Below are 72,089 nucleotides of genomic sequence, written 5' to 3'. Positions count from 1 at the left end.
TCCATAGGTTCGTTAGGCGATGAAGGTTTTTCAGCTGGTTTTGGAGGAGCAGCTGGTTTCCTAATTGATGAACCTGAGAGAGCTCTTTCAGTCTTTCTTTCCCTAAGCCGTCTGTCAATACTGATAGATAGTTGAATAAGAGCGTTTAATGTAGCAGGGAGTTCAGTTCGAGAAAGTTCATCTTTTACTCCTTCGGATAACCCAATTCGAAATTGGTTGCGCAGGGTTATATCGTTCCATTGAGTTTCTATTGCCCATCTCTTAAACTCAGCTATGTAATCCTCGACAGGTCTATGTTTTTGCTGGAGGGTTCGGATGGTTAGATCAGCTGTAGACTGTTTGTTAGGATCTTCGTAAAGGAGAGACATAGCTTCAAAGAACTCGTCCAATGAGTCTAAGATGGGATCATCATTTTCCAAGAAGGAGTGGGCCCAGGCCATAGGTTCACCTCTTAGAAAGGAGATAACTGAACAAACCTTAGATCTTTCAGTGGGATAAGATCGAGGTTTTAGAGCAATCAATAGTTTGCAGGAATTTAGGAACTCCCTGTATTTTGATCTATCTCCAGAAAATTTCTCCGGATTACAGACAGCAGGGTCACTGGCTGAGTGCATAACGGTATGAGGAGTGTGGGTTTGTAAGTCTCTGACATAAGTAAGAATCCGTTCATTTGTAACCTGGAGATCTTGCATGCCTTGAGCAAGTGTATCGACTCTTTGATTCAGCATCGTCAATTTTGAATCGAAATCTGCTGGATCCATTACAAGGGCTGGATTAATCTGTCACGTTCACATAGAGTTTGATGGAGCTCAACTGCAGATTTCTGATTAATTAGATGTGAATGTGAGAAGTTGATGAAATAAAGAGATGACAGTTCACCAGGGAGTTAACTGATACTGTGTCTTTAATATAATTGATTGAAGAAACATAGGTACTGTATCTTTAAATGGTTCAGGATTGTTGAGTGGATTCTTAGATTTACTATACAATTGAATTGCAGCAATAAAATGAAGGAAGGCAATGCAGATTAACTTGCAGAGATTTGATTTAGCTTAATTGATAGAAAACATCTCATATGGAGGTAGAAAGGTTAATGAATAGGAATTACTCCTATAACGATAGGAGAATGTGTGAGCAGGCTGAAGCTTGAGAGCTCAGTAGTCAGGGGAAAGTTCGTATAATGCAGTGAGTTAACTTAGCTTCCAGAGGAATTGAAGTTGGTCCCAGAGTGCCCTCCGGGGAGGTTCCGTGGAGAGAGGTCGAGAGGAGTCAAGTGCTAGCCGTGGTCGAGGAAGGAGAAGGAGGTTAGTCGATTACGAGTCCGGTTCGGTACACAGGTAAGTTTGTAGAGAAGAGTTTCAGCCGGTTTAATTCCGCGGTACGCTGTTCATTAATCCAGCGTCTGTTGCCTGGCGCGGTCGCATTATGTAGCGCAATGAGACCGCGTCAGAGAGGGGGTCTGGCTACAGTCCGTCAACACGGAAGAGACAGGAATTACAGGTAACGGCCATGACAGAGGGATGGATCCCGAAGGGACTGACAGTGGTCGATACATTCGACTAAAAAAGGCCTGATGAGGGGGACGTAACAGGGATTAAACTGATAGGAATAGTACTACTTAACACACCACTCCTATCTGGTGGCACATTAGATTACACGCGCAGTGCGCTAAATTTGAATTAGGAGGACCAACCAAGCATCTTTTTCCATCTCCCGGTTACTAAAATCGATGCCATATACACGTCCCCTGATAGGGGACGTAACAGGGATTAAACTGATAAGAATAGTACTACTTAACACACCACTCCTATCTGTGGCACATTAGATTACACGCGCAGTGCCCAAAATTTGAAGTAGGAGGACCAACCAAGCATCTTTTTCCATCTCCCGGTTCCTACAATCGTTGCCATATACACGTCCCCTGATAGGGGACGTAACAGGGATTAAACTGATAAAAATAGTACTACTTAACACACCACTCCTATCTGGTGGCACATTAGATTGCACGCGCAGTGCCCCAAATTTGAAGTAGGAGGACCGACCAAGCATCTTTTTCCATCTCCCGGTTCTTAAAATCGATGCCATATACACGTCCCCTGATAGAGGACGTAACAGGGATTAAACTGATAGGAATAGTACTACTTAACACACCTTATAATAATGCAGAGAGAGGCAACACAGAGAGAGGAGTCTGAAGAAGAGGAGTCAGAGGAGTCAGAGGAGGAAGGTGGCTTTGAGGAGGTGGAAGACCAAACACAGCAGGCTTCCCAGGGGGCTTGTTGTCACCTTTCGGGGACCCTTGTTGTACGTGGCTGGGTGGCGGAAGAGACCTTCAATGACATCAGTGAGGACAAGGAACGGGACATGGCTAGCTTGGTATCCAACCTTTTGCAAATGAGGAGTTTGCGGTTGTGCAAATGGACTGTTTGCGGTTGTTTGCAGTGCGTTAAACGGGGAGTTTGGTCTGTCACTGTGAAGCGGGCGTAACCCTTACACTACCTGATCGATACAACATCATACCTGATGTTTTAAAGCACGTTATTCCAAACAATTTTGGAATGTTAGGTGATTTATGCCCTTTATGGATTAAAACCAGACTCTGCATCAACTATGTAATTTTCCATGGGAGTTTTGCCATGGATCCCTCTCCGGCATGCCACACTCCAGGTGTTAGTCCCCTTGAAACAACTTTTCCATCACTATAATAGCCAGAAAGAGTCCCTGTGGGTTTTAAAATTCGCCTGCCTGTTGAAGTCTATGGTGGTTCGCCCGGTTCGCCTGTTCGCTAACATTTGCGGAAATTTGCGTTCGCCACCGGAAAATTTAATGTTTGCGACATCTCTATTGTAGAAGTCTCCCATTTAGTGGTTGCCAAAATGTGGTATATTACTGTAACAGTCACCAGGGGCCTTATGGGACAGTTTATCAGGAGTTGGAGCCCAGTTGCAGGAGATGGCCCAGGAAGCAGGCAAAATCCAAAACACAGTACAGATTAAGGGAAAATCCAAAGGCAGGGTCAGGTGAGAAGCAGAAGTCAGGGCTGGCAGCGGAGTAACAAAGTCAGTAAATCAGGCAGAGGTCAGAGTCCAGTAAATCAGTCAGTAGCAAATCATAGATCTGTCAGGAAACACCAAACAGGCAAAATGACCAGATACTAGGTCTCAGGCAGGGCTGGCTTTCACAGCCTGCTAATTAGGTGCAGCTGACCCTAATTGGAAAAGGGCTGCAGGTGGATCAGTGCTGCTTAATCCAGGGCAAGGTGGTCAGGAAGCAGAAAAATGCAAACAGAAACTGAAGCCCCCTGGTGGACAGCACAGCAGAGAACCTGACTGGGATGCTGGACCTGTGAATTCAAACCTAGCCAGGTCTTTTAAAGACCTTGCTGTCTGCAGGGCTCGAGCTGTGCCGTGACAATTACCAAACTCTATAAATTATGTATGCATACACATATAAACTCTGGAAAAACTTGGAGCATATTGGAGCATATTGGATGTATCCTTCAAGTAACTAGGGCCTTTAATAACCACCGGTTGAAGACATCTATCCACGTACTGGGATAGTCTGCTTGAAATAGACCCAATCCCAGATACGATAGGTCTCCCCGGGGGTTTGGCCCTGTCTTTATGGATCTTAGGGAGGTGATAAAAAAACGGTATTATAGGCTGAGTCACGTTCAAAGATATATACTCCTTTTCATTCAAAATATTCAAATCTTTTCCTTCTTTTACAAGGATATCATATGCAGTTTTTATGTCTCTAGTTGGGTCCTTCATCAGCATTCTATATGTATTGGTGCCCCCTAGGAGTCTGAGGGCCTCTGTTATGTAATCTTTACTGTCCAAAATGACAATACCCCCACCCTTATCTGCTGGCTTTATCACCAACGAGTCATCCTGTCTTAATACCTTTAATGCCTGTCTTTCCTCATAATTGGGGTTAAACTGTTTTTGGTTCGTTTTTTTTAATTTTCTCTATATCCTTCATTACCATTTTTTTGAAGGTTGACATCTCATCTGAGATGCAGAACCTGGGGTAAAATGAGGACTTAGCTTTTAATTCAGTGTGTGTCACCTCCGACCTTTCTATGGGTTCGTTTAGTCTGTTTATTGGATTTTTCAAAAATAACTTCTTCAAGCACATTTTCCTTTTGAATCTATTTAGATCCACATAAACGCTAAACTTATCGAGTGTTTTAGTGGGTGCGAATTTCAGTCCCTTCTCGAGTAAGTTTATTTGGGGTTTCGTTAATGTTTTTGACGATAAATTAAAAATACCTTTTCCTTTCATTCTCTTATTTTTTCTCTTTTTTTGTAGGATTCCTCCTCTAGTTCCCCGTCTTCTATACTCCGTTCTCTTTTCCCTGGAGTTCCCCAACCTAATCTGCTGTCCTTGTACCTGCCTTTCATGCGATCCACACAAAAAACCTCCTCTTTGTACTGAGTATATGTTCTGAGTGGGTATTTTTCCTATTCCTTCATTCCAATCTAATCTATCGCTTATACCCCTCAGGGGTCTTTCAGTTAGATGTTGATCTCTCCTATTGGTCAGTATTTTCCTCCTCACCACTGGCTCTGGTGATTTCTTTACTTCCCTGGAATATCTACTTGGTGTTTCCTTTGTCTCTCTAAATGTATTCCCATATCTTTTGAGGTATGATGGCTCCGGTGATCTCTTCTCCTCCCTATACTTCCTATTGGATGATACTCCTCTGCCTCCTCTAAATGAATATCTACGTTTAGGTGTTTGTTTCTTGCGTATTGGTGTTGTAGTGTATTTTGATGGTCTCATAAATCCAATAGGGTTTTCCTCAATTTTATGGTATTGATTACTCCTATATCTGTCGTCATACCTTCTTTTGGAGCGACATAATTATCTAATTTGTTATAGCTATTTTTAAAGAAAGTTCTGACCTCACCTCTTGCATAGTCGGTTTTGTCTCTTTGATATTTCCTTTTCTTGACTTCTATTACTCCTTTCTCAAGTTTTTCTAAATTAACTTGGATTTCCTCCAGAGTATTGGTGTATTGCTCTGGGGACATATTAGTAATCAAGAAAGTTTTTAAAGTGTTGATCTCAAGATCTAATTTGGTCAGTGTCTCTTTTCTTCTTTTTATAATGAGGTTCCTTATCAGGTGAGAAGCCATTTTTCTCTGCTATACAGCATTATATATTGAAACTATCCACACTAGGGGTTTCTCCTCTTCCCCTTGTCTCTTTTTTCTTCCCTATATTTGCATAAGGATTATGGACGCCTAGAGGATCGTTTTGGGTATCGTGTAACCTTAAGTACACGCAGGCTATTGTGATCTGAGCCTATCCTATAGGGCTCGGCTACATGTGAGTGAGACCATATAGACTACTTTCTCACAATACCTATTTAAAACTTTATTTGCACTATTTTGCATTTGTATCTGTTTTAGGTACATTGTTAAGATATATTTCCCTCATACAAGTGTATGTTAACCCATAGGGGTAAGTCAATTACATTGTAAGCGCTCCACATATACACCAGTGGTGGTTATCACTATTTATTTCCTACACTGAGTGTACACTTGTTTTTTCCACTATTCTATAGGGTTGAGAGTCCCTATTTTTTTGTGGTAGCTGCTATTACTATTTACTTCATCAGTAACTATAAGTGCCTTATAGACACACTATTTGTATTTTTTTACATATAAACTCTGGTCCGTCTACTTTAACAAATATTTATTCAGAGACAAAACAAGAACAACAACATACAAATAATGACACCCAATCTAACTAACTATGCCAACAACAACAATCTAACTAACAATAACAACTAAATCTTATAAAGTTACCAGATCCCACTCACAGTTCATCATTATAAAAATTAGCCCGTGTCTGCTCAGTAGCACAGCCAAGAAGGAACAGGGAGGAATGGCAATAGGGGGAAGTGGTTATCTCTTCCCTGACTTGTGAAGGTATTGAATTACTTAATTACTATATCAAAGGGTAAAGCTTACCCCCCTGTAATAAAGGCATACCTGAGCTTGGTCACATGACCCCTGGTCACCATATTAATTTGATGACAGAATGTCACCACACAAGTACATAACCTCTACAGGTCGATGTAGTGGTTATAGGGCTAGGAGTGCCTTGGAGACCCCTTTTTGTAAAAAGTCAAACCCTTTTTGGGTGGTATGACTTCTTATGTGAGTTCCACCAGGCTCCACTTCGCGTCTCCTCTACCAACTCTGGAAGGTCCTAATTAGAAACTTCTGTTAGATCTACTGAGCTAAGTCCTGCAATAATTGACTGAGAGTGTCAGCTGACTCCAGGTAAGAAGTCAAGTTGTTCAAAAATTATTTGACCTCTTATAATGGGGGGTGGGTGGGGCGCAGGGTGACAGGATACTCTTGGCACAATAACCACTCAGCAAGCTGCATATGTCTTGGTGCATGGAGTTTTTCTTTAACATTTAAAATCCATTTATTGAATTTAGATTTTTCTGTAGTTTCTTTCAAATTATTAGATATAACCAGTAAACTTGTGCACAGCAACAAAAACAAATGGTTTGTCTGAAAATAAAATAAAAATGTTACTAGAGATTTGAGTTTCATCGATGTGGTGTTTCGGCTCGGACAAGTTTTGTCCATGTAATCATTTCAAGAAAAATTATTTGGACTAACCACATTTTCATGAAAATGGGCCACTCTGTGTATTACATTTTCAATCCATTTGCTTCACAGATCATGGGAGAAGAAGTAACCAATGTAAAGGAAAAAGGAGAAGCAGTTAGAAAATCAATATTGACATATTTATTAAATGTATAATTTGTGTTCGGGGCACCAAGGCCGTGTCATGAAAGAGTGAGTATAACACGCTTAATGCAACACAGGAATATATGTAAGTCGGTTGTGGTGTTGTGGTGTGCTGAAACCATGTACCGGTAGGCCTGTGAAATAAAGAGGGCAAAAATTAAAAAATACCATGCATATATTTATTACAAATCAACAATACAAATATGTTTATTCACATAGTCATATTCAGAAATGCTTGTCTAAGTTCTTCCTCTGCGTCCTAAAGTCTTAATTATGTGTTCAGGAATATTTCTGCTTGAGGCTGTGGATGCCGCACCTATCATAAATAAGTGGCCTGAATAGTTTATGGAGATGAAGCCAAGCCTCATGAGTAATATTCTTACATACAAGGGCTAAGTCCTGGGGAAAAAAGTGTGAGAACTCACCCAAGATCCACCTCCCCCCTAAAAAAAAATGATACGCTTGTATGCATATATATATATAGCAGGGTGAAGGGGTCAGGCCCGTCACTAGCGGGCAGGCAAACCAAGCAATTGCAAGCAGAGCCGGTGCTTCCTATAAGGCTGCCGCCACCTGAGCGCTCTATAGAGAGCCTAAGGCGGCTGCAGCACTCATCTCTCGTTACCTCCCCTTCCCCGTAGCGTGGCCGAGCTCCTCCTCTCTTCCTCCTGGCTGTCAGTCCGGCCGGGTACTGCGTGGTACAGGGACTGACAGGAAGTGCACACTGAGTTAGGACTGACAGCCAGGAGGAAGAGGAGCTCGCCACGCTACAGGGAAGGGGAGGTGAGAAGAACATGGGGGGGGGGGGGGAGTAAAAAAATACATGGGAAGGAGTAAAAAAACATGGGAAAGGAGGGAGTAAAAAAAACATAGGGATGGGGGGAGTAAAAAAAACATGGGGAGTGGGGGAGTAAAAAAACATGGGGGGGAGTAAAAAAACATGGGGAGGGGGGAGTAAAAATCATGGGTGGGAGTAAAAAAAACATAGGGGGAGAAAAAAAACATGGGGAGGGGGGAGTAAGAAGGACACAGGGGGAGGGGGAGTAAGAAGGACAGGGGGAGCAGTTTTAGATAATTTGCACGTTTGTGAGAACTGAAAACTGTTAATGTGAGTGTGTGTGTCTGTTAGTGTGTGTGTGTGTGTGTGTGTGTGTGTGTGTTTTAAAGGGACACTCCAGGCACCCAGACCACTTCTGCCCATTGGAGTGGTCTGGGTGCCAACTCCCACTACCCTTAACCCTGCAAGTGTAATTATTGCAGTTTTCATAAACTGCAATAATTACCTTGCAGGGTCAACTCCTCCTCTAGTGGCTGTCTACTACACAGCCACTAGAGGGCACTTCCTGCTTCATAGCACAGGTTTTCTGTGCTAGAGCGTCACTGGACGTCCTCACGCTGTGTGAGGACTTTCAGCGTCACTCAATTCCCCATAGGAAAGCAATGAAAATGCATTTTCAATGCTTTCCTATGGAGAGCTCTAATGCGCATGCGCGGCATTGCCGCGCATACGCATTAGGTCTCCTCATCCGGCGGGCGGAATCATTCTTCCCAGGCGGCTGACGTGATGAAGGGGAGGAGCGGCGGCGACCCGAAACCACCGCCGAGGGAAGGGTTTTCGCCCCTTCAGCAACCGGGGATGGGTGGTGGGAGGGAGAGGGGACCTGCAGTGCCAGGAAAACGGATTGTTTTCCTGGCACTGGAGAGTCCCTTTAAGTATGTTGGATTTAGTTATTGTGCACTTTTTTAATGTATATTTGATTTTATGGTACAGTGGTGTTTTTTGCAAATGTTCAATTGTTGAAAATGTTCATATTTTATGCACATTATATGCAACAGCAGTATTTGCACTGTAAACATTTTTTATTTATGCACAGTATATGCAATAACAGTATTTGCACTGTAAACCGTTTTTATTTATATAAAATGTGGGTGAACTTAAACTGTATGGCTATGCTGTGGTTCCTGTAGGCTTTGCGTGTGTGTGTGGGGGGGGGGTGGGGGGTGTGTGTTGGGGGGGCCTCCATGTCCGTTTTGCTTGGGGCCCCCAAATTCCTTCAAACGGTCCTGGAAGGGGTGACAGTGTGTGGGGGCTGAAAGTGATTGGGGATGGTGATATTGTATGGAGGGGGTGTCAGTGTGTTTATGGAGATGATAGAGTGTGTGTGTGTGAGGGTGCGTGTATGGGGTGACAGGGTGTGTGTGTGTGGAGAGGTGACAGGGTGTGTGAGGGGGCTGTGGCAGGGTTTGTGAGGGGGCTGTGAAGGTTTGTGGGAAGGTAGGGTGGGGATGGCTGTGACAAGGTGTGGTAGGAAGGTTGTGAGAGGGTAGGGGGGCAGTGAAAAGGTAGAGGGGCTGTGAGAGAGTAGGGGGCTGTGAGAGGGTAGGGTAGGGGACAATGAGGTGGGTAGGCAGCTGTGAGGTGAGTAGGGGGTCTGTAAGTGAGTAAGGGGTCTGTAAGTGGTTAGGGGGTCTGTAAGTAGGTAGGGGGTCTGTAAGTGGGTAGAGTGGTTGTAATGGGGGTACGGGGCTGTGAGTGGGTAAGGGGACTGTAAGTGGGTAGGCGTGCTGTGAGTGGGTAGGGGTTCTGTAAGGCGGGTAGGGGGTTATAAGGTGGGTAGGGTTGCTGTAAGGTGGGTTGGGGACTGTGAGTAGGCAGGGCGGCTGTGAGTGGTTTGGGGGACTGTGAGTAGGTAGGGGTTCTGTAAGGTGGATAGGGGGCTGTAAGGTGGGTAGGGAGGGTTGTAAGGTGGGTAGGGGGACTGTGAGTGGGTAGGAGGACTGTGAGTGGTTAGGAGGGCTGTGAGTAGGTAGAGGTTCTGTAAGGTGGAAAGGGGTTCTGTAAGGTGGAAAGGGGTTCTGTAAGGTGGGTAGGGGAACTGTAAGTGGGTAAGGGGGACTGTGAGTGAGTAGGGGTTCTGTAAGGTGGGTAGGGGGACTTGAGTGGGTAGGGGGGCTTACTGACCCACTGACAGACAGAGATACTGACAGACACACACACACTCATTCACTGACAGACAGACAGACACACACACACATTGACAGCCAGAAACACGCACATCACACACCAACACAATCCCCCCAACACTCAGATTATTTTTTATTATTATTTAAATCTGCCCAGCCTCCCTACATTTGGGAGAGCTGAGTGGATTTTTTACCTGGGGTCCAGTGGGACTGCTGGCCGGGCTGTGCGGGTATTAAGGCAGGCTAGTGGTTAAAGTCCAGGTGGGCGGCGAGGGAGTGCTGATTTGTGAGCTCTCCCTGCTCAGCTCCCTTGCACGCCATAGAGGGATGACGTCATATTCTGGGTCCCGGCATCACTCTGCGGCGTGCAAAGGAACTGAGCAGAGAGAGCTCACAAATCAGCGCTCCCTCGCAGCCCGTCTGGAGTTCAATCGGCCTCCTGCCCCAAGGCTAACAAGGCAAATACCTTGCAGGTAAACAAGCCCTGCAGGACCACTAATTGAACTGCGTTCCTGCTGTGGAAAAAATGCAGGAACGACGTTCCCATGAGTTCCTGCAGGACTTGAGCCCTGCTTACATATAGCATGAACTTATGTGTAGTCATGCCCTGTGTAAAGTTAGTAGTGGTTGAGATAGGGTTGTGTGTATGTAGTTCAGATATTTGTCTAATGTTTTAACAGGGCATCATTTGTTATGTGTAGGGTAATAAGGAATGTCAATGGTTTGGCCCACCAGGCTTGTTTTAGCGCAAGGTAATGAGAGTAGATAAAAGTTGTCATGTTTTTTTTAACGTGATATTTTAAGGTAGAAATTTGGAATTAATGGTGGTAAGTTCTCTATGTCTAGGAAAACCATAAAATGCAAGGTAGATTGCAGTTTTAATGACCTGGTTTATATGGGGTTCGAATGGAGATAAATCTAATAGATCCGATAAGGGGCTAAATAAGTGGCTGTCAATAGATAATTTTTTTGGTGGTTGGGTTATGTTACATTTTTGGATATCTTTAAGAATGTTTTTATCTGATATGATGATAAAAAAGTTTGTCTGTTGGGCCATAAATTGAGCATATGGTGATGTATGCCTGTGAGATATAAGTTTATAGTATTATAGGAGAGCTTTAATCTAAGGTGCAAAAAGAGGCAAAGTCCACCAATGACTCCATGGAAAAAATATCAGAAATGTGAAATTCAGGGATAAATATATTAAATATGTGGAATTCCCTATGATAGGAAAGCCTCATGTTGTCTGAGAGTGCCAGTTCTCTAGTTCATGACCGTGAGCTAAGAGGCTATTTAATCCATGGTCAATTACTGAAAGTGATGGCTAGCCGATGTAGCTAGCCGTGAGGCTGTAGCATGAGCTTTGCAAGATTCCTAAGATAGAAAACGAGACTGTAAGAATACCCAGCATTTCGGAGACTTTTTGTTCAATATTTTGTATGTTTTAACCCAATTTCGTTAGTGTGTTTGGTAGTTTCAAAACTACCAAACCAACGGACCACCGCAAGTGGAGTGTGCAACCTGTTACATAGAAACATAGAAACATAGAAACATAGAAACATAGAATGTGACGGCAGATAAGAACCATTCGGCCCATCTAGTCTGCCCAGTTTTCTAAATACTTTCATTAGTCCCTGGCCTTATCTTATAATTAGGATAGCCTTATGCCTATCCCACGCATGCTTAAACTCCTTTACTGTGTTAACCTCTACCACTTCAGCTGGAAGGCTATTCCATGCATCCACTACCCTCTCAGTAAAGTAATACTTCCTGATATTATTTTTAAACCTTTGTCCCTCTAATTTAAGACTATGTCCTCTTGTTGTGGTAGTTTTTCTTCTTTTAAATATAGTCTCCTCCTTTACTGTGTTGATTCCCTTTATGTATTTAAATGTTTCTATCATATCCCCCCTGTCTCGTCTTTCCTCCATGCTATACATGTTAAGATCCTTTAACCTTTCCTGGTAAGTTTTATCCTGCAATCCATGAACCAGTTTAGTAGCCCTTCTTTGAACTCTCTCTAAGGTATCAATATCCTTCTGAAGATAGGGTCTCCAGTACTGTGTACAGTACTCCAAGTGAGGTCTCACCAGTGTTCTGTACAATGGCATGAGCACTTCCCTCTTTCTACTGCTAATACCTCTCCCTATACAACCAAGCATTCTGCTAGCATTTCCTGCTGCTCTATTACATTGTCTGCCTACCTTTAAGTCATCAGAAATAATCACCCCTAAATCCCTTTCCTCAGATGTTGAGGTTAGGACTCTATCAAATATTCTGTACTCTGCCCTTGGGTTTTTACGTCCAAGATGCATTATCTTGCACTTATCCACATTAAATGTCAGTTGCCACAACTCTGACCATTTTTCTAGTTTACCTAAATCATTTTCCATTTGGCTTATCCCTCCTGGAACATCAACCCTGTTACATATCTTAGTATCATCCGCAAAAAGACACACCTTACCATCAAGACCTTCTGCAATATCACTAATAAAAATATTAAAGAGAATGGGTCCAAGTACAGATCCCTGAGGTACCCCACTGGTGACAAGCCCAAGCTTCGAATATACTCCATTGACTACAACCCTCTGTTGCCTGTCACTCAGCCACTGCCTTACCCATACAACAATATTGGAATCCAAACTCAAAGATTGTAGTTTGTTGATAAGCCTTCTATGTGCAACAGTGTCAAAAGCATTACTGAAATCGAGGTAAGCAATGTCTACTGCACCACCCTGATCTATAATTTTAGTTACCCAATCAAAAAAATCAATAAGATTTTAACCTGTTAACCTCCCAGAAGCTGTGGTTTAAGCTGCAGCTTAATTGACGAATGGCTGGGTGGTCGCCGTTCGTATAGTCGAACACTTGGCGGCGGCAATCTTGTTTACACGAATGGAGGCAGCGTTAGTTGGTCGTCGAGTGTCTGGAACTAAAATCGGACACTCGAAGCACCAACCACCGGTCAACTTGTCGAAGACTGCTTCCTTTTGCTGAACAGCCAGGAAGGCGCTGTTCGGTAGGTTTGTTCCCACTAACGCAGGGAACAAATGCTGCATAAAAGCCACGGGGTCAGTTCATGTTTTATTTAGGTTTTTTTTGACCGACCGACCGCACAGCCTCATTTCGTGGAACTCTTTGTGGGATAATATTGTGTGCGGTCAGTCAAAATAAACCCTCCCGGAAACTTTCGTACCCCTAAACTGATCTGATTGATTTTCGGATATGTTGGTCACCCAGATCAGGGCTATTAGGGAATATAACTTTTATGTGATTGGAATATGTTTTTCTGCTTGTTTTGGGGTATGTTAAAATATGATGTTTTTTCTGCCTGGGGATAATTGAGTTATTACAGTATCTAACCCAATTATCTCCAGGGCAGAGGAGGGACTGCCTAATGTATAAGAGAGTGTATTTAACTGTACTGTAAGATCATTGGTTGTTATATTTTGTGATGGAGTTCTCCACAAGGTCCACTGTGGAAGTACCCCTTGCATGGGGAATTGTATAAAAACCAGTGTGGCACCAATAAACCTTCAGTCTTGTTACATCCTTCACCAAGTTTCGGCTGATGTTTGGGTACCTGTTTACTGCGTTAGGAGAATCTACTGGGAAAGCTGTCCCTGATTGGGAGAAAGAGACGAACAGACACCAGAACTGCGCGCTATAATCACTCATGCTCATAGCAGTTCGGGTGGAAACCGACTAACCGATAGCTACCACATCAGGGTTCGTTACAGAGATAAATGTCAACTGCAACATTTTGTATACCATGAACATGGACACATTATGAAAAATTTTTATAAGCTGCTAACCAAGTCAATCTCCTAAAGAATCACATTATAATCAGTGAGGAAGAGCGAGCATAGCTTCATGCCCAAAATACTTCCAGAGAATTAGGCTGTGCGGCCGGTCTATTTCCAATGATTAAAGTGCACTTCATTGGGTCAAAGGCAGTGTTGAACTGTGTTCAGTAGATTATTTCTACCGAACGGTGCTCTGTTCGTGCATATTTAGCCGAATCTAGATGGAGGTGGAAGTCCCAGTGGTGTTCGTGCCATTGAGTATCTGATTTCAGTTCCATGAACTTGATGGCAAAACACCACTGACCGCGTTCGATTACGCAAGATGGCTGATGACACGTGTTCGACTATACGAACGGCGACCACACAGTCGTTCGTCAATTAAGCTGCGGTTAACCACAGCTTCTGGGAGGTTAACAGGCTGCACACTTCACTTGCGGGTGGTCCCACTGTTCGACAGTTTGTTTGGTAAACGAACACCTTTAGCCTAATCCATTCAGTAAGCCCCATATAATGCACCATCGCAGGGAAAAAGGGATGCACAGGGTTTTTAGCCCCAAAGTTTACCAGAGAGCCGTAGTCACAGGGCAAGGGGCTGGCAAGCAGGCCTCTCCAAATCCGAGTGACGAAGGTGCTTTCGTCACAGTGTGTATGTCAAATCAGTGAGAGTCTGTGTCTGTTAGTGACGTCGGTGTGTTTGTTATTGAATGTGTGTGAGTGTCAGTGTGTGTCTGTCAGTGAGTGTGTCAGTGAATGTGTGTGTATCTGTTAGTGAGTTTGTGTATGTCAGTGAGTGTATGTGTCTCTGAGAGTGTGTTTGTGTCAGTGTGTGTCTGTCAGTGAACGTGTGCATTAGTTAAACAGTATGTGAGAGAATGATTGTCTGTCAGTGAGTGTGTATCAGTGAGGGCATGTTGTCTGTCAGTCTGCCTTTCCACACTGTCATCCCCACACCCTGCCCCCACACTGTCACCTTCCTACAGCCTCCCCCCACACTGTCACATTCCAACACACTGCAACTGCCACACTTTTATCTTCCTACACACTGCCCTGCTATACTGTCACCTTCCTACACACTGCCCCCTATACTGTCACCTTCCTAAACACTGTCCCTCCCCTTCCAGCCCACAGGTAAGAGGCAGGGAGGGGGGTTAAGCGCAATTTTATTTTTAACGGCTCACCCCCTAGCACTTATCCAACACTACATGCACTACACAGACACTACTACATGCACATACACTAAATCCACTACACGGACACTGTATCCACTAGATACACTGCATCCACCAGACAAACAATAGATAAACTACACAAACACAGACACTGCATCCACTATACACACACACACAATATATATATTCAGTACACACACTGCATACAATACACACAGTGCATACAATACAAATTACATCCACGAAGTGGAAGAAGGGGGAAGACATGAAAGGCAGGGGGACTGAGACATGGATGGAAGGGGGGGGGGGTGGCAAAATAGACACGGATTATTCAATCCATGTGCTAGATGCAAGCTGAATGGACAGTGCGGCCACATCTCAGGTGTGACACATTACCTACCTGGCTGGGACTGCAAAGAAATTAAAGAAATGTGTGTGTATACATACACGTTTTATAACTGCCCCCTACTTTTGTCCTGTGCTCACCATGTGCCCCCCGTAAAAATGAATCTTACCGATGCCACTTTATGTGGCTATCATCAGTAGGGAGACTGGGGAATAGACAGAGGAGACTTTAAATAAATTACCTGAGGGATAATCCTTATGGCACAATTCCGGGGAGCCCAGCAGTGACTGTAGTTCTGTGCAACTACATGAACATAGCTGTATGTACAGGTTTATGTGAGATAAAATAAGGTCAATCTTGTCTCTGGGAAGGCTGGATTCCATGGTCTTGGAATCCAGCTGGATACCTAAAAAAATGATTATGGTATCTGAGCCTTCCAACTTTGATGGCGACACTGGGACACCTAGACCAGGGGTAGTCAACCTTTTAATACCTACCGCCCACTTTTGTATCTTTGTTGATGGTAAAATGTCCTTACCGCCCACCAGTGCCGTAGTAAATATTTTTTAGAAAGGACGGTTTAAAACAAAAATCAAAAAAATATGTACTTAAATGTATCTATTTTTTTCTATGTGTGTCTGTGAGGTGCTGTGTGTGTGTGTGTGAAGGGTGTTGTGTTTGTGTGTGGTAGGGGGCAGTGTGTTACGGGTGGTGCTGTTTGTGTAAGTGGTGCTGTGTGGGGGTGTGAGGTGCAGTGTGTGTGTGTGGGGGGGGGCTATCTTAATGTCTCCCCCTCCCTTTTTCTTACCTTTTGCCAGGGTATGTATAATGCTGCAAGCCCTGGTGGTCCAGTGGTGGCATGTTCACTTTAGCCTGCAGCTACTCTGGCTGCAGGCTGACTCTCCTGTCTTCCTGTGAGCACAGCACTGTATCGGTGCGTTGCCATGGTAACACTACATGCACTACACAGACACTACTACATGCACATACACGAAATCCACTACACGGACACTGTATCCACTAGTGGTGCTGTGTGTGGGTGTGTGGGTGTGAGGTGCAGTCAGGGCCGGCCTTAGGGGTGTGCGAGCTGTGCGGCCGCACAGGGCGCCATGTAGCAGGGGGCGCTGTGCGGCCGCACAGCCGGCCGGGTTTAAAAAAAAAAAAAATTATTTTTTTTTAAAAAAAATTCAGCGGGGGCGGAGCTTACCGTGCGGCGGGGGCGGAGCTAAAAGCGCCGGAAAACTGCTGCAGGGGAAGCAGGAAGGAGTCCCTGCTTCCCCACCAGTCACCAGGAGCTGCACTGCCTCCACAGGTAACTGTGATTGTCAGGTGAGTGTGACTCTCTGCCTGTGTGTATTACTGTCTGTGTGTGTGTGTGTGTGTGTGTATGACTGTCTGCCTCTGTGTGTGTATTACTGTCTGTGTGTGTGTGTGTATGACTGTCTGCCTCTGTGTGTCTGTGTATGACTGTCTGCCTGTGTGTGTCTGTGTATGACTGTCTGCCTGTGTGTGTCTGTGTGTATGACTGTCTGCCTGCATAGGCGTGCGCACGGGGTGTGCCTGGGCACACCCTAATCCCCGCAGCACACCTATGTATTGAGACCGGCAGGGGAGATCTCAGGATCTCCGCTGTCGGCTCATGCAGAGCCGGCGCTATCCGAGCGCCGGCTCTGCTCTCAGCCTTCCTCCCCACCGACCCACAGGCAAGGAGGGAGGCAGGAGAGGACCGGCGGAGCTCTTGCCAGCAGCTCCGCCGGGTTCCTCTCGCGAGATTTGAGCATTGCCGCAGCAACGCTCAAATCTCGCGAGAGTGAACTCTAGCCCCGCAGGGTAGAGTTCACTCTCCACTGGACCACCAGGGATGGCGGTAGCATGGTCCCCCCTCCCTACATAAGGTAACAAGGGAGGGGGGATATTAACTAAACGGCACCTCACCTCACCTCCACTGGACCACCAGGGAAGGCAGCAGGAACAAGAATCCCCCCTCCCTACATAAGGTAAGAAGGGAGGGGGGATATTGAGTCATGTACCCCCACCTCCACCCCCCACAATCACCCACACACACACAGCACCTACACACATACAGCACCCTCACACAGCACACACACACATACAGCACCTTCACACATACATACAGCACCTTCACACATACAGCACACACATACACAGCACACACACACACACAGGACCTACACACATACAGCACCCACACACATACAGCACCCACACACATACAGCACCCACACACATACAGCACCCTCACACAGCGCAAACACACACATACAGCACCCACACACACAGCACCTACACACATACAGCACCCTCACACAGCGCACACACACACATACAGCACCTACACACATACAGCACACACATATAGCACCCCCACACACACAGCACACATACAGCACACACACAGCACCCACACCCACATACAGCACCCACACACAAAGCGCCCTTACACGCACACACACACACACACAGCAGTGTGTGTGTGTGTATAAATAAATAAATATATATATATATATATATATATATATACACACATACATATACACACGGCGTGTGTTTGTGCTTTAGGGTGCACACCCTAATGCAATAGGCTGCGCACGCCTATGTCTGCCTGTGTGTGTCTGTGTGTATGACTGTCTGCGTGTGTGTATGACTGTCTGCCTCTGTGTATGACTGTGTGTGTGTCTGTGTGTATTACTGTCTGCCTCTGTGTATGTCTGTGTGTATTACTGTCTGTATGACTGACTGCCTCTGTGTGTGTCTGTGTGTATTACTGTCTGTGTCTGTGTGTATGACTGACTGTCTGCCTGTGTGTGTCTGTGTGTGTGTGTGTGAGACTGTCTGCCTTTGTGTGTCTGTGTGTGTGTGTGTATGACTGTCTGCCTGTGTGTGTGTGTATGGCCGTCTGACTCTGTGTGTGTCACATACAACCAATACACGCATATCACACACTGTTAATACACCCATTACAAATATCACACATAGCATACATATCACACACAGTCATCACACCTACTATCACATACACAGACAACACAAACATTACAGCATACATGGATGACGGGGGGGGGGGGGGCGCTGTGAAGATTTTTCGCACAGGGCGTCTAAATGCCTAAGGCCGGCCCTGGGTGCAGTGTGAGTGTGTGTGTGGGGGGGGAGGGGGCTATCTTAATGTCTCCCCCTCCCTTCTTCTTAACTTTTGCCAGGGTATGTATAATGCTGCAAGCCCTGGTGGTCCAGTGGTGGCATGTTCACTTTAGCCTGCAGCTACTCTGGCTGCAGGCTGACTCTCCTGTCTTCCTGTGAGCACAGCACTGTATCGGTGCGTTGCCATGGTAACACTGCATGCAGTCTGCTCGCGGGAGGAACACAGAGCCTTCCATGCCCTTCCCTCCCTCTGCTGGAACCAAGTGCCAGCGGGCCGATTCGGGAGTTCTTTGATCTCCTCACCAGCCCGAGAGGGCTTACAGCAAGGCTGGCTCTGCATGAGCCGGCAGGGGAGATTAGCCTTGGCCCACGTTTTTGTCAGCCTTGGCCCATGTTTTCTGCAGAACCCACCACCGCCCACCTGAAATCCCAAACCACTAGTGGGCGGTAGGGACCAAGTTAACTACCCCTGACCTAGACGGTCTAATAGCTTGGTGTCTGGTAGACTATGTAGGTGGTTGGTGTTGCTTTCAATAGTAAGGATGTCATCCAAGTAGTGAATAACTGAGGGACGTCTAAATGTGCTAAGCAATAACCAGCACAAGGTTTCGGCAAAGTTATCAAAATGTTTGGGACTGCTCTTTGAACCAAGAGTAAGCAGGTAGAAAAATTATATAGACCTCTTCACTTAACACCATTTAGATGTCAGAGTGAGAATTCGCAGAGGGAATCAGAGAATTAAATTGGGAACTGCAGAAAAGTGAGGAGTGGAAAGATCAATCGTTTCTTTTGCAAGTTTTTCCTGAAACGATTTCGATTGGATTTGTTCGCCAAGATTAAAAAGGGGGAGACTGAAAAGGACCCAGGAGAAAACATTGTTCCAATTCCTGCTGTAACAGGGTGTCTACAGTATCAGGATCTAATATGGTTGTTTGTAGGTAATAGCACTAGACTGCTGACTGGCATATAAAGTATAACTGTGTTGAAACCTTGTGAAAAACCTGCTATTAGGAAATCCTCCAAGTGTGGAGAAGGGTGATTAGACAAAAGTTTAGATAAAACGACCATATTTACAGAAGTCAAAAAAGGTTTGAGATAGATTTTATTTGGGCACTTGGATTTAGCATGAGCTCTAAAACATTGCGAACAAACATGCAGCAATCTACAAGCACTGAAACCAAAGGTGCCTGAATTTAAGTTATTGCAATTTTGGGATTTCCCCAGGAATACAATTGGATGACCTAACGTATCCTTAATTACTTAATCAGTTCTGTTATAAGTGCTAAGTCATAGGCTGTTGGCGGGAATATAAGAACTCTTAGGACAAAGGTCAGCGGTGTGCAATGTAGAGGTGCAAATTGCACAGGCTGCAAAGTGTCTGTAGAAGAGTTCAGTGTCCAATTGACTTGAGTCTGTTTTAATATTGAGCTTGGTCAGAACTGCCACTTTGGCTGAAACAGATCATTGATAAGAAATAGTAGAGAATGGGAGGAATATAATGGGTCCCAGGACAACAGGGCAGGGCCGTCTTTAACGCGGGGCACACGGGGCAGCTGCCCCTGGCCCATTTGCTCCTGGGGGGCCCAGAGCAGCTGCCCCGTGGGCCCCGCGATTTGCGCTGCCCCCATGGACCGGGCGGTGTGGCTGCACAGAGCCGCACCGGCCCGCACACTAACGGGCCCCCCGGGTGGCTCATGCACTAAGGGCCACCGGCAGAGCATGTGTGAGCAGGGGCCCGGTCTGGCGCTGTGACGCTTAAACAGCGCGACCGGGCCCCTTCCTGTACCGGCTGGGAGGAAGTGACGTCACTTCCTCCCGACGAAGATCAGAGCCGCGCGGGAGGAAAATGGCAGGAAGAGGGTCCAGAGGAGAACTCCCATCTGCCTCAGCCTGCCACTGGACCAGGGATACCACCCTCCAGAAAAAGGTAAGAACCTGGAGGGTGGCTAAATGTATGCTTGTGTGTAAGTATGTCTGTCTGTGTATGTATGTGTGTGTGTATGTCAGTAGGCCTGTGTGTGTCAGTGTCTGTCTATGTGTATGTCAGTATGCCTGTGTGTGTGTGTCAGCATGCTTGTGTGTGTCAATACGTCTGTCAGTGTATGTGTCTGTGTGTGTCAGTATATCTGTCAGTGTATGTGTCTGTGTGCAGTGGCGTACATACCAGGGGGCCCGGCCGCCCCTGCGACCCGGTATGTACGCACTGGGCCAGCCTCTTCTCCTGGGGGGCCCAGGAGCCGGCCACCTCCGGGCCCCCCGAGGCTGGCCCTGCTTACATCCGGCGGGCAGTCAGGCTGGCGGGCGCGCGAGGGAGCACTCTCCCCTGAGTGCTTCCTCTTCAGCTCCCTCGTGCACCGCACTGATACCGGAGTCGGACGATGACGTCATCTTCCGGCGCCGGTATCAGTACGCGGCGCGTGAGGGAGCTGAAGAGGAAGCACTCAGGGGAGAGTGCTCCCTCGCGCGCCCGCCAGCCTGACTGCCCGCCGGGTGACCGGCCCCCCAGGAGCCCAGCAGCACCACTGGACCCCAGGGAATCCCCTCAGTACTCCAAAAGGTAAGGAGGCTGGGGGGATTCAATAAAAAAAATGTGTTAGTGTGTGTGTGTGTGTGTTAGTGTTATTGTGAGTGTTAGTGTGTGTGTTAGTGTTACTGTGAGTGTTAGTGTTACTGTGTGTGTTAGTGTTACTGTGTGTGTTAGTGTTAGTGTTACTGTGAGTGTTAGTGTGTGTGTTAGTGTTACTGTGAGTGTTAGTGATTAGTAATTGAGTAATTGAGGAGTTTGGGGCAGTATTAGGGTAGAGGTGGGGACAGCAATTGGGGGTTAGGGACTGTAGTAGGGTATAGGAGCAGCAACTAGGGAGTTAGGGGTAGGGTAGGGTATAGGGGCAGCAAGTGTGGGCTGTAGTATAATGTAAGGGACTGTAGTATTGATGGGTTAGGGGCTGAAGTAGTGGGTTTAGGGGCTGTGACAAACCCCCCTGTCCTTGTGAGTTGTTCACAAGCTCCTGGAGGAGCCTGCTTACCAGCCTCCTGTCCACCGACTATGGGCCATGTCAGGGACTGTAAAAACCCATATTTTATTCCCCCTGGTTCCCCTGGTTCGGCACTTTCCATTAGTGAGCACAGAACCGTACGTTAGCTCCCTGGCGGCCGTTCGCATGGACAAAAACAGCGAACATACTTTAGGAGGACTTAGCCATGAAAGCCCTGAAACTATTTTTGGCATGAAGACTTTGCGGTTCCTGGTCAGTCCCCAGCGGCATTTAGCCGCGATTCTATGCAACTATTTTCGGCTAGGGGACTATGCGTTAGGTCAGTCAAAGTATGACTTCCAGTAAATTCCTGAACCCCTGAACCGATCTAGATGATTTTTGGATATGTTGATCACCCAGATCGGGACTATCAGGGGATGTAACTTTTGTGGGGTTTTATGTATTTTTATGGTACTTTTGGGGTGTTTGGGAAATGTGTGTTTTTTGTGCTTGGAAATAATTGAGTTTAACAGTGCTTGACGCAATTATCTTCCAGGCACAGAGTGTCCTGAACCTAAGAGCCAATGTAATTGTGTGTATGTTTTTACTGTAGTCTACTCTCAGGTCGAGGGGGGGAGTGCCCCTTGCATGGGGACCTGCATATAAATTCAGTTGTGGCTGCCATTAAACGTATTCCAGCTTGTACTCTGGTTACTGGGAGGGGAAAGGTCTATTCTTTAATCACTGTTCCAGTGTGGAGGAGTCAACGGGAAAAGTCCTTGTAAGTACTAGGGCTCCCAGGACTGAGTGTCGTCCAGTTCCTGGGGGTGTCTAGAGCGAGTCCACCCTCGGCTCCAGGAGGGAGCGGTTCCAGAACTAGAGCTCCCAGAACTGAGTATCGTCCAGTGCCTGGGGGTTGCTACAGCAAGTTCCCCATTCGGCTCCAGGAGGGAGCAGTTCCAGGGCCCCAGTCAAGTCACGGCGACTGAGGGCAAGAGTGCTGAGGTTTGTCCCCTGTTCCAGTTAGGAAGCAGTCCTTTGGCGGAGGTACCCAGTCAGGGTACAGGGAGCTCTGTTACATTGGTTGGCAGCGATGGGATGGCTTCCTAGCTGTGGGAAAACCAGCACTACTTCAGAAGTATGAAAGGCAAGTACTGCTAGGCAGTATCTAGCTTTGATGCAGGCTCCAGCAGCGACTATAGGATGTGCTGCACAGTATGGAGTACCCTATCCCAGAGGAAAGAGAGACAGAGTGGAGGGTGGCGCTTCAAACCGATCTCTGGAAGGAGGACCTCAGCGAAATTCGAACCTTCCGAAGTGAGGAAATCCTGACCACCATCCTGAACAGCTAGACCTGTGGATGCCGTTCCTGGGAAAAGAGCCCTCAGAGGAATGGGTAAGCGAACTGGAAACGTTTGTTGTGACAGAGGTATGGCTAGATGAGTCATACTAGGCCCTGCAGTGGCATGCCTACCACCTCTACCCATGGCTGGTCGAGTATAAGTGTATTGAGGGGAGAGACTACGATGGCCCTGGATTGTTATGGAAGGCTTTTGAAACTAGTCTGGGATTCGGAGAATCCGACAGTGCTCGCTTCTGGTTAATCCGAGCTAAGCGGGCAGACAACTGGGACCTTACTGAGATTGTTGCCATACAGACAGACCTGTCTTTTCTGGCCAACCGGGAGTGGGAACTAGAACAGGATTATGTTTGCCTATTCCAAAGGGTAATGTTGCCTGTCTCTGTAAAGTTCGGGTTCGTACCGAACATTACGGTTTTTGCACCCCGTACCCGAACACGGACATTTCAGTGTATGTTCGGGTTGGAGTTCGATATTCGGCAATTTAATGGCGCGTTTTGAAAGGCTGCAGGGCAGCCAATCAACAAGCGTTTGACTCGTGTGCCCTTAGAAGCCATCACAGCCATGCCTACTAATGGCATGGCTGTGATTGGCCAGTGCAGCATGTGCGCTATCTACCAAAAGGCCTTTCAGCCACATTTACTAATACTAAGTAAAGATTACTTAGTATTAGTAAATTCAGCCCCTACTCGATGTACCACGAGTAGGGGCATGTCTAGTAAACAGTGAGCAGTCAGTGGGTGTGGGCCCTAAATAAGAATGTGGGGGACCTACTGTCCTCCCCCCGGCCCCCATTCCTGTGGGGCGGGTGGGGGCCCTAAATAACAATAGGGGGGACCTACTGTCCTCCCCCCCAGCCCATAGCCCTGAGCGGTGGGTGGGGGCCCTAAATTTAGAATAAGGGTGGGACCTATTGTCCTCCACCCCGGCCCCCACCCCTGAGCGGTGGGTGGAGGCCCTTAGTTAGAATAAGGGGGGGACCTATTGTCCTCCCCCTCTGGCCCTCAACCATGGGCGGTGGGTGGGGGCCCTAAATAAAAATGTAACCCCCACCCCTGTCACCCCCCTCCCCCCAAAAAATAACCCCTCCCTACCCCCCTCATCCTAAAAATAATGAGGGGGGACCATAAGCTAGATACCTGTAAAAAATAAAAAGAAACTTACCATTTGATGTCTTCTTTCTTCTAAAATCTTATTTTTTCAGCCCCAAAAAAGGGCAAATAAAAATCCATAATAACCGACGCACTTTAAAAAAGAAAAAGAAAAAATGAGCGCATAATGGAGTACTCCATGCAGACTGAGCTCTGCAAGGCGGGGGAAGGCTTATAAAGCCTTGTCCCACCCTGCAATTAGGCTCAGAGCACTCTGATTGGTGGGTTTAAGCCATCCAATCAGAGTGCTCTGACAGGTAAATGAAGAGACTGACAGGTAGTCTCTACATTTACCTGTCACAGCACTCTGATTGGTTAGCTTGAAATCCACCAATCAGAGTGCTCTGTGTCATTTTACACAGCGTGGAAAAGTTCTTTGGAATTTTCCCATGCTGTGTAATTTGACTCATAACAACACTATGATTGGTGGATTGAAAGTAACCAATCAGAGAGTTATGAGTCAAATTACACAGCGTGGGAAAATTCCAAAGAACTTTCCCACGCTGTGCAAAATGACACAGAGCACTCTGATTGGCTGTATTTCAAGCTAACCAATCAGAGTGCTCTGTGTCATTTTACACAGCGTGGGAAAATTCCAAAGAACTTTCCCACGCTGTGCAAAATGACACAGAGCACTCTGATTGGCTGGAGTTCAAGCTAACCAATCAGAGTGCTCTGTGTCATTTTACACAGCCTTTGAAAATTCCCAAAAAGTTTCCCACACTGTGTAAAATGACACACAGCACTCTGATTGAATGGATTTCAAGCTAACCAATCAGAGTGCTCTGTGTCATTTTACACAGCGTGGGAAATTCCAAAGAACTTTCCCACGCTGTGCAAAATGACACAGAGCACTCTGATTGGCTGGATTTCAAGCTAACCAATCAGAGTGCTCTGTGTCATTTTACACAACCTGGGAAAATTCCAAAGAACTTTCCCACGCTGTGTAAAATGACACACAGCACTCTGATTGGATGGATTTCAAGCCATCCAATCAGAGTGTTATAAGTTATTTTGCACTGCGTGGGAAAGTTCTTTGGAATTTTCCCACGCTGTGTAAAAGGACACAGAGCACTCTGATTGGCTTAAACCAACCAATCACAGTGTCCTTATCCTAATTGCAGGGCAAGGCTTTTTAAGCCTTCCCCGCCCTGCAGAGCTCAGTCTGAGCGGAGCCCTCCATGGGTGAAGGTGTTTTTTTTTTGTGCTCTGGTTTTTGTATTTTTTTCTAATTACACTAGTCATTATGGATTTTTATTTGGCCTTTTATGGGGCTGAAAAAAGAAGATTTTAGAAAAAAAGAAGACATCAAATGGTAAGTTTTATTTTATTTTTTTACAGGTACTTAGTTAATGGTCCCCCCTCATTATTTTTAGGGTGAGGGGGGTAGGTAGGGGTTATTTTTTTGGGTGGAGGGTGGTGACTAGGGGTTTGGGAAACCCTAGTCACCTAGGGGGGCAGTTTATATTTTTATTTAGGGCCCCCACCCGCCGCTCAGGGGTGGGGCCAGGGGGGAGGACAACAGTTCCCCCCCCTTATTCTAATTTAGGGCCCCCACCCGCTACTAAGGGGTGGAGGCCGGGGGGGGAGGACAGTAGGTCTCCCCCCCTTATTGTTATGTAGGGCCCCTACCCGCCGCGCAGGAGTGGGGGCCGCAGGGGGAGGACAGTAGGTCCCAACCCATTGTTATGTAGGGCCCCAACCAGCTGCGCAGGGGTGGAGGCCGGGGGGAGGACAGTAGGTCCCCCCGTCATTCTTATTTAGGGTCCCCACCCACCGCTCAGGGGTGGGGACCGGGGGGAGGACAGTAGGACCCCCCCTCATTGTTATTTAGGGCCCTCACCTGCCGCTCAGGGATGCGGGCCGGGGTGAGGACAGTAGGTCCCCCCCCCTTATTTTACTTTATGGCCCCCACCCGCCGTTTAGGGGTGGGGGCCAATATGTTGTTTTTTTTTAAAGTGAGCAGCCATAGCCATAGCCATAGGTATTTTAGCCTTTTGGTAGATAGCTCCCTAATACCGTGGGAATTAGGGAGTTATCTACTAAGCGGCTGCTTATTTTATGTTATTTTAAGTTATTTCCCTATCCACATTTGTTTGCAGGGCACTTGTCCTACTCTTACCCCCATTTTACTTCCTTTTGCAGCCCTTTCCAGGACTTTTTTAGAGGCATTTTAGTGCCCAAAAGTTCGGGTCCCGATTGACTTCAATGGGGTTTGGGGTCAAGTTCGAGCCCGAACTGGAACTTTTTGACGAAGTTTCGGGCGAACCAAGTGTCCGCTCAACTCTAATGATGGGGTTTATGAACTGTGCAACACCAGAAACAGGGGACCTCAAAGACTGGTCCTGGGAAGACCTGCAGTTGGCAGGTGGAGATGGGACCGAGGTCTCTCCACAGGTCCTACAGGGATGCTGGGCAGCCTGCCCAGATCTCCAACCATAGATGGAGATGTCAAGAGTGAGGACAGTTGGTCCCCCTCCCCAGCGGCTGAGCGAGTTACAGGGAGAGAAGAGACTGTTGGCCTCTCTGCTCAGCGGCATTGTATTATGCAGGGAGAGGAGACAAACAGTCTCTATCCACAGCGGCAGACAGAGTTACAGGGAGAGAAGTGTGTTGTCCTTCCTCCCCAGTGGCAGAGTGTGTTATTGGACGAAGAGACTCTCTGCCTCTCTCCCCAGCGGCAGTGTATTATGCAGGGAGAGGAGACAAACGGTCTCTATCCCCAGCGGCAGACAGAGTTACAGGGAGAGAAGTGTGTCGTCCTTCCTCCCCAGCCGCAGAGTGTGTTATTGAGAGAAGAGACGGTCGGTATCTCTCCCCAACGGCAGTGTATCAGACAGGGAGAGGAGATAAATGGTCTCTCTCCCCAGAGGCAGACGTAAACACCTTGGGAGGGGACAGTCGGTCCCCCTCCACAACCATGGGGAAAGATACAGGAAGTGGAGATGGTCAGTCCCACTCCCCAGCAGCTGGGGCTGTCGACCAGAGACAAGCCTACTGGCGTGGATGGTGCAGATGGGACTGAGGTCTCTGCACCAGTCCTACAGGGATGCTGGGCAACCTGCCCAGATCCCCAACTGTGGAATCCCAACCATGTTCCAGGTGCAGTGGAGGGAACTACAGCCTCTACTGACATCCTTCCAGCAGAAGAGCTGGCATCAGGGCAGAGTGCAGCTGTCCTCTGCCTTACCGGCCCATTAGTTCTGGGGCCTGACGACAAACAGACCACCTCATCTGAAGTGCTGGCTACAGGGCAGAGCGCCACTGGCCTCTGCCCATCAAGCATGGATGAATTCATAGGTGAGGTCCAGGGAGAGGAGAGTGTCTCTCCACAGAGGCAGTATGGGTTACAAGGAGAATGGACAACTGGTCCCTCCCCCCCAGTGGCAGGAGTTACCTCCTGGAGCGTAGAATTGCGCCCTCCATCCCCAATGACAACTTGGTCCAACCGGGGAAAAGTGCAGCCGAGTTGTTTCCCCACAGGACACTGGATGTACAAATGGGCATTTGTGACAGGACGCCTTCTGGACAACTACGCCTTTTAGGAAAAGCCACCAGACTATCAAAGGCCCAGACCGATTGGAGGAAAATATGTGACCAACTCCCCTGTCCGCGTGAGTTTGCCACGAGCTCCTAGAGGAGCCTGCTTGCCAGCCTCTCACCGACTATAGGCCAAATCAGCGACTGTAAAGAGCCATATTTAATCCCAGTGGTGGCTGCCATTAAACGCATTCCAACTTGTACTCCCAGAACTATGTGTCATCTGGTACTGGGAGGGGAAAGGGCTATTCTTTAATCCCTGTTCCAGTGTGGAGGATTCAACAGGGAAGTCCCTTTAAGGACTAGAGCTCCCAGGACTGAGTGTCGCCCAGTGCCTGGGGGTGTCTAGAGCGAATTCCCCCTTTGGGTCCAGGAGAGAGCGGTTTCAAGACTAGAGCACTCAGGACTGAGTATCGTCCAGTGCCTGGGGGATTGCTAGAGCGAGTTCCCCATTTGGCTCCAGAAGGCAGCAGTTCCAGGGACCCAGTCAAGTCACGGCGACTGAGGGCAAGAGTGCTGAGGTTTGTCTCCTGTTCTAGCTAGGAAGTGGTTCTTTGGCAGGGGTACCCAGTCGGGGTACAGGGAGTTTTGTTTCAGGGGCTTTAGTGGTAAGGGCCTGTAGTAGTGGGTTTAGGGGCTGTAGTAGTAAGTTTAGAGTGTATGGCATGGGTGGGTTAAGGACACTGGAGGATCCAGGGGAGGGGCAACGGGGCAATGGCGCCCCCCCTGAGGCTCTCCCCTGCTGGCTTCGGTATTTACAGCTGAAAATGAAGGAAAGGGACCTCTGTTAAAAAAAGGATAAATGAGTCATTTATTACACGTGAGTTTACAGAGGAAGAGGTTCTATTTCAACTGTCAAAAGTAAAGACAAATAAGTCAATGGGACCTGATGGAATACACCCAAAGCTATTAAAAGAGCTTAGTGGTGTACTAGCAAAACCATTAACAGATTTATTTAACCAATCATTGTTAACAGGATAAAAGACAAAACAATGAGTGAGCGCTAGATAACACAGTAGGCAGCAACTTGATAAGGGAATCCCTCTAAAACCCTTAAGGGAGATATAACAAAAAGAAAAAACAATAAAAGCTGCGCCTAATAACAGTCAAAAAATTATAGTCCAAATAAAATAGATGGATAAAAGGGAGAAAGTCTTATCTAAGAGTGTCCCGTGCAGTCATCTAGTACGGCAGTATTCAGTCTGCAATAAATGTCCTCGTTTGATTCTTCCTTGTAGATCCACTCAAATATAGGAGACAAAAGGGTATATACAGGAAGCCGGATAGTGTAGTAAGTTAAAATATAAGTGAATAAAATATATAAAACTTGTGAATGTAAACTCACATTTGAGAGAGCTAAAACCAGCTCAGGTGGAAAGGGCGTTCAGCGGTATAATCCCCGCTTATGGGATATACAGTGGCTATCCTCCGTCTGTGGGAAATTTCCTCTGTTCTTGATACAATAGGCACTCGGGTAGAAAGAAACAACCAATAGTGCACACTGGATAAAAAGCTGATTGTAAAATAAAGAAATAAAATGGGTACTCACAAGGGGGGAGCAGAACAGCTGCTCTCTTTTGATAGCGCTGGTGGTATTATCCCCACCTAGGATTACTTGGAGTCCAGAGTGATGATTAAAATGCCAGGTAAAAATTGGATAAATATGTATTAAAAAAAATACAATTAAAAGTAACAAATTATACTTTAATATTTAAAATACATAATATTATATTATATTATAATATTATGTATTTTAAATATTAAAGTATAATTTGTTACTTTTAATTGTATTTTTTTTTTTAATACATATTTATCCAATTTTTACCTGGCATTTTAATCATCACTCTGGACTCCAAGTAATCCTAGGTGGGGATAATACCACCAGCGCTATCAAAAGAGAGCAGCTGTTCTGCTCTCCCCCTTGTGAGTACCCATTTTATTTCTTTATTTTACAATCAGCTTTTTATCCAGTGTGCACTATTGGTTGTTTCTTTCTACCCGAGTGCCTATTGTATCAAGAACGGAGGAAATTTCCCACAGACGGAGGATACCCACTGTATATCCCATAAGCGGGGATTATACCGCTGAACGCCCTTTCCACCTGAGCTGGTTTTAGCTCTCTCAAATGTGAGTTTACATTCACAAGTTTTATATATTTTATTCACTTATATTTTAACTTACTACACTATCCGGCTTCCTGTATATACCCTTTTGTCTCCTATATTTGAGTGGATCTACAAGGAAGAATCAAACGAGGACATTTATTGCAGACTGAATACTGCCGTACTAGACGACTGCACGGGACACTCTTAGATAAGACTTTCTCCCTTTTATCCATCTATTTTATTTGGACTATAATTTTTTGACTGTTATTAGGCGCAGCTTTTATTGTTTTTTCTTTTAATCATTGTTAACAGGAGTAGTCCCAGAAGATTGGAAGTTAGCGAATGTTGTGCCCATTCACAAGAAAGGTAATAGGGAGGAGTCGGGCAACTATAGGCCAGTAAGCCTTACTTCAGTAGTGGGGAAAGTGATGGAAACCATGTTAAAGGATAGGATTGTTGAACATCTAAAAACACATGGATTTCAAGATCAGAGACAACATGGGTTTACTTCAGGGAGATCATGCCAAACTAATCTTATTGATTTTTTTGATTGGGTAACTAAAATTATAGATCAGGGTGGTGCAGTAGACATTGCTTACCTAGATTTCAGTAAGGCTTTTGACACTGTTGCACATAGAAGGCTTATCAATAAACTGCAATCTTTGAGTTTGGATTCCAATATTGTTGAATGGGTAAGGCAGTGGCTGAGTGACAGGCAACAGAGGGTTGTAGTCAATGGAGTATATTCGAAGCTTGGGCTTGTCACCAGTGGGGTACCTCAGGGATCTGTACTTGGACCCATTCTCTTTAATATTTTTATTAGTGATATTGCAGAAGGTCTTGATGGTAAGGTGTGTCTTTTTGCGGATGATACTAAGATATGTAACAGGGTTGATGTTCCAGGAGGGATAAGCCAAATGGCAAATGATTTAGGTAAACTAGAAAAATGGTCAGAGTTGTGGCAACTGACATTTAATGTGGATAAGTGCAAGATAATGCATCTTGGACGTAAAAACCCAAGGGCAGAGTACAGAATATTTGATAGAGTCCTAACCTCAACATCTGAGGAAAGGGATTTAGGGGTGATTATTTCTGAGGACTTAAAAGTAGGCAGACAATGTAATAGAGCAGCAGGAAATGCTAGCAGAATGCTTGGTTGTATAGGGAGAGGTATTAGCAGTAGAAAGAGGGAAGTGCTCATGCCATTGTACAGAACACTGGTGAGACCTCACTTGGAGTACTGTACACAGTACTGGAGACCATATCTCCAGAAGGATATTGATACCTTAGAGAGAGTTCAAAGAAGGGCTACTAAACTGGTTCATGGATTGCAGGATAAAACTTACCAGGAAAAGGTTAAAGGATCTTAACATGTATAGCTTGGTGGAAAGACGAGACGGGGGATATGATAGAAACATTTAAATACATAAAGGGAATCAACACAGTAAAAGAGGAGACTATATTTAAAAGAAGAAAAACTACCACAACCAGAGGACATAGTCTAAAATTAGAAGGACAAAGGTTTAAAAATAATATCAGGAAGTATTACTTTACTGAGAGGGTAGTGGATGCATGGAATAGCCTTCCAGCTGAAGTGGTAGAGGTTAACACAGTAAAGGAGTTTAAGCATGCGTGGGATAGGCATAAGGCTATCCTAACTATAAGATAATGCCAGGGACTAATGAAAGTATTTAGAAAACTGGGCAGACTAGATGGGCCGAATGGTTCTTATCTGCCGTCACATTCTATGTTTCTATGTTTCTATGGCTAAAGCAGGGCTGGCACTGTCCAAGTGCCAGCCCTGCAATGTACCTTCACGGACCGGAGGGGAGATCAGAGATCTCCCTCCCCGGTTCACAGGTTCTATGCTGGCAGGTGGCAGGGGAGGGAGAGAGGACCCAGGAGCTCAGCCTGCAGCTCCTCTGGGTCCTACTTTCGCGAACACGGAGCATGGCGCGGTTACCACAGCAACACTTCAGATCTCGCAAGAGTGAACTCTAGCCTTGGGGCTGCGGGCTATAGTTCACTCTCACCACTGGGACCACCAGGGATTCTCCACCGGACCAGCAGGGATGGAGAAATGTCCTCACTCACTAAATGTAAGAAGGGAGGGGGGACATAAATTTTTTTTTTTTTTTTTTATTATTATTATAAAAAAGTCACCTTATCATAACTTTAAAGACATCTTTTCCCAGCATAATCATATCTGCAAAGGTAAAATTTCAGTAGCAATGTGTAATATTAAATATTGATGACTTTGGCTCAATATTCACAAACTTACACACATTGCCCCACATACAAACACACTTCCCCCACATACACACACTGCCCCACCACACACACATACAACGGGGACTCAAACTTTTGGGCTCAAAAATGGCTCTAAAAAATTCCTGGAAGGGGCTGGAGGGCTGCAAAAGGAAGTAAAATGGGGGTAAGAGTAGGACAAGTGCCCTGCAAACAAATGTGGATAGGGAAATCACTTAAAATAACATAAAATAAGCAGCCGCTTAGTACATAAAGTACATAATTTCCAAGGTATTAGAGAGCTATCTACTAAAAGGCAGAAAGACCTAAATTGATCTTTCAGCCACATTTACTAATACTAAGTAAAGATTACTTGTGCTCTGAGTGCTCTGAGCCTAATTGCAGGGCGGGGCAAGGCTTTATAAGCCTTGCCTCGCCTGCAGAGCTCAATCTGGGTGGAGCCCTCCATGGGTGATAATGTATTTTTTTTTTTTTTTTTTCAATTTGTATTTTATTGTTTTTGAAAACATGGGGGGGTAGAGAAGTAAAAAAAGGGAATGTTATTGGGGGACACATTGTTTCAACATTGTATTCAATCTTCACATCCGTTTATTATTTACAACAGCTAAGGTCATACAGGATGAAGTAGTACAGCATACATCATATATAGCATCATATTGAATCGGTTTGCAACCATAGGTTGGTTTAGTGCTGATTACCCTTCTGTATGTGCTGTACAGGGGACCGACTGTAGCTCTGGCTGTGGGTGAATTTGGTCGAAATAGTCGGTTGAGTATCCTTATGAGCTGTGAGGTTCTCGGTGTTTCGTTGTGTTGCGTCAGCTTGGGTTCAAGCTGTGTATTGAGGATTGCTAGAACATTCCTTAATTGATGGGTAAGCTGGTGTGTAGGTGGGAACCACCTTAGGGGGGTAGGAACTTGGCGAGGGGATGAGGAGGATGGTAGGTAATCCAGGGTGGACAAGGGAGGGGGGGTGGGGTGTGAGAGTACCATCAGAGCATGGAGTAGTAATAGTATATGGGTCTCGTCAGTTGGAGGTGGGGTTTGTCTAGTTTGTTGCCGTACTGTCTGTTTTGGAGTTTATCCTTGTGTTTGTGTTTCTCCTGTGTCATCTCCCTCTCCTTCCCAGTCCCCCCAATCTAGGTCAAATGTTAGTTTATTTTGTGGGGAGGTTATTGCCATCCTTTCGTAGACTTTGTATTGGGTGAGTTTAGTTTGGAGTTGGGCTAGGGATGGGCATATCTGCGATTTCCAATGCAGCGTTAGTAGGTTCCTTGCTGCCAAGATAGTGAGTGCTGCAATTTGTTTCTGCGCTAGAGTGAGGTGCGGTGGGAGTAGGAGAAGGAGACATGACGACCTCGATAGTCGGAATGTAGGGATGTGGAATTGGTCTAGTGTCTGGGATACGGCAGTCCAGAGTGGTTGGATGCCGACGCACGACCACCACAGATGCTCCAGCGTGCCTACAGACGCTCCGCATCTCCAGCAAGTGTCGGGTGTGTTGGGGTATATGCGGTGCAGTCTCTGTGGGGTCATGTACCAGCGGTAGAGGAGTTTTTTATGGGCCTCAATGTGCGTATAGCACTTTGTCCACTTGGAGAGGTTATTAAGTGCGCTTAGCCAGTCGCTTTCTGTCAGCACCGTCCCGCAGTCTGTCTCCCACTGGTGTTTGTGGGGATGCACTGTATTGGTTGAGAGTTCCTGCCATGTTTTGTAGCAAATAGCAAGTGATTTGGGTTTTGTGGGTGTTGTCCAGCATCTGTTTAGGAGTAGGTGAGAGGTAAGTCTGGTTGCGTCAGGTGTTGGAGGTGGTGTAGGTGCATATACCTGCAACGCACTTTTTATTTGTAGGTAAGAAAAAGTAGCCCTACTGGGAAGTGTCCACTGCTCCTGTAAAGTCGGGAACGGTATTACTCCCTTGGTGTCTAGGAGTTGTGAGATTTTTGTCACTCCCGCCATAGTCCAGTCTCTGAGGGGGATGTCGGGTACTATCATTTTTAACACAGAGAGTGGGGATTTGATGTGCAATGTGTCTTTGTGTCCCAAAGTGCCCATGAAAGTGTCCCATATGGAAATGGTAAGCTGTGTGGTTGGGAAAAGGTCAGTGCGTTTGGTCCTAAACTGCCTTGGTGTCCATAAGTAGTCGGTGAGAGATGTGGTTGGGAATTGTGTTCTCTCCATGTCTACCCATTGAAGAGTGCCCGGGTGGGCATGTAGGAGTATACTTGAGGATAGAATCGCTGCCCTATGATAATGCTTCAGATTAGGGAGGCCCACTCCTCCAAGTCGTGGGGCGGTCTGGAGGAGTGCTAGGGATACTCGGGGTCTCTTCCCCTGCCAGATGTAGGTGCCGCATAATTTTTGTAAGGCTTTACAGAATTGGGGAGTGATCCCTAACGGTATCATCCTGAAGATATAGAGTATCCGCGTGAGGATCATCATTTTGTAAGAGTTGATCCTGCCTAGCCATGAGAGTTTGGTGTGCTTCCATTTATTCATTTCTACTCTGCACATCGTTAGCGTTTTTTTGTTTTTTTTTAAAGTGCATCGGTTATTATGGATTTTTATTTGGCCTTTTTTGGGGCTGAAAAAAGAAGAGTTTAGAAGAAAGAAGACATCAAATGGTAAGTTTTTTACAGGTATTTAGATAAGGTTCTCCCCTCATTATTTTTAGGATGAGCGGGGTAGGTAGGGGTTATATTTTTTGGGAGGGGGTGACTAGGGGTTTGGGGGGTTCAATTTTTATTTAGGGCCCCCACCCACCGCTCAGGGGTGGGGGCCGCGGGGGAGGACAATAGATCCCCCCCTTATTGATATTTAGGGCCCCTACCCACCGCTCAGGGGTGGGGATCGGGGGGGGGAGGACAATATGTCCCCCGACCTTATTGATATTTATGGCCCCCGCTCAGGGGTGGGGGCCGGGGGGAGGACAATAGGTTCCCCCCCCCTTATTCATATTTAGGGCCCCCACCCACCGCTCAGGGGTGTGGGCCGGTGGCCGGACAATAGGTCCCCCGCCCTTATGGATATTTAGGGCCCCCACCCAGCACTCAGTGGTGGGGGCCGGGGGGGGAGGACAATAGGTCCCCCGACCTTATTGATATTTAAAAGCCCGTCATGGGTGGGGGCTCAGGAGGGGGGATTTATAACAGTGAGCAGCCACATGCTGTTCACTGTTTAATAGACATGCCCTACTCGCGGTATAGCGAGTAGGGGCATAATTTACTAATTCTAAGTAACCAGCTTATATAGAGGCTGGGTCATATGCTGCACTGGCCAATCACAGCCATCCCATTAGTAGGCATGGCTGTGATGGCTTCTTAGGGCACACGAGTCAAACGATTGTTGATCGGCTGCCCTGCAGCTTTTCAAAACGCGTCATTAAATCTCCGAACACCGAACTCGAACCGAAACATACACTGAAATGTCCGTGTTCAGGTCCGGGGTCCAAAAATCATAATGTTCGGTACGAACCCGAACTTTACAGGTCGGGTTCGCTCAACTCTAGTTATAGGTTGAGGTTATACACAGTAATAGAATGAGTTATAGAGAGAGGTTATATGCAGCAATTGGATGAGTTATAGAGAGGGGTTATATGGAGTAATAGGAGGAGTTATAGAGAGGTTATATGGAGTAATAGGAGGAGTTATAGGGAGAGGTTATATGGAGTAATAGGAGCAGAGGCGGCTCTCTAATTAGGAGGTTTAGGTTTGCCGCCTAAGGCCTCACGCTGGCTGGGGCCTCGCGGCCGCCTAAACTGCCTGAGGGAAGACTGTGTCTGGTCCTCGGTCAGTGACTGAGGACCCAACACCAGGAGGGGGCCAGGCGGCTTGCCCAATATGCCACCGGGTGCGGGGCCCCTCTTGTCTGCCCGGCCACCATCGCAGACACCGGTCTGCAGCTCTGCAGTGAGCAGAGCTGCAGACCATGTGTCTCGCGAAAACTGGCCAATCAGATAGTTGCCGCGGGTTACCACGGCAACGCTCTGATGGTCTCGCGAAGTAATGGCCACCGGACCACCAGGGAGCTCACTGGATCACCAAAGTTAAATTAAGGTATGTGATACCCTCTCCCTCTAACATCACCCCCTCACCATCAAACCCCCTCCCTCAGCATCACCCTCCCTCAGCATCACCCCCTTCAGCATCACCCCATCACCCCACCATTGCGTCACACCCCTCCCTCTGCATCACCCCCCTCAGCATCAACCCTCCTCCCTCACCATCAATCCCCCCTCACCATCAACCCGCACCTCACCATCAACCCCCCTCCCTCTGCATCACCCCCCCTTCCTCAGCATCACCCCACCTCGCCATCACCCCCCCTCAGCATCAACCCTCCTCCTTCACCATCACCCCCTCACCATCAACCCACAGCATCACCCCCTCACCATCAACCCCCCTCCCTTACCATCAACCCCCTCACCTTCAATCCCCCCCCTCTACATCACCCCCCCTCAGCACCACCCCCTCACAATCAACCCCCCTCCCTCACCATCACCACCTCACCATCATCTCCTTCACCCTGTCACCATCACCCCCTCTCCCTCTCAAATCACACCCCTCCCTCACACCATCATCCCTTCCCTCTCACATCACCCCGCTCTCCCTGTCACTCCCTGTCACCCCCCTCTCACCATCACCTCTTCTCACTGTCACCCCCCTCTCCCTGTCACCCCCCTCTACCCGTCACCCCCTTCCCTCAGCATCACACCCCTCCCTCTCACATCACCCCGCTCTCTCTGTCACTCCCTCTCACCCCCTCTCCCTGTCACCCCCATCTCCCCGTCACCTACTCTCACCTCTCACCATCACCCCCCTCTCACCATGAACACCCACTCACCATAATCCCCCTCTCACAATGACCTCCCTCTCATCACCCCCCTCTCTCTCCCTCTCACCATCACCCCCTCACACACACAGCATCCCCAGACACACTATTAGCATCCCCTCACACTGTCACCTCCCGACACATTGTCACCCCCCACACTGTCAGACTCTTCATGCATCCACACTCACATTAACCACTCCTAATCCTGTTAATTTCACCCCCTCCAAACTCACCTGCCCTCACGCTGCCACACTCACCCTGTCACATTAACCCCCCTTAATCCTGTCACACTCATCCCTCCTACCATGCCACAATTGCCCTGACACACTTACCTCCACTCGCCCTGTCACACTCCCTCATCAAACCATGTCATACTCCCTGTCCCTCATTCTCTCTCACAATCCCCCCTGTCCATTTACCCCCTTCGCCCTGTCACGCTCTCCCTGCCACTGGTACTCCTTTACTCACCTTTACTCACCTTTATTCCCCTTTACTCACCTTGTCACAGCCACCAGCTGAAGAGATTCATCATACACACAGTCAAGAAACATAGCTTTGCCATAAACACAAAGGCTACAGGCAGACCCCCTTACACACAACACACTTCAAGCAGCTACCCCATAAGCATAGGGTCCCAGACAAAAACGCAAACATGCTCACAGAGACATACATTCACACACACAAAGGTACTCTGTCAGACACACTCTCAGGCACATACACAGGTAAACTGTGCATCATTGTGTATATGTGACAGTGTGCATGTATTGCAACTCTAATTTTTTCACTTTTTTGTTAGTGAGGCCTCATGTATGAGTTTTGCCTAAGACCTCATAAAGTCTAGAGCCACCTCTGAATAGGAGGAGTTATAGGGAGAGGTTATATGGAGTAATAGGAGGAGTTATAGGGAGACATTATATGGAGTAATAGAAGGTGTTATAGGGAGAGGTTATATGGAGTAATAGGAGGAGTTATAGGGAGAGGTTATATGGAGTAATAGGAAGAGTTATAGAGAGAGGATATATGGAGTAATAGGAAGAGTTATAGGGAGAGGTTATATGGAGTAATAGGAGGAGTTATAGAGAGAGGTTATATGGAGTAATAGGAGGAGTTATAGGGAGAGGTTATATGGAGTAATAGGAGGAGTTATAGAGAGAGGTTATATGGAGTAATAGGAGGATATATGGAGTAATAGGAGGAGTTATAGGGAGAATTTATATGGAGTAATAAGAGAAGTTATAGAGAGAGGTTATATGGAGTAATAGGAGGAGTTATAGGAAGAGGTTATATGGAGTAATAGGAGGAGTTATAGGGAGAGGCTATATGGAGTAATAGGAGGAGTTATAGAGAGAGGTTATATGGAGTAATAGGAGGAGTTATAGAGAAAGGTTATATGGAGTAATAGGAGGAGTTATAGGGAGAGGTAATATGGAGTAATAGGAGGAGTTATAAAGAGAGGTTATATGGAGTTATAGGAAGAGTTATAGGGAGATAAGTAATAGGAGGATATATGGAGTAATAGGAGGAGTTATAGGGAGAGGTTATATGGAGTAATAAGAGAAGTTATAGAGAGAGGTTATATGGAGTAATAGGAGGAGTTATAGGGAGAGGTTATATGGAGTAATAGGAGGAGTTATAGGGAGAGGTTATATGGAGTAATAGGCGGAGTTATAAAGAGAGGTTATATGGAGTTATAGGAAGAGTTATAGGGAGATAAGTAATAGGAGGATATATGGAGTAATAGGATGAGTTATAGGGAGAGGTTATATGGAGTAATAGGAGGAGTTATAGGGAGAGGTTATATGGAGTAATAGGAGGAGTTATAGGGAGAGGCTGTATGGAGTAATAGGAGGAGTTATAGAGAGAGGTTATATGGAGTAATAGGAGGAGTTATAGGGAGAGGTTATATGGAGTAATAGGAGTTATAGGGAGAGGCTGTATGGAGTAATAGGAGGAGTTATAGAGAGAGGTTATATGGAGTAATAGGAGGAGTTATAGGGAGAGGTTATATGGAGTAATAGGAGGAGTTATAGGGAGAGGTTATATGGAGTAATAGGAGGAGTTATAGAGAGAGGTTATATGGAGTAATAGGAAGAGTTATAGGGAGAGGTTATATGGAGTAATAGGAGGAGTTATAGGGAGAGGTTATATGGAGTAATAGGAGGAGTTATAGAGAGATGTTATATGGAGTAATAGGAGAAGTTATAGGGAAAGGTTATATGGAGTAATAGGAGGAGTTATAGAGAGATGTTATATGGAGTAATAGGAGGAGTTATAGAAAGAGGTTATTTGGAGTAATAGGAGGAGTTATAGAGAGAGGATATATGGAGTAATAGGAGGAGTTATAGAGAGAGGTTATATGGAGTAATAGGAGGAGTTATAGAGAGATGTTATATGGAGTAATAGAAAGAGTTAAGGGAGAGGTTATATGGAGTAATAGGAGGAGTTATAGAGAGAGATTATATGGAGTAATAAGAGGAGTTATAGGGAGAGCTTATATGGAGTAATAGGAGGAGTTATAGAGAGAGGCTATATGGAGTAATAGGAGGAGTTATAGAGAGAGGTTATATGGAGTAATAGGAGGAGTTATATGGAGAGGTTATATGGAGTAAGAGGAGGAGTCATAGGGCGAAGTTATATGGAGTAAGATTCTGATATTGCAATAATAACGGCAATAACATCACCGGCCACTAGGGGTCGCTGTGTGTGTGGAACGAGGCAGGGATAGAAAGTTACAGCATATACCTGATAGGTCCAAATAGTTGAATTGGAAACATTCTCAGAGTCAACAGTGCTTTGATTTCGGGTACTCTGGAATTTCAAATTTATTACATTTGAAATTCACTTTAAATGCACTTTGAATACTCTCTTTAGTAAAAAACCCTGTCTGGCACTTGCTTACCCATGAGTGCCTGCTTTACCAAGAACAAAGCATGTTGGGTGGGGAGGTGGTATCCGCTTGCATGTGTTTTTAACTTTGGGTTTATGTGATTAATATAGTGTCAGAGGTTTCAAACAAGCTGTGAAGTAAACAAATTACTATTACCTTTCAGAGTCTGGCATTCTGCTGTAGTTTTGTTTGAGCTGCTGGCCACGGAGGTTGCTGTAACCTGAGGATCGTGCTTTGGATTTTGATGACCCAACAGGTGCCAGTGGGGGGATGATCGCCTTAATAGTGAAAAATCCATAACACTATTTCAGTCTGTGGTGGAGTGGGACTATTTCCTTGAGCAGGTGTGCTCTTGTACATCATTTGTCGATACCAGAACTGTGAAGTTGCCCACAATGTTTAAGTGCAATGAAGGTACCTATGGTTCCATTTTTGATGTATATGGAAAGTATAATATCATCATCTCTGTTTGACATTGGCATTGTGTACAGTGCTGTACCCTAATTTAATTTTACCATTTCTCTCACTGTATTGACTTAGCTTATTTTAACGGAACATTCCAAGTGCCATAATAATTTCAGAACCCTGTCGTTCTTATAATACTAAGAGTGACCCTGGCAACCCCGACATATCAATCCATTTCAGAATGCTTTGACTTGTCATCTCAGTTCCAGCAGGTGCTGTGCCCTAACTCCAATACATCAGCCAGAGAGTTGGTAGCTCCATAGTTCAGGAGAGATTCTGTGAAGGGCCAACTCATTGTCTTGAAGCATTAGCTGATCACTCTCAGACATTTATTGCCAGGCGTAGCTCAGACAGCTATTGGGTCTCTGTCTGATATAGAGAAGGTGGGGAACGACAACAAATGGATCCCAAATTAAGCCACCACAGTTATGACTACTTACAATGGGTGGCATCAGGGTAACCCTGGCACTAAATTCACTACAGTGAGCTGCAGTGATCATGGTGCTTTGAGTCTTCATTTATTAATTATCTTAACTGTCACAGCATGATTGTCTTTCCCTGTAATCACTGAGTTGGGTCTCCTTACTACTTGCCTATAATGTTTCTTTTTTTGCTACTGTGACTAGTCACTACATGTGAAGTCGGCCTCACAGGTCATCTCTATCACCTGCTCCCGGATTTTAAGCTCTTATCTCCTCGCTTTGTATCTTTACTGTATCTTGTTTATAGTTTTGTGCTATGATTTAATTTGAACTATTTTTTTTTTCTTTTTATCCCCTGTCTCTCTAATCTGTTGTCTCTCTTTACTACAGTTTGTCCTGGGGATGTATAACTTGTGACATTATGTATTCTTTTTACAGTATAAATTGTTACTTTTTTTGCTCTTTCTTGTGACATATAACTTTTTTTCAATATGTTTTGAAATTATATATTTTAAAGAAAAAAAAACCTATAACAATATGGACAAACTAAAAATAAAAATAAACTCCCATTTATTATCCTTTATTATCACAAATTTTTTTTTTTAGCTTTGTATATTCTGAAGGTCTATGATAGTTTTGCTTTAAATTTTTGACTATAATTCCTCAGAGAATAAACCCTGCACAGACAGGTGACTGGGTGGTCAAATTTTAAGGGCGTCCGGTCTGGTAGTGTCTGCTTAGAGAAGACGTGAGCCATAGCAGGATAATTATCAGTTCTTTCTGCTTAGTTCGCCCAGTCTTGTAACAAACAGATTTATTGTTTTTTTTATTTTTTATTATTTATTACATTGTATTTGTTAATGCAGTTAACAGTAAAATAGTTACGGTACTATGATATAAAAAAACTTCTTACAGAATTAGAACACAAAAAAAATAAATCACATGAATATGTTAAAAAAAAAAAAGAAGAAGATCCTGGCCAAAATCTTTGCCAACAGATTAACGACGATCCTGCCGACTATTGTACATTCTGACCAAGTCGGGTTTGTGCAGGGTAGGCAGGGAGCGGACGGAACACGCAAAGCCATGGTGTTACTGCATACCATGCACAGAAATTGCCCCAACAGTCTTCTTCTTTCTTTAGACGCTGAAAAGGCTTTTGATCGCCTACACTGGCCGTTCCTACAGGCAGTCCTGAAAAAAATTGGATTTCCTTTACACTTTATTTCCGTAGTTAAATCTCTATATAGCAACCCAGAAGCCCGGGTCTTCACGTCCGGTTTCCAATCTAGGCCCTTCCCTATTACTAATGGTACCCGACAGGGGTGCCCCCTCTCACCCCTCTTATACATTATGGCCTTGGAACCCTTAGCTGAAACTATCCGCTTATCGACAGAGGTCACAGGAGTCAGAATAGGAGACGTGGAACATAAACTAAATCTTTTTGCAGACGACGTCTTGCTAACTATAACTGAACCACACAAATCCCTACCAGCATTTCACAATATATTACAGCAATATAGCAAATGTTCTTACTATAAGTTGAACTTATCCAAAACGCAGGCCATGAGGATGGAGGACAGCTATTTATCCAATTTACGCAACCAGTTTTCCTATGACTGGAGAAAAGACTATCTCACATTATTGGGGATCAAACTCCCACACATAATGTCCAAGTTATACCATCTAAACTATACCAAACTTAGCAAGGAACTTACCACTACCCTCCTAAACTGGAGACACAAATTAATTTCCTGGTCTGGCCGCATAGCAGCAGTAAAGATGGTAATATTACCCAAATTACAATATTTGTTCAGGACACTTACCTTGACGGTACCGACTACTTACTTCCTATACCTCCAAAAACAGATTAATTTCTTCATATGGCAGGGAAAAAGACCGAGAGTAGCCTTGTCCACATTGTACCGACCGGTAAAGACGGGTGGTATGAGCCTTCCTAATGTGCAGCTCTACCACAGGGCAGCAGTCCTGGCTACCCTCTTGTCCATTACTCAAACTACCTCCCCTCCTCAGTGGGTTTCCATTGAACAACACTGGTTGCATAACCAAGACATTAAAACGGGAATATGGTTGCCGTCCCACCAATGGGGAGATACTTCCACTGCACTTCCAGCCACTTTAACAACCCTAAAGATCTGGGATACCGCACGCAAACTCCTGTGTAGCTGTCACCCGTTCCCCCTCTCGACTATTTAAAGCTCTGGCGCATCTTTTTCCGGACCTTAAAGGACCACTCTAGGCACCCAGACCACTTCAGCTTAATGAAGTGGTCTGGGTGCCAGGTCCAGCTAGGGTTAACCCATTTTTTTTTATAAACATAGCAGTTTCAGAGAAACTGCTATGTTTATAAATGGGTTAATCCAGCCCTCAAAGCCTCTAGTGGCTGTCTCATTGACAGCCGCTAGAGGTGCTTGCGTGATTCTCACTGTGAAAATCACAGTGAGAGCACGCAAGCGTCCATAGGAAAGCATTGATAATGCTTTCCTATGAGACTGGCTGAATACGCGCGCAGCTCTTGCCGTGCATGCGCATTCAGCCGAAAGGGAGGATCGGATGCGGAGAGGAGGAGGAGAGCTCCCCGCCCGACGCTGGAATAAAGGTAAGTTTTAACCCCTTCCTCGCCATCCAGCCCGGCGGGAGGGGGTCCCTGAGGGTGGGGGCACCCTCAGGGCACTGTAGTGCCAGGAAAACTACTATGTTTTCCTGGCACTATAGCGGTCCTTTAGTTATAAAACCTGGAATAGATGTGGGGTGATTTATCTGCACTCTCTATTGGACAAGGGCAAGCTAGCCACCTTCGACCAATTGAAAATTAGCCACACACTACCGAACACTGCCTACTACTCATACCTACAGCTGAGCTCATGGTGGAAAGCCCATCCACCACACCCTATGCCATGCACTATCGCTGCCCCCACACCCTTTGAAAAGATTATGATGGCAGACAAGCTGGCAAAGGAACCCATCTCCACCATATACGCATCACTACTACCCCGGAAGAGTATAAAAACCCTTCCATGTGTGCGCTCCTGGGAATCAGACCTGAACCGCACATTGCCAGAACAAGCTTGGCTGACCTCAGTAAACGCAACCAAGGGCCTAACTTTTTGCGCATCCCACCTAGAAACTACCCGCAAGCTTTTTTACCGATGGTACATGGTCCCCACCTGCCTAGCTACCATAGACCCCAAGGCTTCTGGCATTTACTGGCGCTGTAAAGAGGAGTCGGGCACGTTTATACACACTTGGTGGAAATGTTCGAAAATTCAACCATATTGGAAAGCGGTTATCTCACTGATACACCAACACACTTCGATCATTTTACCAAACTCCCCGGCCTCCCTACTCCTGTTCATGTTTGAAGCAGAATACCCCAAACCAATTAAATATCTAGTACTCCATATACTCGTAGCAGCCCAAAACGTTATCGCAAAAAAAATGGTTGTCACCTACCAACGCAACAATGCAAGAACTGATTCGACATCAATTGGGAAATATTAATCAAATCTATCCCGAATCCCACCCAATAAAGGTTGGAGGCATGAGGTATGGGAGAACTGGGAGCTGAAACACCCGACTTGAGGCTGGTGTGGCCACCTAGTTCGACTTATATGTCGGATGTGGGTGATCGTGCCGACTCTGGCCAAGTGATAAGAAAGCTTAAAGAATTCACACAGTACATTTTCCTGCTCCCCTTACCAAGAATTAGATGGGTGAACCCCCCCCCCCCCCCCCACATTTCCCCCCCTCTGTTATCCCTGCCCCCCCTTTTTTACTTCCTAACACAGGCAGTCCTCCCCCGGTATTTTCCTCAGGGAACGCTACCCACCACAACACGCACACCACACAAGACACGGAAATATACCGTCTTACACCAGGACTAAATTGTGAAATGTGGAAAATGTAGCATGTCCCTAGTGGGTATTTCCTACGTGTAAAATATTATTGTATAATGCACAATTGATGAAGGATGCATATTTCACCTGTGTACAGAAGTACTGTTTAACCCTTCCCCTTCTTTCTGTATCCCCCATATAACTTTTATGACAAAAATAAAAATTGTCAAATTGAAAAAAAAAAAAAAATTTGTATTGTTTATTTGTGATGTGCATAAAAAAGAACAGATGTGATTGTGATGCCCCAATAGATACCCGTTTAAATGCTGATCTCCTATCGTATAGATTGTAGAGGCGAGTGCACACATCCTTTTAAAACCGTTAAAACATTTCTCCAGCTACCGAAACTCATAGGTTTATTTTTTACAGGGAATCCGATAGTATTTGATTTTGCAGATTCCTAATATGCCATCAGAATGTAAACAAGTTGACTGTGTTCAACATAATACCCACATAAACTAGGTACAGTTGCCTTGGTCAGTGACAATGTTTCTGTAGCGATTGAAGATAGGGAAATAGTGAAAAAGTATGTTAGACTTTTCTTAAATTTGACTTTACTTTTGTTTTGCTGAACAAGCCTTTTTATAGTAAACAGTCTGCCATACCTGAAAACTGTTTATGTTGTTTACATTGCTCTTGAGAAATAAGGTTTTCATTTTCTAATTTAGCCCATCTAGCAGCCCTCTTGCACGGTCTGCATATATATTAAATCCAATTTTGTAATTTTTAATTTCCTTGCATTTCCCTGCAACTAATACAAGCTGGTTTCAATTTATTGTATCTTTGTTTTCTGTTGGTATAAGTAAATCAACAAAACATTTTTTTAAAAGAAAAAACACATTTTTTGTGTATTTACTTCAGACAATTTGTCTCCGTAAATGAGATGTAGAGATGCCCTTGAAATGTTTCATTTTTTTTTTTTTTTTTTTTTTTTTTATGATGTACTTTTGTGACGCCAATTCCAATTATCATTAGTTTAGTCAGGTATCAACTTTACTTATAATCTAAGTCTTATAATCTATATGTTTTTCTCCCAGTCTACACTTACAAATCTGTGGTTTTTGCAAAGTAAAGTTGTTTATAGCATCCTGCTCATTCGGGGTATTCAGTAACCTGTTTCAGTTTATCATCTTAAATTTGTGACAATTGATAAACTGTGTTTCCGACAGACCACCTGGTCACTATGGACATATGATTACCTGCTTTACCAAGCGCAAAGCATGTTTTTGGCGAGGTGGCCTCCGCTTGCACTTATTTTTAACTTTGTGTTTGTGTGATTGATACAGTGTCAGAGCGTTCAGACAAGCTGTGAAATATGAAACAACTATTACCTTTCATAGTTTCGCATTCTATTGTAGTTTTGTTTGAGCTGCTGACTGAGGAGGTTGCTGTGACCTGAGGATCGTGCTTTGGATTTTGATGACCTAACAGATGCAGTGCCAGTAGGGGGATTATCGCCTTGATAGTGAACACTACTTCAGTCTGTGGTGGAGTGTGACTTATTTACTTGAATATATGTGCCCTCATACAGCATTTGTCGATGTCCGAGCGGTGAAGTTGTCCATAATGGGGAAACACCTATGGTCCCATTTTGGCTGTATATGGAAAGTATGAAATCGTAATTTCTGTACACAGTGTACCGAGGCACTGTGACCACTTATTCACGAATAATTCACACTTGCTGATTATTTATTACCTTTTCATTTCTTATTGTATACCTGTTGTTATCAGAAGGCATTGTTTCTGGCAATTCAGCCAAAGGTAGCAATTCAGACCAATTATCCTGCGTGCTATTGATAAAACAGTGTAAATACGGTTCCAATGACTGGTTAGTCCTCTCAGCTGCACCATTAGTTTGAGGATGATACGAAGAAGAAAATGATAATTCAATGCCTAACTGTGTCTCCAAAATTGTGACACAAATTGGGACCCTCTGTCAGACACAATATTTTGTGGAATACCATGTAATCTGACAATCTCAAAGGAATAAACAATCGATCTTGAGGTTTATCACAAGGTGCCTGGGACTGAGCCGCCATGATAGCACAAAGAAGAGGGGATGACAAGGAAAAGACAGTGGATGCAATGATACACTCAAGTGGAACAATAAAGGTATGTCTCTTGTTCTAATTCAATGTCAAATTGCCTCGATAAGGCGTCAGCTTTAACATTCTTGGGACCTGGTCTGTAAGAGATGATAAAGTTAAAGCGAGATAAGAACAAAGACTATCTAGCTTGTCTAGAAGACAGTTGTTTAGCATCACGAATATATGCCAAGTTTTTGTGATCTGTAATGATCAAAAGGGGGTCCTTGGAACCCTCCAAAAGATGTCGCCATTCCTTAAGCGCTAGTATAATGGCCAACAATTCTCTGTTACCGATATCATAATTACGCCTGACTCTCCCTCTGAGAAAGAACAGCTCCTACCCCTGTTTTGGAGGCATCAACCTCATGTATGAAGGTGTGACAGATCCATCTGTACAGACTAAGATTGCTGGTTCGTCTGTTTGCCTTTATTTTGTTTGATTTCCTGTCCGTATGCCCCTGTTCGTGTGTTTCTCTAAATACCGATTAAAACTACCGGACTAACGGACGGCCACCCAGGAGAGGAGTGTGCTGCTGGTTAACCTCTTGGCCCCAATTAGAACGTTGTGGTTAACCGCAGACACCTCTCTATTCTATTCGTATGGGTCTTCGTCGTTCATATGCCGACCACGAGGCGGCGGAACACGAGAAGGATCAGCGGTGTTCGGCGAGTATTCTATGGAACTAAAAACGGACACTTTATCTACCGAACACCGCTGAAAACTACCGCCCGCCTTCTATTTCGTCGAGTCATACGAACACCGGTCCGTTCGGGAGTTTGTAACATACGTATGGACTTCGCCCAGATAGCCGTCCCATGGAGTCAATCGTATACCGAAAGACTTGTAAGAGACTTTGACTCCATGGCGATTGAACTGTGTACATTGTATCTGAGTGCTATTCGGTAGAAATGTGCACTCAGATCCAGGCTATCTGGGTATCCAGGATACGTTACACAAACCACATATATTCGGTATTTTCTCATTCATGTATTTTAATGTATTTTTATTACTGCATTTAAAATGGTGATTTGCCTCTATCCCTGGAGATAATTAGGTTCCTTCCCAATTATCTCCAGGATAGAGAGGAGGGATTTATGTGTGTAAAGGGGAGTGCCTATACCTAAGCCACTGCGATTGGCTACTGTCCAATATGTGTTACAGTCTTCCATCTGGTCCCCTAGGGGAGTGTCCACCAAGTGGGAGACCTGCATAAATACCGGGCAGGTAGCCCCCATTAAACAGAATCCTGTTTGACCCTCAAGACCGAGCTTGGTCTCGTTTGTGGGGGGAATTATTACTTGGAAATCGCATTTAGTTTATTTTAGCCGTGAATGGAGTTCGGCTGATTTTGTGTTCGTGAGTTACCGCATTCCCTTACACTCGGTTCGGGAGTTTGGCGGTCGGCTGTGCAAAGCCTGCATTTCTACAAAAGGGGATTATCGGCTAAACGGCGGTTTCGTCTATTTAAGCGGTGAGTGTCTTAACAACTGGTGGCAAGCGACGGGATGATCCTCATCACCCAGAGAGGCAGCTACACACCCAGGATTAATGGAAGTACCGTATGAAAGGCTGAAAATAGCTACCCTTAAGGATTTATTGGAGCAGAGACGCAGACAAGCCAGTAATCTCAGGAAAAGGGAGATTATCACCATTTTAACAGAAATGGATGGAATACCAGGGGCTGAAGGAACCAATGGGCCCAGCACAGCTGACAGAACCCCCGAGGAGGCAAGCTTTGACCGGGCGGTAAGAATCAGGCTGGCTCATTATGGTCCCAACCCGTCTCCAGAGATTATCAGCCGGGGCATGGACGCTGTGGAGGCCAACCTGCTCCGCCAAAGCGGTGCTGCAGCAGCCCAGGTCACAGTAACCCCGGTGACCTGGGCTGCTGCAGCACCATTTTGCAGTATTTAAACCCTTCATTGAGACAGAAGGGTAGATTGATGGGTACCTTGCTGATTTTGAGAGGCAATGTGCTCTGCACAAGGTACCCGTAGAAGACTGGGTCACCATATCGTCCGGAAAGTTATCCGGCCGGGCCAGTGACGCTTTCAGGGCCATTCCAGATGAGGAGATTGGGGTTTATATGGCCGTAAAAGATGCGCTACTTTCCAGGTATGCAGTCACGCCAGAGGCATACCGAAGGAGGTTCAGGGACACCGCCAAACTAGCCGGAGATTCGTACGTCGAGTGGGCATGTCGGGTGCACCGCACCGCCACACACTGGATGGCAGGATGCCAAGCAGTGTCCGGGGAAGAAGTACTACAGGTGTTCCTGCTGGAACATTGTTTTGATAAACTGTCCCAAGGAGTGAGAGAGTGGGTCCGGGACCGTAACCCTCCACCCTATATGAGGCAGCCCGCCTGGCAGATGAGTATATGGATGCTCGTAAACTGGACATTGCTATACCCAAAACTCCTGCCAGAGTAAAGTATCGACCAGCAGGACACCCAGCCGCTACCACCTACCAAGCCCCGGCGCACCACACAGCAGCGCCACCTCCAGCTACGACCTACCCTCAACCACCCCGGTTTAACTCTCGGGAATACTCACAACCCACCGGTGCTTCGGTGCAAGCAGTTAGGGCACAAGAGGCCGGAGTGTCCCCTCAACACAGCAAACCAAGCATCGTCATGGAGGAGACCCACCGGCGGACCCCAACGACCTCTTCAGCCTGCAGCCCACTGTGTAGAGGAGGAAGAATGTTGGGGCATCTTGCACGAAGCCGTCCCTGTTCAAGCTGCCCACCGGGACAATAGACAACAGCACCGACAACTGGTTAAGGTGAATGGGAAGGTGGTGAATGGACTGAGAGATACCGGTGCCACCATGACCCTTCTTCAAAAGAATTTGGTGTCTGAGAGCCAGCACACCGGAGACACTGTGGCCGTGAGGGTGGCAAGGGGTGCTGTATTTCGCCTACCTGTTGCCCGGGTGCATTTGGATTGGGAAGTGGGTGCTGGACATGTGAATGTGGGGGTTATGAAGGATTTGCCAGCCGACGTCCTTCTTGGAAATGATTTGGCCCCCCTTGTTTCTGCATATGCCCCGATGGGTCCCGCTGAAGTGAACCCAGTGACGACCCGTGCCCAGACCCGTGCCGCCAAGACCGGCCAACCTGCTGCTGAGACCCAGGTAAGACGCTTTCCCCCGACTTGTACTCTAGATCAGGCTCCCTTAGGTTGGGACACCCCAGAGGCATATGGGAGGGAAACCAGTGGGGACCCGACCCTTCAAAAGTATAGGGCTAGGGCAGATGCTGGGGAAGAGGGGGTAGACGGGGAACGGTATGAGTGGGTGAGGGATAGGCTATATAGGATCCCTAAACCTTACCAGAAAAAGAATACCCCTCTGCAGAATCGGCAGCTGGTGGTACCTGCGAAATATCGGCAAGAGATTCTGCAGATTGGGCATGATGTGCCTTTAGCTGGACATCTAGGCTCCCGCCGCACAGCTCATAGAATCACTCAAAACTTCTTCTGGCCCAATTTTAACCGAGATGTGCGGGTTTATTGTAGTACGTGTGACACCTGTCAACGGGTAGAGAAGCGGGGGGATCACCCAAAAGCTAGGCTCATGTCGATGCCTATTATTGGGGAGCCCTTTTCCCGCATAGCCGTTGACATTGTGGGTCCACTGACCAGGGCTAGTCCATCAGGTAAGAAGTATATTCTTACTGTGGTGGACTATGCCACTCGTTATCAAGAGGCAGTAGCGCTGTCTAATATAGAGGCAGAGACAGTTGCTGATGCCCTGGTTAAAATTTTTACAAGGGTAGGGTTCCCTAACGAGATCCTCTCGGACCAGGGAACCCAATTTACCGCTGTGCTCACCCAGCAACTGTGGAAGGTGTGCGGCATTAAACCGCTACTTAGTTCACCTTATCATCCACAGACTAACGGTCTCTGCGAGCGATTTAATGGTACCCTCAAGCAGATGCTGAGGACCTTTACTGACACTTGCAGAGACTGGGAGAGATTCCTGCCTCATCTGCTATTTGCATACAGAGAGGTGCCCCAGGAATCTACTGGGTTCTCTCTATTTGAGCTACTCTATGGGAGAAGGGTCCGTGGACCCCTAGATCTCATTAGAGGACACTGGGAAGGAGAGACCGAGCAGGAAGGGACCCCCATAGTGCCATATAATCTGGAACTCCGGGACCACATGGAGAAGCTGTCCCTAATGGTAAGGGAGAATCTCCAGGCGGCCCAGGGGAGACAGAAGAGGTGGTATGATCCGGGTGCCCGACAGCGGGTCTTCCAGGTTGGGCAGAAGGTTTTAGTGCTCAAACCTGTGAAGGCGAACAAGATGCAAGCATCTTGGCAGGGCCCGTATAAGGTGTTAGCTCAGGTGTGTGATACTACCTGCCTTATAGCCAGCTGTGCAGATGAAAGGATCCAGCGATCCTTTCATGTGAACATGCTGAAGGAGTATCAGTAGAGACCGGAGGATGTCGCTGCAGTATGTGCCCCTGCTGCAGACGATACAGAGAGTTTACCCTTACCCGATTTATTAGAGAGGGACCCCCAGACTGACCTCACTAGTCACTAGTCTTGAGCCCCACAGAGAAGGTACAGGCGAAGCAGCTTCTGTGGGAGAAGCAGTCGACGTTCTCCCAAGAACCCGGTTACACTACCCTAGCTGTACATAAGGTAGAGAACCCTGGACAGAACCCCCTGCGACAGCCCCCCTACCGTATCCCTGAAGCAGTCCGAGAAGGAATGCGGAAGGAAATAGAGGAGATGACCCAGCTTGGGGTCATCGAGCACTCTAATAGCCCTTGGGCCTCGCCCGTAGTCCTGATACCTAAGAAAGATGGGACCACCCGGTTCTATGTGGACTACAGGCGGCTCAACGAGCGGAACACCACTGACGCCTACCCGATGCCCTGAGTAGACTAATTTTTAGACCGTATTGCCAGAGGACGCTATCTGATCACCATAGACCTGTGTAAGGGCTACGGGCAGATCCCCCTGGCCGAGGATGCTATCCCCAAGTCGGCATTCGTCACCCCATTTGGCCTGTACCAGTTTAAGGTCATGCCATTTGGGATGAAGAATGCCCCGGCTACCTTCCAGCGGATGGTGGATAGGCTCCTTGATGGCTTCCAGGAATTTGCCTGTGCATACCTGGATGACATTGCAATCTATAGTGAGTCCTGGGAAGAACACCTGGTTCATGTAGGGGTAGTGCTGGATAAGATTCGGGCCGCTGACCTGACATTGAAGCCAGAGAAGTGCTATCTAGGCATGGCTAAGGTGCAATACCTTGGTCACCGAGTGGGTTGTGGGAACCAGAGACCAGAGCCAGCCAAGGTAGAGGCAGTGGCTAACTGGCCCACACCTATCACTAAGACCCAGGTGTTAGCCTTCCTAGGGACGGCAGGGTACTACCAACGTTTTGTCCCTGACTATAGTACTATTGCCAAGCCCCTGACTGACCTGACTAAGAAGAACCTCCCTAAGCAGGTCCTGTGGTCTCCAGCTTGTGAAGCCGCGTTTCAGGCACTGAAGCAAGCTCTTGTAAATGCTCCTGTCCTGGCTGCCCCAGTCCCTAACAAACGCTTTCTTGTTCATACAGATGCTTCCATGTATGGACTGGGGGCTGTGCTGTGCCAGGTCGGGGAAGATGGAGGAGAGCACCCTGTCGCATATCTCAGCCGAAAGCTGTTACCCCGGGAAGTGAGTTATGCGGCACTGGAGAAAGAGTGTTTAGCCCTGATCTGGGCATTGAAAAAGTTGAGTCCCTATTTGTACGGACAGGAGTTTTCCCTTATCACGGACCACAATCCCCTTGTTTGGCTTAACCGGGTCTCAGGAGACAATGGTAGACTGCTGCGACGGAGTTTAGCCCTACAACCGTTTAACTTCACCATCAGCTACCGACCCGGTTAGCAGAACGGGAATGCAGATGGATTGTCCCGGCAAACTGACATCCCTACCACCTCCTAGTCCGGTCATCCCCAAGTTGACCCGCCAAAGGGTCAAGCCGGGTCTGCCAGAGTGTCCCACAAGGAGGGAGCCGTGTGATAGATCCATCTGTACAGACTAAGATTGCTGGTTCGTCTGTTTGCCTTTATTTCGTTTGATTTCCTGTCCATATGCCCCTGTTCGTGTGTTTCTCTAAATACCGATTGAAACTACCGAACGGACTGCCACCCAGGAGAGGAGTGTGCTGCTGGTTAACCTCTTGGCCCCAATTAGAACGTTGTGGTTAACTGCAGACACCTCTCTATTCTATTCGTATGGGTGGTCATCGTTCGTATGCCGACCACGAGGCGGCGGCCATTTTGGAACACGAGAAGGATCAGCGGTGTTCGGCGAGTATTCTATGGAACTAAAAACGGACACTTTATCTGCCGAACACCTCTGAAAACTACCGCCCGCCTTCTATTTCGTCGAGGCATACGAACACCGGTCCGTTCGGGAGTTTGTAACATACGTATGGACTTCGCCCAGATAGCCGTCCCATGGAGTCAATCGTATCCTGAAAGACTTGTAAGAGACTTTGACTCCATGGCGATTGAACTGTGTACATTGGATCTGAGCGCTATTCGGTAGAAATGTGCACTCAGATCCAGGCTATCTGGGGATACGTTACACGAACCACATATATTCGGTATTTTCTCATTCATGTATTTTAATGTATTTTTATTACTGCACTTAAAATGGCGATTTGCCTCTATCCCTGGAGATAATTAGGTTCCTTCCCAATTATCTCCAGGATAGAGAGAAGGGATTTATGTGTGTAAAGGGGAGTGCCTATACCTAAGCCACTGCGATTGGCTACTGTCCAATATGTGTTAGTCTTCCATCTGGTCCCCTAGGGGAGTGTCCACCAGGTGGGAGACCTGCATAAATACCAGGCAGGTAGCCCCCATTAAACAGAATCCTTTTTGACTCTCAAGACGGAGCTTGGTCTCGTTTGTGCGGGGGGGGGGGATTATTACTTGGAAAGCGCATTTAGTTTATTTTAGCCGTGAATGGAGTTCGGCTGATTTTGTGTTCGTGAGTTACCGCATTCTCTTACACTCGGTTCAGGAGTTTGGCAGTCGGCTGTGCAAAGCCTGCATTTCTACAAAAGGGGATTATCGGCTAAACTGCGGTTTCGTCTGTTTAAGCGGTGAGTGTCTTAACAGAAGGAATTGCTAGTGTCAGAATGTACCAATATGTCAGAAGAGGCAAACAATTCCTTAAGAAGCTCAAAAGCCTCCCTAGCTTCTTTAGACCATATAGTACGAGTCATTTTGGTGATTGGGGCTATCACAAAAGAGAATCCTTTGATGAATCTCCCTTAGTAGTTAGCAAACCCAATAAACCTTTGAATGGCTTTTAACCCATTAGGGCCAGTGTAGAACAGCTTCTAGTTTACGAGGGTCCATTTGAAAACCAGATGCCAAAATATTATATCCCAAAAACTGAACCTTTGCATTGTCAAATATGCACTTTTCAAGTTTGCAATAAAGTACATTTTCAAGCAAAGTTTTCAACACTTGTTTGACATGTTTATGATGAGTCCAGGGCCGGACTGGCCCACCGGGATACCGGGAAATTTCCCGGTGGGCCGCGGCATCTGCGGGGCTGCGCAGGTATGTGCCACCGGGTGGCCGGTCCGGTGGCACACTTAGAGGGGGCCGGCCGTGCTCCACGCTGGAGCAGCCGGGCTGCAGCCTCGCCAGCACTCCTAATGCTGAGGCCTGAAGGAGGAGGGAGCATGTCTCTCTACCATGCTCCCTCGCGGTTCCCACAATTCACAGCAGCAGCTGCTGTGAATTGTGGGCACCGCGAGGGAGCATGGTAGAGAGACATGCTCCCTCCTCCTTCAGTCCTCAGCATTAGGAGTGCCGCCGGTCCGGCGAGGCTGCAGCCCGGCAACTCCAGCGTGGAACACGGCCGGACCCCTGACTCCTCTAAGGTAAATTGGGGGGGAGAAAGAGACAGCGAAAAAGAGAGAGAAAGAGACCCAGAAAGAGAGAGAGAGAGAAAGAGACCCAGAAAGAGAGAGAGAGAGAGAGAGAAAGAGACCCAGAAAGAGAGAGAGAGAAAGAGACCCAGAGAGAGAGAAAGAGACCCAGAGAGAGAGAAAGAGACCCAGAGAGAGAGAAAGAGAGACCCAGAAAGAGAGAGAGAGAAAGAGACCCAGAAAGAGAGAGAGAGAAAGAGAGAAAGAGACCCAGAGAGAGAGAGAGAAAGAGACCCAGAAAGAGAGAGAGAAAAAGAGACCCAGAAAGAGAGAGAAAAAGAGACCCAGAAAGAGAGAGAAAAAGAGACCCAGAAAGAGAGAGAAAAAGTGACCCAGAAAGAGAGAGAAAAAGTGACCCAGAAAGAGAGAGAAAAAGAGACCCAGAAAGAGAGAAAGAGACCCAAGAGAGAAAGAAAGAGACCCAAGAGAGAGAGAAAGAGACCCAAGAGAGAAAGAGACCCAAGAGAGAGAGAAAGAGACACAGAAAGAGAGAGAAAGAGACCCAGAAAGAGAGAGAAAAAGTGACCCAGAAAGAGAGAGAAAAAGTGACCCAGAAAGAGAGAGAAAAAGAGACCCAGAAAGAGAGAAAGAGACCCAAGAGAGAGAGAAAGAGACCCAAGAGAGAAAGAGACCCAAGAGAGAGAGAAAGAGACACAGAAAGAGAAAGAAAGAGACACAGAAAGAGAGAGAGAAAGAGACACAGAAGGAGACACAGAAAGGGAGAGAGAAAGAGACACAGAAGGAGACACAGAAAGAGAGAGAAAGAGACACAGAAAGAGAGAGAGAAAGAGACACGAGAGAGAGAGACAAGTGAGAGAAAAAGAGACACAAGAAAGAGAAAGACACGAGAGAGAGAAAGAGACACACGAGAGGACGAAAGAGACACAAGAGAGAAAGAGACACAAGAGAGAAAGAGACAGAAGAGAGAAAGAGACACGAGAGAGAAAGAGACACAAGAGAAAGATAAATAGACACGAGAGAGAGAAAGAGACACAAGAGAGAGAGAAAGAGACACAAGAGAGAGATAAAGAGACACAAGAGAGAGAGAAAGAGACACGAGAGAGAAAGAGACACAAGAGAGAGACACAAGAGAAAGAAAGAGAGAGACACAAGAGAGAGAGAAAGAGACACAAGAGAGAAAGAGACACAAGAGAGAGAGAAAGAGACACAAGAGAGAGAGAAAGAGACACGAGAGAGAAAGAGACACAAGAGAGAGACACAAGAGAAAGAAAGAGAGAGACACAAGAGAGAGAGAGAAAGAGACACAAGAGAGAGAGAGAAAGCGACACAAGAGAGAGAGAGAGAAAGAGACACAGAAAGAGAGAGAGAAAGAGACACAGAAGGAGAGAGAGAAAGAGACACAGAAAGAGAGAGAGAAAGAGACACGAGAGAGAGAGAGAGACAAGCGAGAGAAAAAGAGACACAAGAAAGAGAAAGACACAAGAGAGAGAGAAAGAGACACACGAGAGGATGAAAGAGACACAAGAGAGAAAGAGAGAGAAAGAGACACGAGAGAGAAAGAGACACAAGAGAAAGATAAATAGACACGAGAGAGAGAAAGAGACACAAGAGAGAGAGAAAGAGACACGAGAGAAAGAGACACAAGAGAGAGACACAAGAGAGAGACACAAGAGAGAGAGAGAAAGAGACACAAGAGAGAGAGAAAGAGACACGAGAGAGAGAGAGAAAGACACGAGAGAGAGAGAGAGAGAGAGACACAAGAGAGAGATATATATATAAATAATTATGCCTTTAATATTTACACATATATTAATGTACATTTATATATGCATAATACACAGAGAAATGTCATTAATATGTACCATATGTAATGAGCAGATATTGGCCCAGTCTTGTTGCTAGGTAGGTGCACACTCCAGCACAATAACATATTTAAAGTGAAGAGCGCACCCACAGGACTTCAAAATAAACAAGAGAACGTCAATTTTTCACAGTTGTGCCCTACATACATTCACCATTTCAGTCCCATTACCAAGCTTCCCTTAATATGTCATGGTAGTTGGACTGAAACATTGATTACATGCAAAGGCACGTCTGCTTAAAATAAATCTGCACTCTTGGTTTTTTTTTAAGCTTATATGTGCTTTTTTTCCACGTTGGAGTAATAATTTTTAATTTTAAGTTATCTTTTCTAACTCTGTATCTGCACACTATGCTGGCGCAACGCATTATGGGGCTGGTAAATATTTTTTTTCCAGGGCTGCTTTTAATTCCCAGTCCGGCCCTGGATGAGTCTGGAGGTCAGGGGAATAAATAAGGATATTATCCAAATATACTAATACAAGGGTATATATGTAGTCTCTGAGAACATAATTTATAAAATCTTGAAATACTGCAGGGGCTTTGCATAAGCCGATGGTCATGACAAGGTACTCATAGTGACCACTTCTTGTGTTAAATGCAGTTCTCCATTCATGACCCTCCTTAATCCTTACCAAATTGTAAGCACTCCTAAGGTCAAGTTTGGTAAACACCTTGGCGCCTTGGAGTCTGTCAAACAATTCCAAGATAAGGTTAATGGGATAGGCAATTTTTATGGTGATCTTGTTCAATGCCCTATAATCAATGCATGGGCGTAATTCTCCATCTTTCTTGGCTACAAAAAAGAACCCCACACCAGCAGGCGAAGAAGACTTACGTATGTGGCCTTTAATTAAAGAATCTTTAATATATTCCTCCATGATCCTACTCTCCTGTGAGGATAGGGCATATACTGCCCCCTTAAAGGGGGGAAATTGGGTGCCAGGTAGCAGATCTATGGAGCACTGTGAGCGAATTGGTTTGACTTTTACTGAACCTCCCAGTACTGAACAGGAATTTCGGAAGTCTGAGGTGTGGAAGTAGGCAAAGTAACGATGCCAACTCTCTTAGTAATGGGTGACATGCATCTCTCACTACAGTCTTTACCTCATTCCAGTATTTCCCCCTTAGCCCAGTCGATATGAGGGTTGTGCTTAACAAGCCATGGGAATCCTAATATGATGGGACAAGAAGGAGAAGCAATTATCTGAAATGTGATAGTCTCTTTGTGTAACGCTCCTAATACTAATACTAATAGGCATAGTTTTGTGGGTAATAAATGGCTGAGAGAGTGGTCTCCCATCAATAGCTTTAATGGCCAGGGGTGATGATCTCTCCTTGATAAGTATGGAAAGTCTGTTGACAAATTGCGTGTCAATAAAGTTTCCTGCAGCACCCGAGTCCATCAGGGTTTTGCATGCAAAACCTTTCTTGTTGCAAATGACAGTGATATCAAGGTGAAATCTACTTTGGGTAGTACCAGAGGACATATCCATCACACCTAAGACCTGTCCCCTTAGGGTTCTTAGGTGCAGATGTTTTCCGGACATATGAAAACAACTGTGTTGGAATGTCACTGCAATCCCTCCCCTGCTTGTCACAGCTGTAGGAAATAGAGCTCTTTCCATGTATACGCCATAGTCCATGCTGTCATTGACTCCTGGCAGCTGAAAGAGGATGGCAGACCCCACGAGGGACAGGTTTAAATAAGTAAAACCTACCTTTCCCTGTCCCCCATGACTATGGACCCCCAGCGACAATGTCACTGCCTGGTGGTCTTTAAAAATGATGCAAAGATCCCAGATGCTGACAGATCCACTTTAATAGCCTTTGCATAATTACAGGTTTTGAAAGTCAATATTGAGTTTATTTTAAAACTACCAATTCCGCATGACTCGTAGACAGATTTTTATGAATTCAAATTTATTTACCGTATATACTCGAGTATAAGCCGACCCGAATATAAGCCGAGGCCCCTAATTTTACCCCAAAAAACTGGGAAAACTTATTGACTCGAGTATAAGACTAGGGTGGGAAATGCCGCAGCTACTGGTAAATTTCTAAATAAAATTAGATCCTAAAAAAATTATATTAACTGAATATTTATTTACAGTGTGTGTATATAATTAATGCAGTGTGTGTGTGTGAGTGCTGTGTGTGTGTATGCAGTGTGTGTGTATGCAGTGTGTGTGTATGCAGTGTGTATGAGTGCAGTGTGTATATAATGAATGGAGTGCAGTGTGTGTGTGTATGAGTGCAGTGTGTGTATAATGAATGCAGTGCAGTGTGTATGCATGAGTGCAGTGTGTGCATGAGTGCAGTGTGTGTGCATGAGTGCAGTGTGTGTGCATGAGTGCAGTGTGTGTGTGTATGAGTGCAGTGTGTATGAATGCAGTGTGTGTGTGTATGAATGCAGTGTGTGTGTGTATGAATGCAGTGTGTGTGTGTATGAGTGCAGTGTGTGTATGAGTGCAGTGTGTGTATGAGTGCAGTGTGTGTATAATGAATGCAGTGCAGTGTGTATATGAGTGCAGTGTGTATGTATGAGTGCAGTGTGTATGCAGTGTGTGTATAATGAATGCAGTGCAGTGTGTGTATATGAGTGCAGTGTGTATATGAGTGCAGTGTGTATATTATGAGTGCAGTGTGTGTGTATGAGTGCAGTGTGTATGCAGTGTGTGTATAATGAATGCAGTGCAGTGTGTGTATATGAGTGCAGTGTGTATGAATGCAGTGTGTTTATAATGAATGCAGTGCAGTGTGTGTATGTGCAGTGTGTGTGTGTATGAGTGCAGAGCATTGGTGGGGGGTGGGCATTTTATTAATTATTATTTAATTATTATTTTAATATTTTTTTTAAATGTTATTTTTTTTTAGGTAACTATTTTTTTTTATTTTATTATTATTTGTATTATTATTTTTATGTTATTATTTTAATTATTTTTTGTTTTATTATTAATATTTGTATTTTTTCGTCCCCCCTCCCTGCTTGTTAGCTGGCCAGGGAGGGGGGCTCTCACTCCCTGGTGGTCCAGTGGATGGGCTGTAGGAGGGGGCTGTCAGGAAGCTGTTACTTACCTTCACCGCAGCTCCTGTCAGCTCCCTTCTCTCTTCTCCGGTGCGTGCAGCTCCCAGGTCAGCTCCCTCTGCAACTCTCGCGGCCGCGCGGAGCGTTGCCACGGTAATCCGTGGCAACGCTCTGACCCCGCGGCTCTCGCGAGAGTTGCAGAGGGAGCTGACCTGGGAGCTGCACGCACCGGAGAAGAGAGAAGGGAGCTGACAGGAGCTGCGGTGAAGGTAAGTAACAGCTTCCTGACAGCCCCCGGTCCATGTCTGTATTATGGCAATGTAAATTGCCATAATACAGACAACTGACTCGAGTATAAGACGAGTTAGTGTTTTTCAGCACAAAAAATGTGCTGAAAAACTCGTCTTATACTCGAGTATATACGGTAATTTTTTTTCAGTTCAGGTCAATCTTACATATTCAAGCTAATCAGAGAACTATGCTCAATAAAGATGTCATGTCACCTTCAAAATGTTGTTTTTCTTGTGTATCTCTGTCACTACCAATAGCTGACAATAATTTTTCTTTTTCTTTTTCGTACAGAAATGCATCATCTCAAGGCCAGCCTGTTTAGTGTACGTGTTTCTTGGCAGTTCTTTAAAGTGTTGGCTACAATACTCTTTTTATTCATGGTATTTAGTTTCTTCATGATAGAGAGCACATTTTTGAACAAATGGTTTAGGACACATGTCCACCAGAAATACATCACCCCCAAAATCAAACACGGCATCCAAAAGGCCCTCTCTTTAACCACCAGATATCCTCTAAAACCTCCATACCCATACCCCTACAAGTTCCTCATCAACCCACAAGACAAATGCACAAAAATAAACCCTTTTCTTGTTCTCTTAGTACCTGTTCGTTGCCATGATATAGTCACCAGGAATGCCATTAGGGAAACGTGGGGAAATGAAAATAACTACAATGGTGTTCCAGTGGTAAGAGTTTTTCTCGTTGCAACATCCCCTCGTAGACCAGAAGCTGTCCAACGAATGCTTGAAGAAGAGAGTGACTACTTTGGTGATATTATACAGCAGGATTTTCTAGATACCTATTACAATTTGACTCTAAAAACGCTAATGGGCATGGAATGGGTTGCAAAATTCTGTTCCAGTGCCAGTTACATGATAAAAATTGATAGTGACGTGTTTCTTAATGTGGAATATCTCATCCATCAAGTCCTACGTCCAGAGTTGCCAGTTCGAACCAACTACTTTACTGGGCAAATATACTCCAATAAAAGACCTATAAGGAGTAAAGCTAACAAGTGGTACATGCCACCAGAAATCTACCCCAATAAAACTTACCCTCCATTCTGCGTTGGTAGTGGATATGTTTTCTCAGCAGATTTAGCAAAGAAGATCTATGAAATAGCTCAAGTTGTACCTGCAATACCCTTGGAAGATGTTTTTATAGGGATCTGTTTGTATGTGCTAAACATCCCACCCACTTACACTCCAGGGAATATTTTTAACAGGTACTACAAGTACGATCGTTGTACATTCCATAAGCTAGTTGCAAGTAATCTAGATAACACCAATCAACTTCCAAAGATATGGCAAGATTTTTGGACTAATAAGACATTGGGATGTTAACATATTGGGACTAGAAACATCAAAGAGCAGACTTTTATCAGAACTTTTTGCATATTTTATGAAACATGGATCCAGAACTTACTTTAAAAATGAACATTATGTCTGTGGTATCATTTATATTCTCATATTCTAGATTAGTGGTACTAAAACCTGGTGCAGGATTTAATTAATACCCAGTTATGTTCCAATATTAAAAAAATCTTGGACCTTTAATGATGTTAGAGGGTGCCAAACTCATTTTCTTTTATAGCGCACATTTGTAAATGTATAAATGGAGGGACAGATGTAATGGAACAAATCATATGACAAATATACACAATGCTCACATACTTTCTAATCATGCAAATATACAGAGTACATGCTCACACAGAAACTCACTGCCCTCCAAACATTCTCAGCACAAACATACGCACACAGGTGCAGGTGCAGGTGCACATTAACTTCATTTACAAATACACAGGGTGGGCCAAAATTCAGAGTAGTATTTGACAGGTAATTAACTGTAATAATTTGTTAGCAGTTACATTTTTTGTTGCAGGCATAAATTATAAGTGAGTCTTGGGAGATTCATCAGTTGTAATTCATGAAGGAACAATTAGTAAAAATAGTGGAATATTATTTTCAAAACTGAGGCAACTGATAATGAGGTCAACATTACCTCCCTAGTCTTGCCAGCAGTACCGGATGGACCATCAGGAAAACCAGGTAAATGCCCTGTGGGCCTCAAAGTCCATAGTTTTGAAGCCTCATGGGAGATCATGCAGGGCAGGCACTATCCAAATGTCAACCATGTTTGGTGCCGTGACGGGCCAGTGGAAAGACCTCACCTGCCCAGAGGAACTTAGCTTTGCCGGCAGGGGAGGAAGAGAGGACCAGGGAGCTCTAACTAGCAGCTCGACAGGTTCCTGTCATGAGGTCGGAGCGTTTCTGTAGTTACCATTGCAATGCTCCAATCTTGCGGTTCCCATGACAATGCTCTGATCTAGCGGAGATACAGGCTAGAGGTCACTCCCTACTAGGACCCCAGGGATTGCTGGCGATATGCTGCCTCCCTGGGCAAATTTAAGAATGGTGGAGGAATATAAAGTTTTTGTTTTTTTTAACTAAAAAAATATATATATTTAAGCCTTAATCTGCCACCCCCCCACACAAGGTAACCCCCAACACACACACAGACTGCACCCCTCACACATACACACACAAACTGCATCACTCACACACGCACATTGCACCCCCCCCCACACACACACACACACACACTGCATCCCTCACACACACTGTATCCCTCCCAACACATTCACACACTGAACACCTCACACACACAAATTGCATCACTAACACATGCACATTGCACCCCTCACACACACACACACACACACTGCATCCCTCACACACGCTGTATGCCTCCCAACACATTCACACACTGAACACCTCACACACACTGCACCACTCACTCATACAGTGCACCCCTCACACACACACACACACACACACACTACACCCCTCACACATACACACCAATCAGCGCTCCCTCGTGCCGACCTATCAGGAGAATGGTGCAAACCTAGTTTGAATGGGAGCTCCTTATCCTATTGGTCGACACTGACTTCCAGGCGGCCAGCGGGACCTCTGTGGCTGTGAAGCCAACTCACAGCCCCAGGGATCCCGCTGGGACTCACGTCTCTCTCCATTGGCTACCTCCACTTAGGTAACCCTAGGGAGTGCACTCTCTGGGCAGCTATGAGCCTGGCCTCGTAGCTTCCGGGTAGGAAGGACAGAGATTATAGCTCGGTTAGCAGCAGGTAGGGCGAGCCCAGACACTGGGACCTGAAACCGTGCGGGCACACCAGTACGGGATATGAATGCTTCCCCTGGCATTCGGCTATATGAACTGGCGGCCACCCAGGGGAGCATTCGTTAATGATTTCCCTTGTAGGAAATACATAGAGATGCAAGGGGAAAACACAGAAGGCAAAGGGAAAACCACGAATAAGCAGTCGACATGGTACTCAGTGTATTGCGGACCGCCACAGTCTCTGTGATCCAAAAATACCCAGGCCAAATATCTTTCCCAGTCTGACCCTGCCTGCCAGTGCCTGGAATTGGATTGGTAGGATTAAATAGGTAATGGTATGCACTAACATATAATCCTCACATTGGTACAGCAAGCAAAGAGAAGAAGAAAGATATTGGGGAAAGGGTTTTGGCGATGATCATTTGGCCACTCGACACCTAGATGTAATAGAGTGGTGGCATCGATGTTAGAACGAAGGAGGACTGATGATTCACAAGGGGAACAAAATTAAATAATTTTGCACTTCTGCTATGAACTTATAGAAGTGCTTCCAAATATGGTGTTATAGATACCACTATAGCTGTTCTAAACAAATGGGGAGCTGCACAGATTTGTATGGGAATTAAAATAAAGTAAATAAAAACACCGGCAGTTTTTATATTATTACTTAATTTAAAAAGGAGTGGGAATGGTTTACCTAAGCACCATCTTTGATATTCTGGTCAGTGAAGTTAGTAATGTAATGTCTAAGGAAAAGTTACTTACTTAAATACAATCTTATTGTGAGCCTTAGGCTTGAGCGCCCCCTACTGGAATAAATCTTGGTTGAGCCGGCTGGATAAAGATTTGAGAACACTCTGTTGGACACTCATATATGTGAAAAGGCTCAATTTGCTTAAGATGACTAGAGGGCACAGTAGGGATTCATTAACAGGATTCATTAACATGAATGAAAACCTTTTTTTAATTATCTTTTAAGTATGTATTAAATAAATTGAATCTTTTGTTAATAAATTATTTTCTCCTTCTATCTTTCTTTTAGTGGAGATCTATTTTGAAGTGGGCATGGTTTAACCATATCACTAATTCATAAAGCTTCACTTTTATCATTATTAACTGATAAATTAGACTTCTTTCTCAGTTTGTATGAACAAAGTTACATCCTCAACAAAGACACACAACTTGATTTGCTCAAATGCACTGAATCCTAAACCCATAAAATGTTGATTCTGTTGATTTTTTATTAATGGATTTTATTGTATATTTTAAATAATAAATTAAGTTTGGCTATACTTTTGTGCCATTCACATGATTTTTTATTACTACAATATTTTATTTCCTTTCCTGGCATTTTATATATCCTGAGGTGGGGAGTATACCGCCCACGCTATATCTCAAGTGCAGTGTGATCTGCACTTTAATTTGTGAGTATATTTCTTTTTCTTTTTATTTATACCACATTTTATCATCAGAGAACACTATGTGTTGTCCCTATTTTTCTCTTCTCCTGAGAATTGGACAGCACCAGACCCTAAGTGGACAAGAATTCGTTATATCCTACAAGCAGGGATTATACTGCTGAACACCTGTTACCCTTGAGCTGGCTATAGCTCATGTAAATGTGAGTGCATTGCATCTTATTATTTTTCTGCCACGTATCCTATACACTCTGCACGATTGGTCCTTTTCCCTTTGTGTTTTCCATATCACGGGAGGATCTGAAGTATCATAGAAAGAGAAGAACACCCTACCAGTGGAACGTGTGAAACAGAAATTTTTATTATTTATTTTTCATTATATTTTATTATATTGGGACTAATTTTATTGTATTTTATTTAGTTTTATCTTGGCGCAGCCTTTTGTCTTTTTTCCCTGTACATTCTCACTCCAGAGGGTTAGAGGGTGACCCTCTGTAAGGTTGCTGCCTATTTATTATATTATTAGCGCTAACCTATCTTCCACTTTTTTTCAATATAGGGCATGCCCATTTCAGTTTGCCAGATTGGTTTGCTATGTTGTCTTTTGAGACCATATGGTAGCCCAGGAATCCAGGAATGCAAATTAACCCCATCATGGCATACCATTTGCAAACATAGAAAACCGTGGGTATTCCAAATGGGGTATGTCCAGTCTTTTGTAGTTGCCACTTAGTCACAAATGCTGGCCAAAGTTAGTGTTTTTTATTTGTTTTTTGCATTTGTTTTCAACAAAAACTGCACTTGTACTGCTAATATCATCATCATGATAGGTTTTACTGTTTTTAAAAACTAATATTTGTGTTCAGCGAGGTCTCCCGAGTATAGCAATACCCCCATGTACAGGTTTTATGGTGTTTTGAAAAGTCTACCCTAAGAAGAAAACCGATCGCCACCGTTCCCCCGCCGTACATGGGAGAGGGAGGGAGGGTAGGGGTTATTTTTATTTTTTTAACATTAACTGAGTGCCTCGACCCCTCGGCTTTCAGGGCTTTAATTCCCCGCGGACGTACCTGGACGTACCTTAAGGACCGTTTTTTGGCGGACTTACCTGATATGTCCATGGTTGCTAAGGGTTTAAGAAGATTAAAGGTACTTACACTAAAGAATGCACTTTAGAATATATAATAATAGATTAAATCTAAATTATTAAATAATTAAAGCTAGATTATTACTAGCGCTTGAGAAATTACACAGAACAGAATAATATATAAACGCATAAAATGATATAAAGGAAGAAAAAGAAACTAGTTAAGGGGATAAAGAAACGAGTTAAGGGGATAAAGATTTTTATTTTTCTACTCCCCTAACTTCTCTCTCTATATAATCTGAGATAATTAATAATACTCCTTGAGAGAACACAGATGCCTAAAGCAATAAGTATGTGATTAAAATGGACTAAAAGTAAAGGGACCACACTACAAAAAATATAAAATAATTAAAAAAGAGTAATGTGAATAAACGAATGACATCTAAACACGAATGTTTTAGAAGATAAGTAGGAATAAAACAGGGAAGTGATTTATTAGGTGGTAATATATAACTAACTTTTTTTTTGTTCCTCTTTCTCTTGGAAAAATAAGTGTAATGGACCATAGCTATAAAGGATTTTTTTTTTTTTTTTTTTTTAAAGGGGCTCGTCAATTGCAGAGGTTCAGAGTTGAACTATTTTTTTTGTCTATGGCTATTGTCCTTCGCCACGCCAGGACCTGGTTGATAGGGTTGAGAGGGCGTTGTGGCCTGGCAGGAGGCAACGAGAAGCTAGTAAGCTTCTTACTAGATGTAATCAGAAGAAAAGAAAGTGGAAAAGAAGATCCCCTAGCATATAGCAAGTGGGAACTCAAATCCACTGGGCAAATACCTCCTAAGTAAAGTGTCACATAAGTTAGGGTAAATAAACCTTTATTGGAAATAATGAATAACACCAGAATATTGTGTAGGACAGGTGAAAACTAGCACCTAATAAAAAGCTTGGGCAGAGCCTAAAGGTCACCTGAAATATACTATATATAGTGGGAGCACGTAAAATAGTGGAGTATATAATATACAATTAGAGGTAGTCACTAGATGGCATCCCTTAGAGAATATAATATAAATAAATAGGTGACCTAAAATAAGGTCTCAAAAGTAGAACAGGATGGAAAGAATAATGGCAGTGGTGATGGTACCAAAGGTAAATAGGGCAGTAAATCGCAAGGCTAGGTCCTGGTGAGCCTAAAAAGACAACATAGAGGCTATCCTATAATATAACAGACACTCCAGTATGAAATGGTAGGTAATGAGGGAACTATTTCCCTTGCAATTAGTAAAGTGGAACCAATATTGGAGTGAAAAAAGGTAGCAATGCGTCAAAGGAAGCCAGGACCTGGTTCACCCTAAACTTACTGTCTAGAAAAAGCCACTACTAACTGCTGCTTCAAGGCAGCCTATCAAAATCCCTCCAGACTAAAGAGATAAGACGCATGGATAGCGTCAAGACAGCCCAAGTGTAAAAATAAAAAATAATAAACAGAGTAGAGTTAGTGAAAGATCATAGCGTCGGCTATAGGCAGCTCAACGCGCGTTTCTGCGTATTTAGAACGCCTTTGTCAAGAGCAAACGGCAAATTCAAACGAGCCCGATTAAATAGGCGTGTGAGCCCGCCCCTCTCCGATACACCGCCAATGGGATTGCGGAAAGTCCGGAGATTGACACATTATGCATCCGGAGGTTAGACCAATCATAGGCGGTGGGCGGGGTAATGAAACAATGCAATAAGTCAGAACAAGATACTGACTATGTATCCATAAACAAGTGAGACACTTGCATTGACTAGTGGTCTGTTCCAAAGTAAAGTAACGATATAAAATAAAGAAGAAATGTTACAAGAACGTCCAAACTCAATGCAGGTGTAAATTAAAAAGAGGACCCAGAGAGTGGGCAAAAATGGGTCTTAAAGTGAAATGCATACCAAGCAGTCAACAAAGAGACTTAAAGATAATAATGGGAATCCAGTTTGAAATTGCCAAAAAATAAGTAAAATAAAGGTATCTTACCATGTAATGTGTACTAAGAGTGATCACAAGAGTAAATATTCAGCCAGTAAAAGAGACAGGTACAGAAAAAACGTATTTAACATTGCAGTAAAGTGCAATAGAATAGTGGTGAAAACGTCTAAAGATCAAATGTAGGGGGAGAAGGAAAAACCTTCATTTAAACCTTTAAAGGGTTTAAATTAAGGTTTTTCCTTCTCCCCCTACATTTGATCTTTAGACCTATAAAGGGTTTAAATGAATAGTGTATTTAAGTCGTATTTATTGCCTAAATGGACATATATATTCAGAAATATTCCACTATTAGTCCAAGAACCCTGGCTTAATCAAACACAATCTTCTATCTCAAAATGTATATGGGCTGGAAAAAAGTCAAGAATTAGCTCAAAGATCTTGTCCTTAAAATCTAAGAACGGAGGACTAGTATTGCCTAATTAAACATTATTATGAAGCCAACAGTTTATTTTATATATATATATATATATATATATATATATATATATATATATATATATATATATATATATGATGCATGGTTAACAAAACTATCAAGAACCATGGTACAAAATCGAATCTAAGGAAGCTTCTTTGGTAACAGCATTTAGAACGAAGGGTTCACCTATGCACCAAGGACAGATATTACAGGCAATTATAGGAATCAGAGTTATTCTGTTGATACACAGGTGCCATTGTATCCTTTTTTCTTATAATAGGTAAATAAAGTTTCAGTGTATCACTGTTGATATAGAGATACCTTTTATGCAGGGGCGTACCTAGAGCATTTGGCACCCGGGGCGGGTCCTATTTTTAGCACCCCTCACCCCCCTCCCCAACTTTAAATATAAAAACAACCAAAACATTTTTTTTAATGTATTTAGCACTAAGCAGTGTTTGTGTGTTTAAATGTATGCATGTTTTTGTATGGAGTATATGTGAGTGAATGTAGCGGTGTGTTTGTATGTAGTGTTGGCGTTTGAATGCAAGCATGCATTTGTGTGTTGTGTGGTATTTGAATGCAGTGATGTGGTTATATATAATGGTGGGGTTTGTATGTAGTGTTAACGTTAAAATGCATGAGTGTATTTGTGTGTAGTGTTGGAGATATTTTTAGATGTCTGCACAGATACACATTCACACACATGCAGATACATATACACACAAACACAGTCACACACAGACACACATGCAGACATCGTGGCGACTCTAGGAACAATATATATGGGGGGACACATAAGATACCACAGTCAAAACAGGAGGGGGAGCAGTAAAACTTCTCACTAGGGGATGGGGTAATATGCTGCCATTGGCTGTCTGATGCCAGCATGCTGTGTTCTGCATGCTGGCACCTACTACACATTTGCATATAATTCACATTAGCCACCCAGATTTCTTGTTGTGGGCTGGCTGACACCTCTCAATTCCAATCTTTGTTTAGCAGATAACTCCTCTATTTGCTATCCTTATGTGGGATTGCCATATTTAAGGACACCAAATAAGGTGCTATCTGCTAAACAGCACCCTCATTTGATATCTTTAACTATGGAAATCTCACATACGGGCACCAATTCTGGGAATGATCTATTAAACAGCTAAAGGATTAAATAAAAAAGCCCTTTTCTTATTTTCAGTTGTTTAGTAGATAAATCCCTTATTTGTTATCCTTATGTGGGATTGCAATATTTAAGGACAGGAAATAAGGGTGCTATCTACTAAACACATACGCAGAGATACACACAATCACACACATAATCACATATATACACAAACACAAACACTGATTTACACACATACAATCACAGACACACAATCGCATACACACACAAACATCACATACATACACACATTTAATAATTACGAGGTCCACCCAGCCTTCCTACCTTGCTCTAGAAGGGCTGGAGTGGATCCTCAGTCCCTGGTGGTCAGTGGTTGCTGCTGGGATCTCTGTGCTCTTTCTGCACAGGTCCATCGCACACCCTGTAATGATGCCGAGGCCGCGATGACATCATATCCTGGCTGCCGGCTCATTGCAGGGCGAAGACTGTCAGACACAGTCAGATGCACACAGTCCCACACACAGTCACTCACACACAGTTACAGGCAGACAGTCAAACTCGCAGGCAATCACACAGGCAGACAGTGACACATATACACACAGATTCACAGGCAGACAGTCACACATACACACAACACAGTCACAAACAGTCACTCACACACACACCCACAATCACAGGCAGACAGTCACACACACACACACACACAGTCACAGACAGTCACACACAGAGTCACAGGCAGACAGTCACACAGGAAGACAGTCACACATACACACAATACAATCACAGACAGTCACACACACACACACACACACACACAGAGGCAGACAGTCACACACACACACACACACAATCATATAGTCACACACACAGTCAGAGAAAGTCACACACACACACACATAATCACAGGCAGACAGTCACACACACACAGACACACACAGGCAGACAGTCACACACACACAGTCACACAGACAATTACAGGCAGACAATCACAGGCAGTCACATACACACACAATCAGAGGCAGACAGTCACACACACACACAATCACAGGCAGACAGTCACACACACAGTCACAGACAGTCACTCAAACCCTCAATCACAGGCAGACAATCACACAGACAATCACAGGCAGACAATCACACACACAGTCACACAGACAATCACAGGCAGACATTCACACACACACACAGTCACACAGACAATCGCAGGCAGACAATCACAGGCAGTCACACACACACACACACACACAGGCAGACAATCACACACACAGTCAAAGACAGTCACAATCACAGTTACACACACACAGAGTCAAACACAGTCACAATCACAGTTACACACAGCACACACACAGTCAAAGACAGTCACAATCACAGTTACACACAGCACACACTCTCTCACTTACAGTAAGCTTGGGCTGGAGGAGGAGTGAATCCAGTCCCTCCTGTGCTGTAGTTGGGGAAGCAGGGACTCCTTCCTGCTTCCCCTCTGTGTGCAGCAGTATGAGGCTGCATGTAGCTCCGCCCCCACGTCCGGCTTGGCTCCGCCCCCACGGCCATTCTGGCTCCACCCCCAAATCTCCGTGCAGCCAGATCTCCAGCTCCTGCTTCCAGCCCCTGCGTGTGAGCTGTGTCGGCTGCCCGGCGCCCCTGCTGCTATGGCAACCGGTGCAGCCACACAGCTCACTGAATAGCAAGCCTGGCCAGCCCTGGTGGCACCCCCCTGCCTGATGGCACCCGGGGCGGACCGCCCCCCCCCTTAGTACGCCACTGCTTTTATGCACTGTATCAATAATATTTAGCATTGCTCTGTATATCTTTTTCTCCCCTATTTTTTCCTATCTGTTGGACTCGACATTCTAAGATTTATTAGGCTCAATATTAATGTGTACTTATAACTTTACCAGCTTGCTTGGTAGTTTCTCTTTTAAAGTTTCTCTTTTAAACCTTAGCATCGTGTGTTTTTCATTATTTGTATATCTGTACAGCACTGCGGCATTTACTGGCACTATAGTGTAATGTACAGTGTTGGTGTTTGAAGAGAAGCTTGTATACATTAACTGTGTTTTAAGACGGGTCTGTTTGTATCTAATGTTTGCATTTGATTGCAGGGGTGTGTCTAAATGTAATGTTCACTTTTAAATGCGAATGTACATTTGTGTGAAGTATTTGTGTTTAAGTGAAGGGGTGTGTTTGTGTATATTTTTTTTATTTGAATGCAGGAGTGTGTTTGTATGTAATATTTGTGTTAGATTGCAGGAGTGTGTTTGTATGTAATATGTGTGTTAGATTGCAGGAGTGTGTTTGTATGTAATATTTGTGTTAGATTGCAGGAGTGTGTTTGTATGTAATATTTGTGTTAGATTGCAGGAGTGTGCTTGTATGTTGTGCTGGTGTTTTACTGATTAGATGTATGCAAATACACGGCCACATACATACATACATACAGTACATACATACTTAAACAGATATTAATGCACATTGACACACAGATGCATATAAATACACTGACACATACACACAAATTCATATAGACACCAAAACATACACACATGTAGATGCACACTGACATACACACATGCAACCTGACACACACAAACATTGATACATGTCCACACCATGACACAGATACACATACTGACATATAAACATACATCCTGACACACAGAGGCACATACACAGTGACATATATATATACACACAGATGCAAACCCTGACACACACACACACTCACAAAAACCCTGACACACACATACTCACACACATACACTCACACACACACACACACTCACACACATGCAAACACTCATACACATACACAAACATACACACTCACAAACATACACATACACACACTCATACTCACACTAATATACACACTCACACTAATACACACACTTAATCACACACTCATACACACATTCAAACTCATACAAACACTCACACAAAAGTGATTTTTTTCTATCTCCTGCCACCCTCCTGTAAGCTTATCTTGTGTCCAGGAGAGTGGCTTGGAACCCTGGTCCTGCTAGAGGGGAGTGAAGGGGTCTGGATTAACGATTTTGGGAGCTCAGTTATAATTCCAGAAGACATGATTCAAGCCCATATAGTTCCCATACCTAAACAAGAATTATAAACCAATATGTGCCTGATGTGACCTGAGTGGCCCGCTCCTAAAATCCTGGGCTTTGTTTCTGTGAGTATTTCTGTGAGCTGGATTCCAGATGGTTGGCAGGGGTTCATTGTGATCTGCACCAGTATTAGGTGCAGATCACTTTAAGAGTTTCCTAATGCTCCGGAAGAGGGAGATGTCAAGAGAATGAATATGGAGATTACAACATGGGAGATTCTGAGTGTAAAGGACAACATTCAAGAGGTAGGAATCATATGGAATAATATATTGTATGAATTATATACTGAATAAAAAGATTGAAATTGTGTTTTATTGAAAACGTTTTAGTTTTTCAGGGGAAAAGATTACACTTTATAAAGTTAAACACTGAGTCACTAGAGACAATAACAAAACAAAGAGTGCAATTAAAATAGATTGTGTCCGCTTTT

The 72,089-nt window shown here is 45.0% G+C and overlaps 1 protein-coding gene across 1 annotated transcript; it reads left to right on the top strand.

Annotated features, from left to right (window-relative positions):
* Positions 1 to 49,063: 49,063 nt before the first annotated feature.
* On the top strand, positions 49,064 to 60,679 carry LOC134601866 (beta-1,3-galactosyltransferase 1-like). Its single transcript, XM_063446368.1, has 3 exons — positions 49,064 to 49,369; positions 53,275 to 53,356; positions 59,628 to 60,679. The coding sequence occupies exons 1-3, from the start codon at positions 49,064 to 49,066 to the stop codon at positions 60,677 to 60,679; spliced, it is 1,440 nt and encodes a 479-aa protein (XP_063302438.1).
* The last annotated feature ends 11,410 nt before the right edge of the window (positions 60,680 to 72,089 follow it).

This window comes from Pelobates fuscus, chromosome 3 (genome assembly GCF_036172605.1).
Source record: "Pelobates fuscus isolate aPelFus1 chromosome 3, aPelFus1.pri, whole genome shotgun sequence".
Lineage (NCBI taxonomy): Eukaryota > Metazoa > Chordata > Amphibia > Anura > Pelobatidae > Pelobates > Pelobates fuscus.
Note: the sequence above shows the minus strand (reverse complement) of the source record. Positions and strands in the feature narration are given on the sequence as shown.

Coding starts and splice junctions, on each gene's coding strand:
- LOC134601866 (XM_063446368.1), top strand. CDS start 49,064: ATGACCCTTCTTCAAAAGAATTTGGTGTCTGAGAGCCAGCACACCGGA. Junction 49,370..53,274: donor AACCTGCTGCTGAGACCCAG/GTAAGACGCTTT, acceptor CACTCGGTTCAG/GAGTTTGGCAGTCGGCTGTG. Junction 53,357..59,627: donor CGGTTTCGTCTGTTTAAGCG/GTGAGTGTCTTA, acceptor TTTTTCGTACAG/AAATGCATCATCTCAAGGCC.